This window comes from Mobula birostris, chromosome 6 (genome assembly GCF_030028105.1).
Source record: "Mobula birostris isolate sMobBir1 chromosome 6, sMobBir1.hap1, whole genome shotgun sequence".
NCBI classification, from domain to species: domain Eukaryota; kingdom Metazoa; phylum Chordata; class Chondrichthyes; order Myliobatiformes; family Myliobatidae; genus Mobula; species Mobula birostris.
Window position 1 is genome coordinate 178,244,653 of NC_092375.1, and position 72,089 is coordinate 178,316,741.

Consider the following 72,089-nt stretch of genomic DNA (forward strand, 5'->3'; position numbering starts at 1 on the left):
TAAACTCCATCTGCCAATTTTCAGCCCATTTTTCCAGCTGGTCCAAATCCCTTTGCAAGCTTTGAAAACCTTCCTCACTGTCCACTATCTTTGTATCATCAGCAAATTTGCTGATCCAATTTACCACATTATCATCCAGATCATTGATATAGATGACAAATAACAATGGACCCAGCACTGATCCCTGTGGCACAGCACTAGTCACAGGCCTCCACTCTGAGAAGCAATCCTCTACTACCACTCTTTGGCTTCTTCCATTGAGCCAATGTCTAATCCAATTTACCACCTCTCCATGTATACCTAGCGACTGAATTTTCCTAACTAACCTCCCATGCGGGACCTTGTCAAAGGCCTTACTGAAGTCCATGTAGACAACATCCACTGCCTTCCCTTCATCCACTTTCGTTGTAACCTCCTCGAAAAACTCCGGTAGATTGGTCAAACATGACCTACCACGCACAAAGCCATGTTGACTCTTCCTAATAAGTCCCTGTCTATCCAAATGCTTGTAGATTCTGTCTCTTAGTACTCCCTCCAATAACTTACCCACTACCGACGTCAAACTTACCGGCCTATAATTTCCTGGATTACTTTTTGATCCTTTTTTAAACAACATGAGCCATTCTCCAATCCTCCGGTACCTCACCCGTAGACACCGATATTTTAAATATATCTGCCAGGGCCCCTGCAATTTCCACACTAGTCTCCTTCAAGATCCGAGGGAATACCCTGTCAGGTCCTGGGGATTTATCCACTTTAATTTGCCTCAGGATAGCAAGCACCTCCTCCTTTTCAATCTGTACGGTTTCTATGATCTCACTACTTGTTTCCCTTAATTCCATAGACTTCATGCCAGTTTCCTTAGTAAATACAGATGCAAAAAAACCATTTAAGATCTCCCCCATTTCTTTTGGTTCCGCACATAGCCGGCCATTCTGATCTGCAAGAGGACCAATTTTATCCCTTACAGTCCTTTTACTCTTAATATACCTGTAAAAGCTCTTTGGATTATCCTTCATTTTGACTGCCAAAGCAACCTCGTGTCTTCTTTTGGCCCTCCTGATTTCCGTAAGTATTTTCTTGCACTTTTTATACTCAAGCACCTTATTTACTCCCTGTTTCCTATACATGTCATATACTCTCTCTTCTTTATCAGAGTTGCAATATCCCTTGAGAATCAAGGTTCCTTATTCCTATTCACTTTGCCTTTAATCCTGACAGGAACATACAAGCTCTGCACTCTCAAAATTTCTCCTTTGAAGGCTTCCCACTTACCGATCACATCCTTGCCAGAGAACAACCTGTCCCAATCCACGCTTTTTAGATCCTTTCTCATTTCTTCAAATTTGGCCTTCTTCCAGTTGAGAACCTCAACCCTAGGACCAGATCTATCTTTATCCATGATCAAGTTGAAACTAATGGTGTTATGATCACTGGAACCAAAGTGCTCCCCTACACAGACATCTGTCACCTGTCCTAACTCGTTTCCTAACAGGAGATCTAATTTTGCATCCCCTCTAGTTGGTACCTCTATATATTGATTTAGAAAACTTTCCTGAACACATTTTACAAACTCTAACCCATCTAGATCCCTAACAGTATGGGAGTCCCAATCAATATGTGGAAAATTAAAATCCCCTACCACCAACAACTTTGTTTCCTGCAGTTGCCTGCTATCTCTCTGCAGATTTGCTCCTCCAATTCTCACTGACTATTGGGTGGTCTATAATACAACCCCACTAATGTGGCCATACATTTCCTGTTTCTCAGCTCCACCCATAAAGACTCAGTAGACAAGCCCTCTAATCTGTCCTGCCTGAGCACTGCTGTAACATTTTCCCTGACAAGCAATGCTACCCCACGCCCCCCCCCACCTTTCATTCCTCTGCCTCCATCACATCTGAAACATCAAAACCCTGGAATATTAAGCTGCCAGTCCTGCTCCTCCTGTAGCCAAGTTTCACCAATTGCTGTAACATCATAATCCCATGTGTCAATCCACGCCCTCAACTCGTCTGCCTTCCCCGCACTACTCCTAGCATTGAAATATATACACCTCAGAAGATTTTTACCACCACTCACAACCTTTCTATTTGCGGCTTTGTTTGAACTTTTAACATCATTTATTTTCACCCCAGCCCCACTGTCAGCTGTGGCACTCTGGTTCCCATCCCCCTGCAAATCTAGTTTAAAGCCTCCCCAATAGCACTAACAAACCTCCCTGAAAGGATATTGGTCCCCTTGTAGTTCAAGTGTAACCCGTCTCTCTTGTACAGGTCCCACCTGCCCCAGAAGAGGTCCCAATGATCTTGAATCTGAAACCCTGCCCCCTACACCAGTTCCTCAGCCACTTGTTCATCCTCCAGAGCATCCTATTCTTACCCTCAGTGGCACGTAGCACAGGTAGCAACCCTGAGATTACCACCCTCAAGGTCCTGCTTTTCAACTTCCTACCAAGCTCTCTATACTCACTCTCCAGGACCTAGATTCACTTAGATTCACCTGGATTCTCCATTCACTTCCTCCCTCACCTCCATTCAAGGCCACAAATAGTCCTTCACCTGTGAATCAGCTGGGGTCATCTACTGTGTTTGGTGCTCCCGATGTGACCTCCTCTCTATTGATGAGACCCGTCATAGATTGGGGGACTGCTTTGTTGAGCATCTCCACTTCATCTGCCAAAAGCGAAACTTCCCGGTGGCCAAACATCTTAATTCGGATTTCCCATTCTGTTTAGGCAGCCTCCATCCTGATGGCATAATATCAATTTCTCCTTCTGGTTTAAAAAAGTATCCCCCCTCCCCCTCCTCTCTCCCCTACTCTGGACTCTTGGCCTCTTACCTCTTCTCACCTGCCTATCACCTCCCCCTCATGCCCCTTTCTCCTATGGTCAATTCTCATCTCCTATCAGATTGCTTTCCCTCCAGTTCTTTACCTTTCCCACCCACCTGGCTTCACCTATTCTAGCTAGCTTTCTTCCTCTCTGCCCCCAACTTTTCCTATTATTCTGGCATCTTCCTCCTTCCTTTCCAGTCCTGAAGAAGAGTCTTGGCCTAAAACATCAACTGTTTGTTCATTTCCATGGACAGGTCCGGACCTGCTGAGTTGCTCCAGCTTTTTGTCTATGTAGCTTTGGATTTCCAGCACCTACAGAATTTCTTGTGTTTAAGACCTCCTGCCTCATACTGTTGCAATTAGACATTGATGAGCCCACAGTTTCTATACTGTGTGCAGATCCGGCTGTCTGGGTGCAAGAAGGATTTCATTAAGCTGGAAAGGGTGCAGAAAGGGTTAATAAGGATGTTATCAGGACTGGAGGGCTGGAAGTTGCATTGGATAGACTGGGATGTTTTTCCTAGGACATAGGAGACTGAGGGGTGACCTTACAGATGTTTATAAAATCATGAGGGACTAAGAGAAGATGAATGAACAGAGTATTTTTTTCCCCAGAGTAGGGGAGTCTAATACTAGAAGGGCGTAGTTTCCAGAGTGAGAGGGGAAAGACTTTAGAAGAGACTGGAGGGACAACCTTTACACAGAGTGGTCTACACAGAGGTCTGAACAAGTTGACAAAACAAGTTTTGGAGTCGGGTACAATTACAGCACCCGAAAGATATTTTGGAGGGGTATGTGGATAGGACAGACTTAGAGGGATATGGAACAAGCTCAAGTCAACAACTAGCTTGGCATGGAGGAGTGCGACTGAAGGTCCTGTTTCAACCCTGCTTTACTCCATGGCTCTGTGAGTCTAAAACAGGCCCAGTTTTGTAATTCTGGTGAACTCTGCGCCAGACACGACTCTAGCTCCACTGAACAAAGGTACAGTGAATTAACTGTGTTATTCTGTCAGACCAAGTCACTTGAACAAGTAGCATCATTGAATTGATATAGCAAAGCCCTGGCACAGGGACCATGTAGCTCAAACCGATGTACTTCCTTGATTTTTTAAGCTTTTAAACTTTTCCGAGGACGGGGGTGGTTAATAGTCATGATCTCTTACATTAGATTAGATAATTCTCAACATTTTTAAAGTATGTGTACTCATGGGGTTCTTAATCTTGAATGAAGTCCATTGGAGAATGTGCAAACATTTATAGGAGTCATGAGGAATTCAAAACGTGTTGTTTATTCAAGGGACTTTCTCATGCTGCCTCTCTGGAATATTTTGCAGATTTTGATATGGTATGGAAACACCAAAGCCTCTGAATGGAAAATCATACAAAAGGTAGTGGATTCAGCCCAGTACATCATGGGTAAAGGCCCCCAACCGTTGAGTACATCTACATGAAACCCTGTTGTAGGAAAGCTGCATCATCATCAGGGATCCTCAACAGCAAGGCCGTGATACTTTTTCACTGCTGCCATCAGGCAGAAGGTACAAGAGCATCAGGACTCGCACCGTCAGGTTCAAGAACAGTTACTACCCTTCAATCACAAGGCTCTTGAACAGAAGGAGGTAACTACACTCATTTGCCCATCCATTGAGATGATTCCACAAACAATGATGTCACTTTAAGAACCCTTGTTGCCTCACGTTCTCGCTATTGATATTTATTTATACTTGCATTTGCACAGCTTGTTGTGTCCTGCACTCTAGTTGATCTTTCATTGATCCAGTATAGTTACTATTCTTAGTTTTGCTGAGTATGCTGATAGGAAAATGAATCTCAGTGTTGTATGTGGTGACATATATGTGCTTTGATAGTAAAGTTTACTTTGAACTTCCTTTGTAACCTGAAGGCAAGTGGACAAAATCCTTAAAAGAGCAACAGCATTAAGCTTAAAAATCATTGCTTGCTACTAATATTACAGATACTTGGGTTACTAAAAAGCATTATATTCTGTCATGTAATGTCTTTAACAGTAAGTATCATATGCATACACTCTTTTAGATTATAATTTCATTTTTGAAGGCACATTTATTTAACCTTCATTAAACAAATGGATTTGCTTCTAAAGGATGTTTACTTTAATTCCAAACCACGCATTTCTCTCCAAAAGGTCACAACAATAAAGACGTCTTTCCTGCATTGGCCTTCAAGTTGATCCTTGAAATGTTCGCTCGATCCTTGCATTAGCTCAATATTGAAGTGGCCGCTCACTGACTATTAATTGGGAGAAGGAGAGAAGACCAGCAAAAACCATATTGAAAGGCACTGAATAAAACAATCACCAACTTATCTTGCTCACAGGGGAAAGTAAAGGTGGCATTAAATAAAAGGAAAAGGTTCATAAAAATGTCAGAATTATCGGCAGACCTGAGGACTGGAAGAATTTTAGAACTCAGCAAAGAAATTAATAAAATTCAGAGGTGAAGATGGGAAATGAAAGGAAAATAAGCAGAAACAGGGGAACATGAGGGGAATCTTCTTCACTCAGACAGTTGAGAGAGCCTGGAATGAGATGCCAGCACAAGTGGTGCATGTGAGATCGATTTCAATGTTTAAGAGAAGTTTGGATGGATACATGGATGGAAGGACTGTGGAGGGCTATGGTTCCGGTGCAGGTCGCTGGGAGTAGGCAGCTTAAGTGGTTTTGGCATGGACTAGATGAACCGAATGGCCTGTTTCTGAGTTGTACTCTATGACTCTAAACAAAATGAACTGTACATTATCTTATGAGTATGTGATAAAGAGCAGCAAGGACAAACATAGATAATTTTCAGTTAAAGGTAAGGGATTTTATAGTGAGGAATAAGGAATCAGCAGAGAAATTAAGTAAATTCTTTATCGAAAAAGGCACTTTCAGAAATATAAGGAAACCAATGAATGTGAAACTGAATGAAAGAGGTCTTAGGAAAAGTACTTCAGTTGTTGAGACTAAACTGATAAATCCCATGGGCAGATGATCAATATGCTTGAGTTTTGAAAGAGGTGGCTACTGTGCTATTGGATATATTGGTTACCAGCTTCCAGACTTCTCTGGTTTCTGCTATGGTGTCTACACTATTCCTGACAGAAAGGTAAGTCATAAGAAACTATCAATCAGGTAATTTAAAATCAATACTAGATAAAGTGATGGATTCTAAAGTAAAGGATTAGCTATAGAACGCCTTCTAAAGAGTAATGGGAATCAGCAGATTCAGCATGAACTGATTAAAGAGAAACCATATGTGCCGAATCTACTGGAGTTCTTTGAGGAAGTGACTAATAAAATAGATAAGGGGGGGCCAAATGGATGTGGTGCAGGAGAATTTCCAAAAGATGTCTGATGAAAGTACACACAGGAGATTAGTCAGCAAGGCTAGTGTGAGTGAAATCCAGGTTTGCTTGAACAGACTGGCTGGCTGTGACAAATGAAATATCATTGGGACTGAGTGCAATATAGTCACAATCTATATGCATATGATTTGGATATAGAGATCAAATGTTTATAGATGTTGCAAATTTAGATGGAATTGTTAGTAGAAAGGAGGATGTGAAGTGCCTGAAGGGAATACTTACAAGGTAAATGACAGGCTAAAACATGGCAGATGGCATATAATGTAAAAAAGTGTGAGATTATCTACACTGGTACAGACAACAGAAAAAGAGAGTATTTTAAATGTTGACATGTTGGGAAACATTCATCCGCAAAGGCACTCATGTGCCCTTTCTACATTGGGTGTTCAATGGTCGTCTTTTGTTTTAATGGGTTCCGTTGGGTTTCTTTGCTTGGTGGTTGCCTGTAAGGACACAGGTCAGAATATTGTGTGTGTGTGTGTGTGTGTGTGTGTGTGTGTGTGTGTGTGTGTGTGTGTGTATATATATATATAACATACTTTGATAATAAATGTACTTTGAACTTTAAAAGCTAACTTACAGCTACCCCAGGTAATGAGGAGAAATGGTATGTCCATATTCATTACAAAAGCATATGAATAGAGGAGTAAAGGTGACCAATGACAGTTCTACAGTATAGAACCTTGTTTGAGTATGTTCCTGGGTCCCTGGGATGATAGTTCGGTTGCATGAGTTAACGGAATGTACCCATATTCCCTAGAAAATGCTGGAAATACTCTACAAGTTAGACAGCTTCCATGGAAAGAATGTAAAACAGTACAGTGCAGGAACAGGCCATTCAGCCCACAATGGTTGTGCCAAACCATCTGAAAAGCAAATCAAAACACCCAAACACTAATCCCTCCTAACTGCACAATGCCCATATCCCTCCATCTTTGTTACATCCATGTACCTATCCAAACGGCTCTTAAAAAGCCTCAGATGTATTTGTCTCTACCATCACACCAGGCAGCGCATTCCAGGCATCCACCACTTCCTGGTTAAGAAACTTGCCCCTCATATCCTCTTTGAACTACCTCCTCTCACCTTCAATGCATGCCCTCTGGTATTTCAACCATGGGTAACAGATACTCTCTGTCTATGCCTCTCATAATCTTATAAACATCAAATAGATCTCCCCTCAGCCTCTGGCGCTCCACAGAAAACATCCCAAATTTATCCAGCCTCTTATGACAGCACATGCCCTCTAAAGCAGGCAGCATTTTGGTAAACTTTTTCTGCACCCTTCTCCAAAACCTCAACGTCCTTCTTATAGTGAGGTGACCAGAACTGTATGCAATACTCCAGATATGGCCTAACCAGCGTTTTATGAAGTTGCAGCATAATCTTTTGACTGTTGAACTCAATGCCTCAACTATTAGAAGGTGTTCCATAAGCCGCCTTAACCACCTTATTGATGCATTTAGCCGCTTTCAAGGAGCTAAAAAACGTAGAAGCATAGAAACATAGAAAACCTACAGCACAATACAGGCCCTCCAGCCCACAAAGTTGTCCTAAACATGTCCCTACCTTAGAAATTACTAGGCTTACCCATAGCCCTCTATTTTTCTAAGCTCCATGTACCTGTCCAGAATTCTCTTAAAAGACCCTATCGTATCTGCCTCCACCACCATTGCCGGCAGCCCATTCCACACACTCACCACTCTGAGTAAAAAACTTAACCCTGACATCTCCTCTGTATCTACTCCCCAGCACCTTAAACTTGTGTCCTCTTCTGGCAACCATTTCAGCCCTGGGAAAAAGCTGCTGACTATCCACACGATCAATGCCTCTCATCATCTTATACATCTCTATCAGGTCACCTCTCATCCTCCGTCAATCTAAGGAGAAAAGGCCGAGTTCCTTGCAAATCTCCTCTGCACCCTTTCTATGGCTTCCACATCCTTCCTGTAGTAAGGTGACCAGAACTGAGCACAGTACACTAAGTGGGGTCTGACCAGGGTCCCATATAGCTGTAACGTTACCTCTCGGCTCCTAAATTCAATTCCACGATTGATGAAGGTCAATACACCATATGCCTTCTTAACCACAGTCAACCTACACCGCTGCTTTGAGCGTCCTATGGATTCGGACCCCAAGATCCCTCTGATCCTTCACGCTGCCAAGAATCTTACCATTAATACTATATTCTGCCATCAAATGAGGCACTTCGCACTTATCTGGGTTGAACTCCATCTGCCACTTCTCAGCCCAGTTTTGCATCCTATCAATGTCCCGCTGTCACCTCTGACAGCCCTCCACACTATCCACTATCCATAAGAACTTGGATCCCAAGATCTCTGTGCTTAACAAAACTATTCAGGACCTTGCTCTTAACAGGGTACTGTCTCCTTGCTTTTGCCTGCCAAGGTGCAACACCTCACACTTATCTGGGTTAAACTTCATCTGCCATTTCTCTGCTCATATCTGCAATTGATCTATCTCACACTGTATTCTTTGCCAGTATCCTACATTAACCACAACTCCACCAATCTTGATTTCACCTGCAAACCTACTAACCCATGCACCTACATTATCATCCAGGTCATTTATATTTATTTCAAACACTAGAGGTCCCAGCACAGATCCCTGTAGAGCAACACTAATTATGGAGCTCCAGCTCAGCAGGGTCCCTTCATCCATTACCCTCTGTCTTCAATGAGCAAGCCAGTCCTGAATCCAAACAGCTCATTTGTAGTGGCCCCATGCATCTTAATCTTCTGGATTAGCCCCCTCATGAGGGTCTTTGTCAAACGCCTTACTGAAATCCATGTAGACAATATCCACTGTCTAACCCTCACCAATCTCTCTCATCACCTCATCAAAAACCTCAATTAAGTTGGTAAGACACGACCTGCCCTGCACAAAGTCATACTAGCTCTACCTAATTAGGCCATAAGTTTCCAAATGCTGATATATCCTATCCCTAAGAATTTTCTCCATTAATTTCCCTACAACTGAAGTGAGGCTCACTGAACTATAGTTCCCAGGATTTTCCCTTGTTTCCTTCTTAAATAGCCAATCCACTGGGACCTCACCTAAGGCCAGAGAAGTCATGAAGATGCTGGTAAAAGCCCCAGCAATCTCGTTCTTGCCTCCTTAAATAACCTGGGGTAAATCCCATCGGGTCCATGGGATTTATCCACCTTAATATTAACACTTCCGCCTCCTTGACCTCTAAACACCTTAATGTATTTATACAATCAGCACTGATCTCCTAGTCCTCCATATCCTTTTCCTTAGTAAATAATAAAGCAAAGTACTCATTAAGTACCTCACTCACATTCTCTGCATCCAAGCTCACCCCCTTATCCCTGAGTGGTTCCACCCTCTCCCTAGTTATCCTCTTGTTCTTGATGTATGAATAGAATGCCTTGGGATTCACCTTGATCCTACTTGCCAAGAACCTCCTGGCTTTCCTAATTCTCTCCTTTAGTTCTTTTCTGACATCTTTATACTCATGCTTCATTTGATCCTGACTTCCCAAGCTTTACATTCTTTTCTCTTTCTTGACTAAATTCATCACCTCTCTTATCATCCGAGGTTCTCTTATCTTTCCACCCCCAACCTTCCTTCTAACAGGAACATACTTTATTTGTACACTGTGCCATTGATCTTTAAACACCCTCTACTTATCTGATGTGGACTTACTAGGAAAAAAGGTGTTCCCAATTAACTCTTCATAGTTCCTGCTTAATGCCCTCATAATTTGCCCTACTCCAATTTTAAAATCTTCTGCAGGGACCATACCTATCCTTTAGCTATTGTGAAAGTTAAGGAGCTGTGGTCACTATTCCCTAACTGCTCACCCACTGAAAGGTCAGTCACCTGGCCAGGCTTATTAACCAACACCAAGTCCAGTATTGCTTCTCTTCTCGTTGGACCATCCACATATTGATTTAAGAAACCTTCCTAGATACACTTAACAAATGCTGCCCCACCTAAACCCCTTGTACTAAGACGGTCCCAGTTTATATTAGGGAAGTTGAAATCCCCCATGAGAACAGCCCTATTATTTTTACACATTTCCTTAATCTGATTACATATCTGTTCCTCAATGCCCTGATGGCTATTAGGGGGTCTGTAGTTCAATCTCATCAGTGTGATTGCACCCTTCATATTCCTGATTTCTACCCAAATGGACTCGATGTCTGACCCCTCCATTATGTATCCCCTGAGCGCAGCTGTGATATTGCCTCTCATTAGTAGTGCAAATCCCCCCCCCAACACTTTTACCTCCTCCTTTATCTTTTCCAGAACCTGGTATGTTAATCACCCACTCCTGCCCCTCTACCAACCAAGTTTCAGTAATGACTATGACATCGTAGTTCCAAGTACTGATCCACGCTCTAAGTTCATTACCCTCACCCATAATACTCATAGAATTAAAATATATACACTTCAAAGTTTCATACCTGTTATATCAATTTTGCCTTTCAATACTTACCCTGACACATACCTTCCAGTCCAATCCTTCCCTTAATGACGTGGTGCTCCGGTTCACAGACTCCTACAAAACTAGTTTGAACTCTCCTGAGTTGCGTTAGCAAATCTCCCAGCCAACATATTGGTTACACTCCAGTTCAAGTGCAATCTGTCCCTCTTGTACATAATTGCCTCACACCCAAAAAAGGTTCCAATGATCATAGCACTTGAAACCCTGCCCCCTGCACCATCTCCACAGCCAGTCCGTGCTATCACTCCATTCCTACCTGCACTAACCCTTGGCACCAAGAGTACTCTGGAGATTACTACCTTGGAGGTCCTTCTTGTCAGCCTTTTCCCTAACTCTATATAGTCACTGCGTAGGACCTCTTCCTCTTTTCTGCCTATGTCATTGGTGCCAATGTGCACCAAGACCGCTGTCTGTTCAATCTCCCCATTGAGAACATTCTGCAGCCACTCCTGGACCCTAGCACCTGGGAGGCAACACCCCCATCCTGGCGTCTCTTTTGCGACCACAGAATTTCCTTTCTGTCCCCCTGACCATCGAGTCCCCTATAACTACCGCATTGCCTGACTTTCCTCTTCCCGGCTGAGCCCCAGAGCCACCCACAATGCCACTGGCCTGGCTGCTGCTGCCATGCCTTGATGGGTCATTTCCACACACCCCCCCCCAGCAGTATTAAAAGAGGTATACTTGTGTCTGAGGAGAATGGCTACAGGGGAATCCTACAATGACTTCCTAATCCCTTACCTCCCCGGTGGTCACTCATCTACTGTCCAAAGCCTGTACTCTGAGTGTAACCACCTCTGCTAAAGACTCACCTATAATATCTTCAGCCTCCCAAATGATCCTGAGTATATCCAGCTCCAGCTCCAATTCCTTGACCCAGTCAGTCAAGCACTGAAGTAGGGTGTACTTCCCACAGATATAGTCATCAGGGATACCATCAGGTATTCTGAATTCCCACATCTGATAGGAGGAGCAGTTCGTCCTGACTACTGTGTACTTAAAACAAAAAAGCTTATTTCTTCTTAACTGTGTTGAAGCCTGTTAAGTCAAAGCCAAATCCAAAGCCAAAGAGATACAGTTAACATTTCAGGTCCAGGACTCTTCACAAGAACTCGTCAGGGGACATAGCCTCAAGATTTTGGGGGAGTAGATTTAGGATGGAGATAAGGAGGAACTACTTTTCCCAGAGAGTGGAGAATCTGTGGAATTCTCTGCCCAATGAAACAGTGGAGGCTACCTCAGTAAATGAATTTCAGACTGATGGATAGATTTTTGCATAGTAGAGGAATTAATGTTTATGAGGAAAAGGAAGGCAGGTGGAGATGAGTCCATGGCCAGATCAGCCATGATCTTATTGAATGGCGGAACAAGCTCAGCAGGCCAGATGGCCTACTCCTGCTCCTATTTCTTATGTTCTTATGACAAAGGGATTGAAAGAATATAATGCAGTTGGTGCATGTTTGCAAATGCCATATCTGTCACTTAATTTGTATTTCCATGAATGGCAAGTTGGCTAATCAGACAGATTTTCCCTTATGAATTGGAAGAAATGCAGAAACATAGAAAACCTACAGCACAATACAGGTCCTTCGGCCCACAAAGCTGTGCTGAACATGTCCTTAGAAATTACCTAGGGATACCCATAGCCCTCTATTTTTCTAAGCCCCATGTACCTATCCAGGAATCTCTTAAAAGACCCTATCGTTTCCGCCTCCACCACTGTCGCCGGCAGCCCATTCCACGCTCTCACCACTCTCTGCATAAAAAAAAAACTTACCCTGACATCGCCTCTGTACCTACTTCCAAGCATCTTAAAACTGTGCCTCTCGTGTTAGCCATTTCAGCCCCGGGAAAAAGTCTCTGTCTATCCACATGATCAATGCCTCTCATCATCTTATACACCCCCTATTAGTTCATCTCTCATCCTGCATCGCTCCAAGGAGAAAAGGCCGAGTTCACTCAACCTATTCTCATAAGGCATGCTCCTCAATCCAGGCAACATCCTTGTAAATTTCCTTTGCACTCTTTCCATGGTTTCCACATCTTTCCTGTAGTGAGGCAACCAGAACTGAGCACAGTACTCCGAGTAGGATCTGACCAGAGTCCTGTACAGCTGCAACATTACCTAAACTCAGTCCTACGATCAATGAAGGCAAATGCACCATATGCCACCTTAACCACAGAGTCAACCTGTGCAGCAGCTTTGAGTGTCCTATGGACTCTGACCCCAAGGTCCCTCTGATCCTCGACACTGCCAAGAGTCTTACCATTAATACTATATTCTGCCATCATATTTGACCTACCAAAATGAACCACTTCACACTTATCTGGGTTGAACTCCATCTGCAACTTCTCAGCTCAGTTTTGCATCCTATCAATGTCCCGCTGTAACCTCTGACAACCCGCCACACTATCCACACCTCCAACCTTCGTGTCATCGGCAAATTTACTAACCCATCCCTCCACTTACTCATCCAGATCATTTATAAAAATCACAAAGAGTAGGGGTCCCAGAACAGAACCCTGAGGCAATCACTGGTCACCAACCTCCATGCAGAATATGACCCGTCTACAACCACTCTTTGCCTTCTGTGGGCGAGCCAATTCTGGATCCACAAAGCAAGGTCCCCTTGGATCCCATGCCTCCTTACTTTCTCAATAAGCCTGGCATGGGGTAACTTATCAAATGCCTTGCTGAAATCCATATACACTACATCGACTGCTCTACCTTCATCAATGTGTTTAGTCATACCCTCAAAAAATTCAGTCAGGTAGGTTCAAATCCTGGTCACATTCCTCAGAGATATAGTCAGTGAGGAAGAAGGTTAAATGACAGTGCCTTGGGAAGCATGGCAAGAAGGATTGGTCACCTTTATACCCAAGTAACCTTAGTTCTCCAGTTAAGACCTGCAATGTGTGACTAGTCTTTATCACTCATAGGCCTCCATTAAGTCTCCAAGGAGACTTCCCTTCTTCTGATGTGAAAGCACATGCTGTGTCCTCCTAGTATAGATTATTATTGTCTTACATCACTTCAAAATTGAAAATCCTTCCAAGCCTTGTATCAAAAATATAAATAAGATCAGTATGGAATCCAAATCACAGCTAGCCGTTCAAAACTGAATGAAAGATACAGTGAAAGGAATAGGAGGTGAGGTAAATTTTTAGTTTTAACTTCACTCAGTTTTGAGATCGTCCAGCCTGTGGGCTTTATTTGAATGTTTAAAGGGCAGAGTGGCAGATACTTCTTGACTTTCAGCCTGACCTACGAGGTACTAGGCTTGACTCAACACACAGGGCAAAACCATTTGAACAAAAGGATTAAGAGAAATGCTGAAAATTTTAAATACCAGCTGAAAATGTTGGGAACTTAGCACATTGAACTGCATCAGAAAAAGGTTCTTAGGGTCAGAACAATTTCTGACAAAATTTTCAACTTGAAAAATTCAGCCTATTAATGAAGTCATTAATTAATTATTGAAGTTCCACTTCCACACCATTTGAAAAGAGACAGCTAGAATATATTCCTTTCTTGTTATTCACAGCATATTACAAGCAAGCAAAGTATAACTCGGCATTGGCTAACTGGGATGTAGATGTTTAGTGGGGAGCTAAGACTGTGTTCCAGTCTAGTGGGGAAAAAAAATGAAGCTGCATTATGACAACCAAATGATCAAGTTTTATGTGAAGGTACAGAATACTTGTGGTCTTGGAATCCAGTTAAAGATGAGGCTTATTGTTCCTTGCTTTAACCTTTCAGCCTTTCTCAGCTTTGTTGGTTTCTTTTTTGTCCAAGGATCAGTGTTTACATTAAGACACATTCACCAGTAATAAAGTTGGGTTTACAATGGATTCCTTGCGTTTAATCCTTTTTCAGTGGAAACCAGGTCCGCCTTGATCATTACATTGCAAAGAAAACACTACATTTGAGAAAGCATATCCTTTGTTCACCACATCCTGTTTTTAACTGACAATACAGACCACGTCCTAATTTAAATGTAAGAATTTGGTGTGAAGGTAGGACCTTCAAAAATCACTTCGTTAAGTAAAGCCAAAAATGCTAGAAATCTTTTGAAAACAGAAAATAGTGAAAATGCTTAATAAGTCAGGGTTCATGCTTCAGATTAATAATCTTTAAGCAAATGTTCATCAGCATTAAACATTATCTTTCTTACTGAATTGATTTACTATATTGTCCCCTCAATATGAACTCTGAAATAGCTCATGACCACAGAATTCTTATTTTTGCTAAACCCTCTTGGCTAAATTTGCTGTCTGAAATAATAACTTTTCAAGTTGTTATACTTTTTATTGATAGATTGGTGTGACAGCATTTCTGAATGAAGCATACACTAGATTGGCAGATTATATAACGATCTTATCTTTCAGGCTGGTTTAATGGTGGTTTAAGTTATACTTGCGTGCATTTTGCTCAGCACATTTCACGCTATATGAACCCAACTCAACTTGTTTCAAGCAACAAGAAGCAGCAGCAATGATAAATGAAAAATCCATTGCTTAAGTGCAAACTAAAATAGTAGTGATGAACAGGAATAGACTTTGTGTACAGAACATTCTTTTATAATTAGCTTCTTTCTTCTGATTGTGTTCATAAAGAAACGAGCAGGTATACTTTCTGTCTCAGACACCATAAAAACACACCCTGATATCACAGAAGCTAATTACAATGAAGGTCTTCAACCTCAAATCTTAAAGTATATACTTTTTTCTCTTTCCACTAATACAATCTTGTTTATCATATATTTCCAGCTTATCATACATGTCCATAACTTATCTACTTATTCAAAGCGCTAAAAATATATAATAAGCAGACAATATAGTAAAAGGTACAGCTATGGGATTGCTTTGAGTTCAAGGACTCACCTGTGGATCTGAATGAATACACCATGGTTGCCACGGACCTTATAAAAACAGTTGTAGATCAATGCATCCCACAAAATCATTCAGTCTTCCCCAACCAGAAGCCGTGGATGAACTGTGAGATCTGCAGTCTGCTGAGGGCCAGATCTGAGGCATTCAAGTCTGGTGACCAAGAAAATTACAAGAGGTCCAGGTACGATCTCTGGAAAGACATCTCACTGTCACAGTGGAAATTCCGGACTAAACTTGAATCAATGAAGGATGCTCGACAGTTGTGGCAGGGCTTGAATACTATTACCTTTTATAAAATTAAATCAAGCGACATCGGTGAAAAGAGAGATTCACTTCCAGATTACCTCAATGCCTTCTGTGCTCACTTTGACCGGCAAAAAAAAATGGAGGAGCTATCACAAGTTCCCACTGCTCCCAATAATGCTAGAATTTCAGAGGCCAACATGCGAGCATCCTTCAGGAAGGCAAACCCACAAAAAACATCTGGCCCGGTTAGGGTACCTGGTCAAGTACTAAACACCTGTTCTGATCAATTGACTTGAGTGCTTACTGAGATCTTTAACCTCATGCTTCGGCAGTCTGAGGTACCTGTGTGCTTCAAGCAGGTTTCACATATACTGGTGCTTAAGAAGAATGTGGTAACTTACCTTAATAATTATCATCCAGTAACACTTACATCCACAGTGATGAAGTGTTTGGAGAGGTTGGATATGAAAATATCAACTCCTGCTTGAGAAACAACTTGGATAGCACAGATTTGCCTACTGGAGCAACAGGTCCACAGCTGATGCCACCTCACTGGCTCTTCACTCAACCCTGAAACATCTAAACAGCAAAGGTGCATACATCAGGATGCTCTTTCTCCACTATAGCTCAACATTCAATACTGTCATCTGGTCAGAACTAATCAATAAGCTTCAACATGTTGGCCTCAATACCTCCTTGTGCAATTAGATCTTGATTTTCTGACTTGCAGACCCCAGTCAGTTTGGATTGTCAACATCTCCTTCACAATCTTCATTTGCACAGATGCACATCAAGGCTGTGTGCTGAGCCCCATGGTCCACTCGCTCTATACTTACAACCGTGTGGCTATGCATAGCTTCAATACCGCTTTCAAGTCTGCTAATGACACCACTGTCATAGGCCAAATCAAAGGTGGTGACAAATCAGCATTTAGGAAGGAGACTGAAAATCCGGCTGAGTTGTTTCACGACAACCTCTTACTCAATGTCAGCAAGACCAAAGAGCTGGCTGCATCACAGTCTAGTATGGAAATATCAATGCCTTTGTATGGAAAATCCTACAAAAATAGTGAATACGACCCAGTCCACCATGACTAAAGCCCTCCCCCCCGAGCGTATCTACATGAAGCGTCGTAGCAGGAAGACAGCATCCATCATCAGGGACCCCCAGCATTCAGGTCATGTCAAGAAGGTACAGGAGCCTCAGGACTCACACCGCCAGGTTCAGGAATGGTTATTACCCCTCAACCATCAGGCTCTTCAACCAAAGGAGATAACTTTACTCAGCTTCCCTTGCCCCATCACTAAAATGTATCCACAACCTATGGACTCACTTTCAAGGACTTGTCATTTTATGTTCTCGATATTTGTTGGGGTTTTTTATTTATTTATTTTCTTTTTGTATTTGCACTGTTGTCTTCTGCACTCTAGTTGAACACCCTAGTTGGGCAGTCTTTCATCGATTCTGTTATGGCTAATATTCTATAGATTTATTGAGTATGCCCACAAGAAAATTAATCTCAAGGTTGTACATGGTGACCTTCCTGTATTTTTCTAATAAATTTACTTTGAACTTTGACCATGTCCTAGCTCATGAAGCATCTTATAGGTGCTACGTGAGCAAAAAGGTGGATTCAAAATCTGGCAAAAGTTATTCAGACTTCTGCTGTCAGCATTTTAAGTGATGGTCACTAATTGAGTTGGTATATCTCTCAGACAAGAAAATAGGAGCTACAGAGTACCAAATTAATATGCCATTGACTTTGTCGACAGTCGGCAATCTGGCAGGAGGCAGAGAGTGGGAATAAAGGGGGCCTTCTCCGGTTGGCTGCCAGTGACTAGTGGGGTGCCATAGAGGTCGGTGTTGGAACGATACGTAGATAGATGAAGGAACAGGTAGGACTAACAGGGGTCTGTGTTCGAACCACTTCTTTTCATATTATATGTCTATGACTTGGATGAAGGAAACGATGGCTCATGGACAAGTTTGTGGATGATGCAAAGATATGTGAAAGGGCTGGTAGGACGTACAGTTTAGGGGAATGAGCAAAGAAGTGGCAAATGGAATATTGTGTAGGTAAGTGCTTGGTCATGCACTTTGGTAGAAGGAATAAAGGTGTGGACTACTTTCTAAATGGGGAGAAAATTCAAAAAATCAGAAGTGCAAAGGAACCTGTGAGTCCTCATGTAGGATTCCCTAAAGGATAACTTGCAGGTTGAGTCGTAGTAAGAAAGGTAAATACAATGTTAGCATTCATTTTGAGAGGACTAGAGCACAAAAGCAAGGATGTCATGGTGAGATTTAATAAGGCATTGGTCAGACCCCATTTGGAGTACTTAGAGTAATTTTTGGTCCCTTATTAAGAAAAAGATGTGTTAGCATTGGAGAGGGTTCAGAGGAGGTTCATGAGAATGATCCCAGGAATGAAAGGGTTAACATATGGGGAGCGTTTGATGGCTCTGGGCCTGTACACACTGGAGCTTAGAAGAATGAGAGGGGGATCTCATTGAAACCTGTCAAATGTTGAAAGGCCCAAGTGGAGTGGATGTTTCATATAGCGGGGGAGTCTCGGACCAGCAAGCTTCAGAAATGACGGATGCCCATTTAGAAGAGAGATGAGCAAAAACTTCTTAAGCCAGAGGATGGTGAACCCGTGGAATTCATTGCCACAGACAGCTGTGCAGGGCAGTTCATTGGGTATATTTAAGGCAGAGGTTGATAGACATAGACATACTTTATTGATCCCGAGGGAAATTGGGTTTCGTTACAGCTGCACCAACCAAGAATAGAGCATAAGTATAGCAATACAAAATCACAAACAATCAAACAACAATATTCAAACTATGCCATATGGAAATAAGTCCAGGACCAGCCCATTGGCTCAGGGTGTCTGACCCTCCACGGTAGGAGCTGCAAAGTTCGATGGCCACAGGCAGGAACAACCTCCATGATGCCCAGGGTTGCATCTCGGTGGAATATGGCCAGAGTCCAAGAGCAAAAAGTTCAATATCCGGGCTACAAGCACATTCCTTAATCGTAATATGACCAGGATTGCACCATCTGTTGTAAACCAGAACAGCAAACCCACCCCCCCCCCCTTTACGCTTACCGCTCTCAGTGCACTTCCGGTCAGCCCAAACAGTCTGGAAGCCCTCCATGGAAACGTTTTGGTCGGGTATGCCCACATGCAGCTACATTTCAGTAAAACACATAACACTGATTTCCCAAAATGTTCTCTGACTCCTGGCTAGTGCCGTCAACTCATGATAGACTCTTGATTAACCAGAATGTCAAAGGTTGCAGAAAGTCAGAAGAATGAGGTTGAGAGGGATATTAAATTAGCTATATTGGACTTGCAGAGTAGACTCAATGGCCTAATTCTGCTCCTATGTCTCAAGGTCATATGGCAAAGATTCAGCTGCATAGCTGTCTTTCTTGTAATTATGATGCAAAATCAAAATGTGGCATTTTCAGATACAGAAATAAGTTGTTGCCTTTCAAATCTGATCCAGGTTACAGCATGAGTGCATTGGAATATTTTCACTCTATAAGGATTAAATGTTACAACAGTACTATTGTTCTCTGCTGAATGTTTTGTCTGCACATAGCTTCTGGACTACATGGCACACTAATTCTTCACATACAGACAATGTGACTATTTTGATCTTGTATTTCCAAATCTAGGAATACCTTATTTTAATTTATGGGGCTTGAAAGAAGACTAAGTTTCCTGAAGTTACTTCTTATTTGGATAAATGCTAAATTAGAACAATAGGAAAGTTAAGGGTTATGGGGAAAAGGCAGGTAGGTGGAGATGAGTCCATGGCCAGATCAGTCATTGAATGGCAGAGCAGGCTCGATGGGCCGGATAGCCTACTCCTGCTCCTATTTCTTATGCTCTTATGTTAATAAGATCTCTTGCATTAATTTTCAACTGATGTAACTTAGGGCCTAGAACTTGGTCATGAAGCAGTGCTTTTCCAGTGTTTTGTGCAACAAAATCAAGTTCCCACAATCCAACCCAATTATCTGGTCTTCCTGGGTTAAATCGAGCCATTCTAAAAATTCAGTTGGTCATACTGATGCAAAATGCATTTGTAGTGTTAGCACGTCGAGGGGAAACTTTTGGAATAGATCCCACACAGTCATGAGGAATCCAGCTGAAGCAGATCTCCTTCAATTGCCAGTTCTCTACCAGGCCAATCATACTTCTCATCTACCAACCTCAACCTACTGACTTGTACTAATTACCTAATTTCTGCAACCACTGATTGGCCAAGTGTGGGTCCCTAGTAATATGTGTAGTAATATGTAGATTAACATATGGGAAACACAGAGCTCGAGAAGGTGTGGCTGCTTTGAGTCTTTTCACCAATGTTCACATGTGCACAATGCTACCCACGTGATCTGAGTCATATGTACAGCAATAGAAACCTGTGTCAACCAGTGTGCATATATTTACACCAATCTGTCACTAATCTCATTTTATTTTCTTCATTTTCTCATCAACTCCTCCCATATTCTACACTCAGCAATGAAGTGGCCAATTATCCTTTGGGATGTGGGAGGAAACCAAATCATTTGAGAGAAACACACACAACCACAGGGAGAACACAGTCTCTACACAAAGAGTATCAAAGGCCTGGACTGAATCAAATTGATTAAAATTGGCCCCATCAAGCATCGATTGGGTGTCTAGACTCCAGACAGCTTATCTCAATCTATTTTGATTTGCTATTCACCAATAACAGGAAATCAGTCATAGCTTTCTTGCCTGAATAGCCATGGGGCCACTTGTACATTTGGAGCAATGCTCTTGGTGGTACAATGGAGAGAAAATTCACAAATCTGAGGTGCAAAGGGACTTGGGATTCTTCATTCCCTGAAAGTTAATTTGTAGGTTCTGTTGGTGATGAGGAAGGCAAATGCAATGTTAGCATTTAAACCTTTTTTATGCCGTGGATCAATACCATTAAGCAAGGGGTCCGTGGATCCCAGCTTTAAACTGATGTGATGTTACATGAAGTATTCTACAGCAGTTCCAGTGCATTATCATACCAAGAGGATCTAAAATAACCTGAGAATATTTTGGCAGTGATGATGCTTGAGGAGGGGTGTATTTCATTGCTAAATGTATTGGCCCCTTTTATAAAAAATGTTTCCTAATTGGTAGTAGCTAACAAAGTTCTGGAGGCGCTCACAGCATCAGGCAGCATCTGTTGAGGGAAACAGGCATTCGATGTAGCTCATCCAATTGAGACGAGGACATGCACTCTTTTCATTGCTACCATCAGGGAGGAGGTACAGGAGCCTGAAGACACACACTCAGTGTTTCGGGAGCAGCTTCCTTCCCCCTGCCATCCAATTTCTGAATGGATATTGAGCCCATGAACACTACTTCACTACTTTTTTGAAATTTTTAATTTTGCATTACTTATTTAATCTATTTGATATATATCACTCCAGATTTCAGTGTCTTGACATCTCTTGTATCTCCTAAATGATAGTGTTACCCCTAACTCCTGTAAAGCCATTTCCTATGCATTAAAAAGGATGTAACAATGTTCAGGCTTTATAAGGCACTGGTGAGGCCTCACTTGGAGTATTGTGAGCAGTTTTGGGCCTCTTATCCAAGGACGTGCTGACATTGGAGAGGGTTCAGAGGAGTTTCATGAAAATGATTCAAGGTTTGAAAAGTCTGAGAAGTGTTTAATGGCTCTGGGCTTGTACTCAGTGGAATTCAGAACAACGTAGGAGGATCTCATTGAAACCCATCGAATGCTGAAAGGCCTCAACAGAGTAGACGTGGAGAAGATGTTTTCTATGGTGGACGAGTCTAAGACCAGAGGACACCAACTCAAATAGAGAGACATCTATTTAGAATGGAGATGAGGAGGAATTTCTTTAGCCAGGGGGTGGTGAATCCGTGGAATTCGTTGCCACAGGCAGCTGTGGAGCCCAAGTCATTGGGTATATTTAAGGCAGAGGTTGATAGATTCTTGATTAGTCAGGGCATGAAAGGATACAGGAAGAAAGCAGGGGGTTGGGACTGAGATGGAAGTGGATCAGCCATGATGAAATGGCAGAGCAGGCTCGACAGGCCAAATGCCCTAATTCTGCTCCTGTATCTTATGGTCTTATGAACTGGACATGACGGATCACAGTACTGGCAGGTACTTCCAGTCACAAGACTGTGCATGGCCAACAGGCTAAGCTACAAGCTACTATTTGCAGTAGCAATTCCCAAATGTTATGAATGGATCTCTTCATAGTCCTTTTGCTATAAACATTCTGTGACGCCACTCATAACGTGGCCAGCTTTTTATTCTCATTCAAATGTTTACCTAAATCTTTCCTGCTACTCAAAATATACTTACTTACGTGCTGTAGTACTGATCATCTGCATCACTCACGTTTAATCAGTTTCTGCTGCAGGAAAACCAGTCTGTTTCTGTAAGATGTACATCACATTTTCTATATTTGAATCAGAGCTTTCGTGAGGTGATTCTTGTAATTCACCCACTGGGCAACCGTTCGGATGTTTGATACTCAAAGTCATGATCAGATTAAGAATGGAGAATGTAATATGCCATATTCTGCTGGCTCTCATAACACCCACGACGATACTTGCCACCTTTTACGCTGGGTGACTTTGTTTAATGTGTGGGGGCTGGTGCATTGCAATCACCACACATTCCTTGCCAGATCAGGGACAGGGTCAGCACCCAGTGCAATGGAGTGCAAGACGACTGGGAACCTTTCAGTGCTGCAGCCTTCCTCCACTTTCACTGTTGTTGTTATGTGTCATCATCCTCCACCAACCCCTCCACTGATGTCTTGGTTGGATTATTCTTTGTCTGGAATCTCCCCCTTGACCTTAACGCCGACCAGTAGTAAAGTGCCTGATGTCTAAGCTCCAGAAAGCATTGGTCTTGGGATCTCAAGAAATCACAAGCCTTCCACGACGATCATTGGAAAAGGACGATGACAACATCTTTTAACCCTCAGTATTGTTTTATATACCAGGATCACAGCAAACACAATTTCTATATCTTGAAGTCACTGATATATTCACTGTATTCACACCCAGTCGTCATCACTGCACTGCCCAGAGAAAAAGTTCTCTTGTAACCTTGTACTCAATCTATATCCTCCTACTCCAGCAAGCAGCAACATCTCATATTGAAACCAAATAGATGCCTTTGGACCGATATAGTATTTCTACTCATTAATGCAAAAGGAAATTTACAATTATCAATAAAACTACATTTATTGAAGGCAATAAACTTGTAATCAATGGCAATATCTTGTACAATGATGTATCAAATGTTAGACCAAACAGTATACTCAAGTTCTTAAAAGCACACCAGTAGAAATAAAGTGAGGGAGGATGAAATTTAGAAGCTGGGGTTAAACAGTGTCCATCTATATGTGATAGTGCTTCACCCCGTCCCCCCATTCCACCAAGCTCAAGGACAGCCTGACTAGGCCCTATGTGCTGGGGCCACTACCACATTGATCATTGGGGTCACAGGTAGCAGCATCTTGCATTCAAGTGCCCAGCTGCAATGATATTTGTTAGTAAAGCTGGTCAAATGCAGGCAAAGATGGAATCAACTGAGAGCTCAATGCTAAACCAGTGTCTCGGTCGGAAATCTTTTTAAATTAGACATGGTTCCATTTTGCTGCGCACTTTGCTCTGTTTCACCTTGAGTGATAAACTAAGCACGTAAATGACATTATCTTCAGCACAAAATACTAATGAGAAATTATACTAGTGCTAGGGTGAATTGCAACAGGAAGTACTCAACTCAATATCGCAGTGGTCAGGATTTCCACTTAAAACAGACACAGTAACTTTGAGAAATGCAACATGCTTTTTTTTGTGAAAGTATTATGCATGCACATCAGCCCAGTGGTTTGCTTTTTAATGAGTACAGTTTCTTGGCTACAAAGTTCTGTACGGATGGTGCAGATAGCCAATAATGCATGCATCTAGAATGGTTCAGGCACTTAATGTCACTAAGCAAACTCTAATCATCTCCCAAAGCCTCCAGAAACTTCTGTGAAGCTATTGCTCTATAACAGCAGTGGTGATACAAATTACAATTGATAGATTGTCAGTATTATTCTTACAGTATCAAGTGAGAATTAAGATGTTCACTCCTGTATTAATTGAATGTTTGCTATCTTCGTAAACCATTCAATTCACCCAGACCTGTCTGGATCAAATTTTCATGCCGGAATCTCAGGCATATTGATATACACAGCTTAGTTGTGTCACTTAGCTGACTATTCCGTCTGATTTTTTTTAAGGGCAGTTATCCAATTGCCAAGAACAATCATGATCATGGAAAGACCATGATCACCCACGTCATATAACGAGCAAGTGGGTTATTCAAGGGATCCCTGGAGAAGAGTTTTATGGTGGTTCTGAATTTAATTGTTAATAAAGGAGGAATATTTGCAAATTACCCCTATTTATCTTGCTTTCTCCTGTATACTTTGGACAATGGGACAAAACTGTTAAAGATAATTAGATGTAAAGAGGGCGCTGTGTATTTCAAGGATAACTTCTTCTAAGGTCACAATCTTAAAGAAGCACCTCTCTGTGTAAAATGTGAAATTATGGCTTACAAAACCTTCCAATCATTTTATCTCAAGAGGATTTGTTGAACTTCCATAAAAGTCATAAATGTAGTCTGCAACAGAGATACTTTGATCACTTAATGCCACAGATTCCTATTACTCCTTAATGCTATCTTAAAACTAGCAGGACCAGTATTGCATTATTGATATGCAAATCTAAAAGTGGCTCTCATCTTCCTCCACCGCCCTATTTAAACCTGGAATGAACTTCATGAGGCGCTTTCTGACACTTGGTCTCTTGCCTTTTCGAGGCATTGTCCCGCAGCTTCTGTGGAAGTCCCATGATGGAGACATCTGACCACTCCCACTGCTGGTCATACTTATGCTCCTACTCCTGCTAAGTTGGCTCTTGGGCGTAAATACTTCTGTATCTCTGTGGAAGACACAATCTTCGTCCATGCTGCTTCGCCTATAGTGGCTCCCAATGATCAAGTCATCAGACATCCCAGGCTGGAAGACTCCATCCTCGCTGTCATCAGTCATTAGGCTAAGCTGGCTCCGGCAGCTACTGTCACTAGAAAACCTTTCCTTGTTTCGTACTGTTGACCCAAATAATGTCGTATCACCATACAGAAAAGACTCAGAAGATTCTGTTGACTCATTGTTCCTCAAGAATCCTAAAAATTGAAACAATGGAAATATCATTAAAAACTGTGTTGTCTGAATAATCCCAATTTAAAGTTCCACGTACTACCAAAATGTGAATCTTTGCTCTGCGAAATTACCTACACCACCAGCCATCCCACTGATTAGCTAAAGCTGCAGAAATTTGCAAGCTGTTAAAATGTTCCTTTGTATCACACATGGAAAATGTAAAAACACAAGAGATTCTGCAGATGCATGCACAAGATGCCAAGGGAACTCAGCAAGTCTGACAGCATCTATGGAGAGGAATAAACAGTCAACAGTTTCGGCTGGAACATTTTATCAGCACTAAAACTGTCTACTCAGATGGCAAATCAATCTCTGCCACGGCATTAAAGCTTTTAATTAGATTTGAATGCCTGTATGAATACCTTGTATTAATTTTGCCCAGGCAAAAGCAAAATAAGAAATAAAACACTTGAAAACAAAACTTCATGTTCTACAAAAATGAAAAAGTCAAGACTGTAATATTTTCTCCTTGGCAACAAAATACTCAATGGAAAACAGTCAAGGAAAATTATTAAGTAATACTAACACAAATTTAGGGCACAAATTGGGCAAGAGGTTATACTTTTACTTGCAGAGCCTCAGATTTAATCTTATGCAAGTAACTGAACTAACTGCAACTAAATAGTTTGAGGGCAAGAAGCTTGGGCAGAGTCTTGCCGTTCTTGTGGATATAGCCAGGTCTTACGTGCTGGCAGAGAGCTGAGCAAATAAAATCAACAGAGTGTTTTTTTTATCAAAAGAAGGTATTGGATCAATAGTAGTATTTTTTTTAAAATACTGAAGACAGGGCATATGATGAAGCTTTGCTCCAGATAGTTCTAAGTTGAAAACAATGTTGGATTTTGTGATGCAGACTATTGAACACTTGACACATCAGGTGAAATACTGCTTATTCGTAACTGTTGAGATCCCTTATCTTGAACACAATTTTACCAGAAATAGTACCTCAATGAGTTTTGACCCACATTATTCTAATCTTTCATTTTAATTATAGAGTCGAAGAACACAACAGCACAAAAACGGAACCTTTGGTCCATCTAGTCCATGCTGAACCATTAATCTGCCCAGTCCCACTGATCTGCACCTGGATCACAGCCCGCCATATCCCTCCCATCCATGTACCTATCCAAATTTTCCTAATGTTGGAATTGACCCTGCATCCAACACTTGCACTGTGAGCTTGTTCCACAATCCCACCACCCTGAGTGAAATCTAAGCTTTCCCAAAAACTCAGGTCCTCAAGTCCCGGCAACAACCTTGTAAATATTCCCTGTACTCTTTCAATTTTATTTGCAGCCTCCCTGTAGATAGGTGAACAAAACTGGACACCAAACTCCAAATTAGACCTCACCAACATCTTATACAATTCAAAGTTGAAAGTTCAAAGTAACTTTATTATCAAAGTACATATATGTCACCATTTACAACCCTGAGATTAATTTTCTTGCAGGCATACTCAATAAATGCATAATAGAAGAGTAATCACAGTAGAATGAAGTTGGTGTGGTCTTTCATTGAGTGCTCAACCAATGTGCAAAAGACAGCTGACTGTGCAAATACAAAAAGAACAATTTGTCTTTTGTATGCTAGTTGAACGCCCAAGTTGGTGTGGTCTTTCTGTGATTCTAGTACGGTTATTTTTTCTATTATGGATTTATTGAGTATGCCCACAAGAAAATAAATCTCAGGTTGTGACATATACATACACACTTTGATAAAAATTTACTTTGAACTTTGAATTAAGTAAGATATTGGCGAGGCCAATTTCAACATAACATCAACCTGCTGTACTCAGTACATTGATTTATGAAGGCCAATGTGCCAAAAGCTTCCTTTACAACTCTACCTACCTGTTGCGTCACTTTCAAGGAATTATGGAGCCGTATTCCAGCTGCCTCTTTGTACCACACACCTCAGTGTTCTACTGCTCACCATATAAGACCTACCCTGGTTTATCCTTCCAAAGTGCAACACCTCACATTTGTCTGCATTAAATTCCACCTGCCATTTTTCGGCCCATTTTTCCATCTGGTCCAGATCCTGCTGTAAGCTTTGATAGTCTTTCTCACTGTCCACTACATCCCCAATCTTAGTGTCATCCGCAAATTTGCCGATCCAGTTTACCACATTATCATCCAGATCACTGATTTGGACGAGAAACAATAGACACAGCACCAATTGAGACGGCACTCCATTCATCACAGGCCGCCAGTCAGAGAGGCAACCAACTACAGACACACTCTGACTTCTTCTGCAAAGCCAAAGTCCAATCTACTTTACCTCCTCATCTTGAATGCCGAGTGCCTGATCCTTCTTGACCAACATCCCATGCGGGAACTTGTCAAATGCCATGCTAAAGTCCATGTAAACAACATCCACTGCCTTGCCTTCATCATTCAAACACTCAAACATCCAGTCCCTTAGAACACCGTCCAATAACTGTCCCATTACTAATGTCAGGCTCACTAGCCTATAATTTCCTGGCTTAATCTTAGAGCCTTTGCAAAAACATTAGCTGCCATCCAATCCTCCAGCACTTCACCCATGCCATGAGTCTCTGGTAAAGAAGGCAAAAGCAATTATTTCAAGGGGAATAAAATGTAAAAGCAAGGAGATAATGCTGAACCTTTATAAGACACTAATCAGGCCATACTTGGAGTATTGTCAACAGTTTTGGGCCCCATATCTCAGAAAGGATGTGTTGTCATTGGAGAGAATCCAGAGCAGGTTCACAAGGATGATTCTGGGAATGAAAGGGTTAACATATCAGGAATGTTTGGCAGCTTTGGGCTTTAGAGGAATGCTGGGGGGAGGGGGGGGATCTCATTGAAACCTACCGAACGTTGAAAGGACTAGATAGGAAGCATCCTCTCAACATCAAACCTATGGTGGGAGTATCCAGAAATGGAGGGCACAGCCTCAAGATTGAGGGGCGACCCTTTAGAGCAGAGGTGAGGAGGAATTTTTTTTAGCCAGAGAGTAGTAAATCTGTGGAATGCTCTGCCACAAACTGCGATGGAGGCCAAGTCCGTACATATCTTTAAGGCTGAAGTTGATTGTTTCCTGATCAGTCAGGGCATCAAAGGATACGGGGAGAAGGCAGGTGTATGGGGTTGAGTAGGATCCGGGATGATGAAGCAGACTCAATGGGCTGAATGGCCTAATTCTGCTCCTATGTCTTCTGGTCTTATGGCCAAGAATGTTTTAAATATCGCTGCCAGGGCCCCTGCACGGGGTCCAAGGGAATACACTGTTAGGCCCTGGAGATTTATCCACCCTAATTTGCCTCAAGACAGCAAATACCTCCTCCTCAGTAATCTGTATAGTGTCCATGACTTCACTGCTGCTTTGCCTTACATCTATAGACACCATGTCTATCTTCTGAGTAAATACAGATACAAAAAAATACATTTACGATCTCCCCCATCTCTTTCAGCTCCATGCATAGATTACCTCTCTGATGTTCTAGAAGACCAGTTTTGTCCATGGCTATCCTTTTGTTCTTAACATATCTGTAGAAGCCTTTTGAATTCTCCTTCACCTTGTGTGCTACAGCAACCTCATGCCTTTTTTTCACCCTCCTAATTTCTTTCTTAAGGGTTCCCTTGCATTTTTAACACTCTTCAATTACCTCATTTACTCCTTCCTGCCTATACCTGCTATGCACCTCCTTTTTCTTAACCAGGGCCTCAATATCTCTCAAAAAAACAAGGTTTCCTAAACCTGTTATCTTTGTCTTTTATCTGACAGGAACATACAAATACTGGTACTCAAAATTCATTTTTAAAGGCCTCCCACTTACCAAGTATACTTTTGTAAGAAAAAAAACCTTTCCCAATGCACACTTGCCAGATCCTTTCTGATACAATCAAAATTGGCCTTTTCCCAATTTATAATCTCAACCTAAGGGCCCGACCTATCCTTTTCTATAATTACCTTGAAACTAATGGCATTTGATCACTAGGTGCAAAATATTGGAGAGATTTTCTATTGGAGAGAGTATGGGAGGAGGCGATAGCAGCGCGCCGTGTGCGCGCAGCTCTCCGGTGAAAATGATATCATATCCGTTAAATAGGGGCCGTGGACAATTCTGATTTGATGGAGACAGACGTGAAAGCACAGGGGAACTTCTGGAGAAATTTCTGAAACGCCAGTTCGCTGTCGTTGTTACTGCGCGATCGAGAATCTTCTGGAGGGAAGACCTCAAAATCCACGGCTTTGCCTGCTGCTGGCAACCGAGACTGAGGTCGAATCGTTCGGATAGAGATGGTGCTCGGTACTTGGTGTCGGAGGGCTGATCGGAGGCTCGAAGCTTTCGGACAACTCAGAGTCGGACTGTGGTCAGACATGGGAGGGAGAGTTTTCTTCCTTCTCCTGTCTGTGTGAGAGGTGGGACTTTCAAGAAACTTTGAACTCCTTTACTGTGCCATGGACTGTTCTTCATCAAGTTATGGTATTGTTGCACTGTTGTAACTATATGTTATAATTATGTGGTTTTGTAAGTTTTTTCAGTCTTGGTCTGTCCTGTGTTTTGTGATATCACACCGGAGGAATATTGTATCATTTCTTAATGCATGCATTACTAAATGACAATAAAAGAGGACTGCGTGTCCTCATAATCTAATCTAAAATTGACTCCTCTAAATTCCACAAACTATAACATAATCCCATTAACATTGTCATACTTTTCTTCATGCTCAGTTCTACCATAAAGCCTCACTAGATGACCTCCCCAGTCTTTCCTGTTTCAGGACTGCCATGACATTTTCCCTGACTAATAATGCCATCCCTCCCACTTTAATCATTCCTGCTTTATTTTAACTAAAACAACGTAACCCTGGAACATTGAGCTGCCAGTCCTGCCCCTTCTACAACCAAGTCTCACTAATTGCTACAATGTTTTAATTCCATGTGCTGATCATTGCCCCAAGCTCATCGGCCTTTCCCAAAATATTCCTTGCATTGAAATATATGCAGCTCAGAACATTAGTCCTGCCACGCTCAACCTTTCAATTCCTGACTTTGTATGCAAGCCCAACAATGTCCTTCTTCATAACCACTCTATTATCTGTACTCGTGCTCTGTTTCCTATCCCCCCTGAAAATCTAGTTCACCTTTCATTATATAACAAGTTTCAATGCAAACTTTAAAATTGTGCAGCAGTTAATACGATGCTGCTGTGGTTTCCGACAGAAACTCACCATGAACAAGGCGTTGTTCTTGTAACATAAGTGACCTGTACTCCACCCATTTCTCTTGAAGTGTTTTCTATGAGACATAGGAAAGTAGTGTTAGTAAATGCTAAATATATGATAGTTTTCTGCAGAGTTTGGAAATGCAGCATTAGCTTTTTTTTCAGTAGACAGTTCTGCCCATTTCAAAGCAGTAGCATTAATCAAATAATAACTAGTTACTTAATTACTGATGATCACTGAAAATAATTTGCTCTAAGTGAGGCATTTAATTCTTTACAAGTTTACAAAGGAGCAATAAAAGTGATGTTAAAGCTTTAAAACTCAATATATTGTATATAAAGGATATCTGAACTGAAACCAGAAATTGCTGGGAATAGTCAGCAAGTTAAGCAGCAAATGCAGAAAGAGAAAAAAAAGAGTTAAGTTTCAAATAAACACCCAATTCTGTTGAACAGTCTTTGGCCTGAAGCATTGACTCTTTCTGTTGATGCTGCCTAACATTTTTCAGTTTTCCAAAAATTTTCTAATTTTATTTTGTATTTCCAGCATCTGCAAGTTTTTCCATTATTATTTTTATGCATTTTGTTTTTCACTTCAAATGCAATATTGAAAAAGCAACTTCATGTGGCATTGCTAAATTAAGGCACAAATTTCACAGCATTTCTCTGTTTTTCCATAGCATTTTGGCACTGTCAAAAATAACTGCAGCAGTGGGCCATTTATTTTGGTGCAAGTTCACCACAAAAAGAGAAAAGTGAGCTCAGGTGATCTTTCTGTCAAATACATCTGAAAAAACAGTTTCACTTATATGCACCGAACTTTCTCTGAGTCTTAAAGGAAAATTAGCTTGTATAGCTTTCTGTTTTAGGATCATAAAAATCTTGCTTAATCAGCTATTTGCTCTTATTATTTCATAACTGATAAAATTGTGAAAATACCTTTAAAAAGTACAATCTTGCTTCAAGTTCACTTCTTTTAACAGAATTTTTATTGACAGTCATAAGGCTGTGAAAAGATAAAACAGTTAAGTGTGAATACAGAAACTATTATCTGAGACAACCTTGCTCTAACAGGATATGCACTTCCTGCCATTGACGTCAAGTGTCTAGCCTATGCACATTCTGCAGGATGCACTGCAGCAACGCTGCAAAGTTACTTCAACAATCCCTCAACCACCATGAAAAACATGAGCAGAACCATGAAGTGAACACCATCAGATTTAAAGATAAATCAGAACTATCCTAATCAAGACCGGTCATTGATCTTTTATCGCTGATACTGGGTGAAACTCACAGCAGAAAAAGTAAAGATGCCGCAAACATTCAGCAGGTCTGGCAGCATCTGAATGGATGGTGAAAGGGTTAACATTTCAGTTTGAAGATCCTTATCAGAATTGGGAAACAGAGAAAGCAAGCTACTTTTACACTGCATGTGGGAGGAATGGATAGGATAAAGGGAGTTTCCCAGGTATTTGAGTGAAGCATTGAGAACAATCAGGGTACAGAATGTACTTTGGATTGGGGACTTCAATGCCCATCACAAGAAGCTTGACGGCAGCTCCACAGATCAAGAAGAGTGGCGTAACTGTCAAACTGGACCTGAAGCAGGAAATACCGTGCTGTGCAAAAGTCTTTGGCAATGATGGTGCTTTCAGTGATCTATGCGCTCATAGTCCTACGTCCCTCTGTTCCTTACCATTGTACAAGTCCTACATAGATCTGACTTTCTAAAATGCATCACCTCACACTTATCTGTCTTGAAAGCTATTTGCCAATCCTCAGCCTACTTTCCTAACTGATCAACTCTCCTTGTAATCTATAATAACCTTCATCACTATTAGTAACACCTCCCAATTTCATATCATCCGCAAACTTACTGATCAAGACTTGTGTGTGTTCATATCCAAATAAGTTACATAAACAAAAAGCCCTCAGCTACCTTTTGGTTACCTCTTTAAACAACTCTGCAATGTTCATCAAACAAAAGTTCACGTGTATAAAGCCATGCTGACTCCTCCTAGTCAGACTGTGTCTATCCAAATGATGGTAGATCTTGTTCTATGGTATTCCATCCAGTAACTTCCCCACTACTGGCTGACTGGCCTATAGTTTCTTGGTTTACACCCCCGATCCTTTTCAAACATTAGCCACCATTAGGAGGGTTGTTTAAAGTCAGTCACCTGAGCCTCAGGACAATGCAGCAATATTTGCTAAGGGTGTTATCTGAGGACCAACTCTCATAAGTTCAAAAATCATGTTAATTTCTAATGACTGCATAATGCTCAAACCCATTCTGCCACTCCTCAGCAAATTAATCAGTCTATCCCTGCAGGCAGCACAATCTAGACAACATTCATGCATACACTGGTAAGCATCATGTTTCATTTGAAGCACCAAATCCCAAGAATCGTCCTTATGACTGCAAGTGTGCCGTTAAAAACAGAAAGCGATTGCTGTTAAAATTTTCTTGACAACTCTATGTCTATTATTTACTTTGGTAAGCGGAAACATTGAAGAACCTACAAACCTTACACAGGGATTGAGTCTGGGATATTCCTGTTTGCAGGATTGCTTGACAATTTTCCAAAGCAAAGTTAAAAGGAAACATATAAGAAAACAATACATACTGAAATGCTGAAATAAAAAGAGAGAATGCAGGAACTGCACAGCAGGTTATAGAGCAGTTTAATGTTTCAGGTTGATGATCTTTCATCATCTGATGAAAGGTCACTGACTTGAAATGTTGTCTCTGTTTCTCACTGCATTGACGTTACCTAAGCTGCTGATGTTTCCAGCATCCTCATTTTTATCTATAAAAGAGAACAGGGATTCCTAAGTAGAACGGCAAAGACGGCAGACATTATGTTGATGAGGTCAAAAGGTACAAGTGGACCATTTGCCCTGCATACACAAGGGGTTAATCTGCTCTTGTGGGAGAATTATGCTTTCAAAGTCATACAGGAGGGCACAGAAGAGCAATGCAGCCAGGCGTGAGATATGGAAGGCACATTTGGTGCTGGCAACAAGGCTGGAGACATAGAAATCAACTGCGAGCCTCCTAACTGCACAAACTAAAGATGAGATGGGCTCCAAGGACATCATGGTACCATCAGAGATTTTCAGAAGCAACAAGTTTGGTAAATGTGATCATTTTGAAGGCAGTGGAAAAAGAAGTGCAGTTTTCACATCTTAGAATGGGTATTGTGGGATGATAGAATATCAATGAGGAAGATTCAAGTGATATATTCGATGCACTGGGTTGAGAAAGCATGCAGAATAGCCGTCACTGCAGAAGCAGCAGTTAAAAGGGCAAGCTGTTCACTCAAGCATAGTTTCAATGTGCAATGAGGAAAGAGGTACACAAAAATGTTAACAGTGGTTTCTTCGGGGGTGGGCATCACATGTGGCTGGATAAAAAGACCAGAAGCTCATGCAACTGCAAAGAGAAGGGGGAGGGGAGGCCTGTGAGTCAGAAACACTTCAACCACTTCCTGTTTTGAACACCTACGCAGGGGGGACTACTGAAGTTTGTAAAGATCGACTGCTAAGTCCGTAACAAAGAAAAATGGGCCCACTTGCCTGTTGTGGTATTGGGCTAGCAGCAGTCATCCTCCTAGATGCTTTCAGACTGAGGTATCATGAGTTTAGGAGAGAGCCAAGAATCGCTCATGTTTTGGGGTGCATTGGCCTTAAGCAAACAGACCACTGGCCAGCTGAACTTGAATGGCACAAGCAAATCTTAATTTTGCAAGCAATGATTAGCAGACCAATAGGTTGCAGATACAGTAATTGGTATGGAAGATTTTCGTTCAATAACTAAGATAGAGCAAGAGAAAGTACAAGCTGGGTTTGGATCTGAAACAGGGAAATGGGGAATGGTACTTTGGATTACTCAGTGAGCCAGCTAAACGGCCTCCTCCATTGTGAGTTACATGGGATATCTGTGGGGTGAAGCCCTGGTCAAACCAAAAAAAATATGAACTGGATGAAACTGCCTTTTATGTTGGCAGCCTATTGTTTGGAAATGGGTTTAGTATAGATCGATGTGCAGCGGCTGGTATGGACAAAATGGCCCAGGAGTCATACAGCACAGAAAGTTCAAAGCGCAAAGTATATTTTTTTATTCAAAGTATGTATACATTACACAACCTTGAGATTCATCTTTTTACAGGCAGCCACAAAGCAAAGAAGCCGCAAAAGAATCCCTAAAAAAAAGGCTCCATTGACTTTCATTTCTGCCCAAGCCTCATATTCCTATCCTCACTATCAACAGCACCCCCAATTTTTGCTTCATCTGCGAAAGTCATGCAAGGCTTTCTGACCATCACATCCATGCTGAGTGCTCATCTACACTAATACCATCTTCAGGCACTTGGTCTGTAGCATCCAAAGCCTTGGTAATTGAAGCATTCATGTGAGAATCAGCTGTGAACTTACTAAAATAAACTAAAGCAAAAACAAAACAACAAGCTGCTAGAGGAAGTTAGTGGATCATCAGCATCTGTGGAGGCAAAGGGATAGTCAACATTTATATCGAACCAATCATACTTCTCACTTTCACGTCCAAGTCATTGGTGCATCTAACAAATAGCATGAGTGATAACATTTTGATCCTGACAGATATCATCGCTCACAGGCTTTTGTATCAAAAAACTACCTCCAAGCCAGTAACCACATCAACTTCAGATCCACTTTGCCAAATGACCTCATAGGATCTAACCTTTGTCACTCTAGCAAAGCCATGCTATCTTTGATTACTTCCTGCCTTTCCAAGTGTAGAATAATTCTGACCACAGATATCTTTTTGAATATCTTCTGTGTCACTGGCATTGGATTCAGAGTCATTATCTGGCTTATACTTGCTGCCTTTCTTGAATTAGGGTACAAAATTAGCTTCATTTTTTAATCCTCCTATTGAGATTCACCCAGTTTTTGTTCTCTATAACTGCCATGTATTTCCTAGAAGAGGCTCGCTAAGGATAGGTGAGTCAGCATTTTGAATAAAACATGTTCACTTGTGTACTAACAAAACCAGAGAGGTCTATAGGATATTTCAATAAGGCCTATGGTGAAACCAAATTATGATAAACGCAGTTCTGGGGAATTCTGATTTATTTTGAAAAGGTAGAATCAGAAGCAAGTACTCCTTCTATGACAATAAAGAGAATACTGGGGGAACTGTTCAAGAACCATGGATCTGCAGTATTGACCATTCAGATGCTGCCAGCAAAAGTGAATAAATATCTTCTTTAAAGTGGATTAGCAAATGAAGCAGATACTGAATTATGATGGTGCCCACATGCTAGAAAAGTTGTTGAAAGTAGAAAAGTCACTGGAGGCCATCAGGAGAACAAGAAACAGGCCTACAAAGCAAAGACGAATTGGTTGGGAATTCTGAAGAGCAGTGAGATTTCTCAGAGTTTCACATATCAAAAACCATTCAGCATTTTCAGAATAATGGGGCCCCTTAGGAATCTCAATGGCAAGCAGTTCAGAGAAGATCCTGCAATCTGTTTGAAAAGTCTCAGAGAAGCAATTCACAAAGAATTCAGGTAATGGCTGGGATATTACAAAGATTCATGAACAACAGACAAATATCCATTAAGTAGGTCACAATATTAATGGAGAAGATGAGACTGCACATATTCTAGAAAAGACTTCAGTTTCTTTAAGGGTTGTTGAGCAGCCTGAAGTGAATACACCTTGAGTTGGATGGACTAGAACTGAACATTGCAATGTTCAGAGAATTCAAAGGCTCTCAAGATGCTATATGAACAGTCTTACAATAGGTATTGAATTATTAGTGTTAGCCCAATACACAGGTTGAATATGGTCATGGCTAGAATAATGTAGTATTTTCTGCCATCCAATTCGAAGATGCTGCAGTCAGCATCCCCTTTTGGTCAATGTCCCCAATCTCCCCAGAGACTGCAAGCACTCCACTTACACACCAACATCCTAGAAAGATCACACATCCACCAAGCTTTTTAAGAAGGCAAAAGAAAGGAAATTATAGTCCAGTTAGCCGAACCTCAGTGGTTGGGAATGTTTTGGAGTCCATTATTCAGGTTGAGGTTTCAGTATACTTGGAGACTAATGATAAAATAAGTTAAAGTCAGCATGGTTTCTGTCAAGGGAAATCTTGCCTGACAAATCTGTTAGAGTTCTGTGAGGAAGTAACAAGCAGGGTGGACAAAGGAGAGGCAGTGGATGTCATTTACTTGGATTTTCAGAAGGCATTTGATAAGGTGCCACATATGAGGCTGCTTAACAAGACAAAATCCTATGGTATTACAGGCATGGCTATTGGAATGGCTGACAGGCAGGAGGCAGTGAGTGGGAATAAAAGGGGCCTTTTCTGGTTGGCTGCCAGTGACTAGTGGTGTTCCTCAGGGGTCAGTATTAGGACTGCTACTTTTCACATTGTTTGTCAATGATTTCGATAATTTGTGGCAAAGTTTGCAGATGATACAAAGATAGGTGGAGGCGTAGGTAGTGCCGAGAAAGCAATGCGATTGGAAGAAATGGGCAAAAAAGTGGCTGAAGGAATATAGTGTTGGGAAATGTATGATAATGCATTTTATGAAGGGAACAATAGTGTGGACTATTATATAAATGGGGAGAAGGTTCAAACATCAGAGGTGCAGATGGACTTAGGAGTCCTCATGCAAGACTCCCAGAAGGTTAATTTACAGGTTGAGTCTGTGGTAAAGGAGGCAAATGCAATGCTGAGCCTTTATAAGGCACTAGTCAGGTCACACTTGGAGAATTGTTAACAGTTTTGGGCCCCATATCTCAGAAAGGATGTGTTCCCATTAGAGAGAGTCCAGAGGAGGTTCACGAGGATGATTCTGGGAATGAAGGGGAGTGTTTGGCAGCTTTGGGCCTGTATTCACTGGAAGTTAAAAGAATGTGGGGGTATCTCATTGAAATCTACTGAATGTTGAAAGACTAGATAGGGTGGATGTGGAGAGGGTTTCTTATGGTGGGGGTATCCAGAACGAGAGGGCATAGCCTCAAGTGCGAGGCCTTTAGAACAGAGGCAAGGAGGATTTTTTTTAGCCAGCAAGCAGTGAATCTGTGGAATGTTCTGCTACAGACCACGGAGGAGACCAAGTCCATTGGAATTTTTAAGGTGGAAGTTAGTTGTTTCCTGATTGGTCAGGGAGTCAAAGGATATGGTGAGAAGGCAGGTGCATGGGGTTGAATGGGATCTGGGATCAACCATGATGGAATAGTGCAGCAGACTCAATGGGCTGAATGGCCTAATTCTGCTCCTGTCTGATGGCCTTATGGCAAGATTAGGTATTTTGGAAAAATCCCAGACAACGAAAGTCATAGAATATGATTTTATACCTTTCAAAACTCTAATCCACCGATGAGGACTCAGGTGCCCTCCTCCTGTAGTCTATAATCAGCTCCTTGGGATTGCTGACATTGAATGAGAAATTGATTTAGCTCACAATAGCGATGTCATCAGCAAACTTAAAGGTGGCATTGAAGCTGTACCTAGCCTCACAGTCATTAAGTATAAGGTAAGTAGAGCAGGGGGCTAAGCACACAGCCTTGTGGTGCACCTGCACAGTTGAAGATTGTGATGGAGGTGTCGTTGCCAATCCGAACTGACTGGGGACTGCAAGAAAGGAAATTGAGGACCCAGCTGCACAAGGAGGAATGAGGCCTAGGTCTTGGAGCTTATTGATTAGTTTTTAGGGGGTGATATTATTGAATTCGGAGCTGTAGTCAATGACAGCATCCTGATGTATGCATCTTCACTGTCCAGATGTTCCAAGCTTGAGTGAAGAGCCAATGAAGTGGCATCTGCTGTTGACCTGTCATGACTGTAGGCAAACTGGAGCAGATCCAAGTTGCTCCTCAGGCAGGAGCTGATATGTTTCATCACCAACCTCTCAAAGCATTTCACCACAGTGGATGCAAATGCTACTGAATGACAGTAATTGAGGCTAGTTACTGAAGTCTTCTTGGGAACAGGTATAATTGAAGCCTGCTTGAAGCTGGGGGGGTACCTCAGAATGCTGAAGTGAGACATTAAGGATAGCAGTGAACAGTCCAGCCAGTTGATCAGCGCAGGTCTTTAGTGCTAGGCCAGGTACCCTGCCTGGGTCAGATGCTTTCCATGGGTTCACCTTCCAGAAGGATGCTCTCATGTTAGCCTCAAAGACTGAAATGACAGGGCCATCAGGAGCTATGGGAATTTGTGAAGGTGCCAAGTTTTGTCAGTCAAAGCAAACATAAATGGCATTGATCTCATCTGGGAGCGAGACCTTGTTGCCACTTACAGAATATTACTTGGTTTTACTTTGTAGGAGGGCAAAGTAAAAGCATTCATGCCCTGCTACAGCTGCCAAGCATCCTTCTGCAATTCCAGTTTGGTCCGGAATTGCCACTTCACATATGAGATGGTTTTCCAGAGGTCGTACCTGGATCTCCCGTACTCTACTTGGTCGCCAAATCTAAACACCACTGACCTGGCCCTCAGCAGATTGCAGATCTCTAGGTTCATCCAGGTCTTCTGGTTAGGGAAGATACTAAATGATTTTGTGGGCACACACTCGTCCACGACTAACAATAAAGTCTGTGATAACCTTAGCATATTCATTCCAATCCTCTGATGAGTCTTTGAACTTAGTTTGGTCCAAGCCACTCCTCTGCCTCCCCCAACCACCACCTTGTTCTCCAAGTAAGAAGCTCAGTATATGAGTTTAACAAATTTAAGATTAGTTAAGCTCATTTGGTAATTACAATTATATCTTTTAGTACTATTGCCACAGAGTTGCATTGTGGAATCAATACCAAAATTGCAACTACAGTTGGTAACAGAAGCATCAAGTTCTCCTTGAAATTTTGAACAATCCTTTACATGTAACACTTACCTTAATATATTGCCAGACGACTTAATTAGGTTGACAATTTCTCGGTGACAAAATCCTTCAGTGTCTATACCATTTATGTTAATTAGCATATCGCCTATGATTAAAAAAACACAAAATGAATCGTTGTCCTACAGATCTAGGAAACTGTACACTAAGCTTCCTGTGATTACTGCAGATCAATGAAAAAGGCAAAACCAAACAGATCAGGAGGGGAAGTGATTATTTACCAGGCTTCAGCCCTGCGCAGTGAGATGGACTATTATCATGGACCTTGCAGACAAAAGTGTATCGCTCCATTGTATTTGCATTCTTCTGGTTCATCCCAAGTGTCTAAATAAAAATAATAATTTTGATTATTGCAAAAAATAATTGTAAATATTTGTCAATTTTTTTTGTTTAAAATAATTACAGGATATGTAAAAAATTTCTCACCTGAATCTCAAATCCAAAAGTTTCATTATCTTGCTTATTTATAACAATCATTGTTCTACTTGTAAAACAAAGATAAGTTAATATTAATTTTCATTCTACTGATTTTATTCTTTCAAAGTAAAATACATTTATGCAAATATTAGACCATAAGACCATAAGATATAGGGGCAGAATTAGGACATTTGGCCCATCGAGTCTGCTCCACCATTTCATCATGGTTGAACCATTTTCCCTCTCAGCCCCAATCTCCTCCTGCCTTCTTCCCGTATCTCTTCAAGCCCTGACTAATCAAGAATCCATCAACCCCTGCCTTAAATATACCCAATGACTTGGCCTCTACAGATGCCAGTGGTAATGAATTCCACAGATTCACCACTTTCTGGCTAAAGAAATTCCTCCTCATCTCCATTCCAAAAGGACGCCCTTCTATTCTGAGGCTGTGGCTTCTGGTCTTAGACTCTCCCACCACAGGAAACATCCTTTCTATTGAGAACTTTCAACATTCGATGGGTTTCAATGAGGTCACCCCTCATTATTCTGAACAATGAGTCAATGCCCAGAGCCATATTATTTCCAATAAAAACAGAAATTGCTGGAAACACTCATTTGCATTTGGAGAAATGAGTTATTTTTCAAGTTGAAGACCCTTTGACTGGAAACAGTAAACTTGGTTTCTCCCTCTACTTAGGCTGCCTGATCTGCTAAGAGCTTCCAGCATCTTCTGTTGTTATTATTAGAATGGACCTCTCTAAAACATCTAATCATTCCCTCACAACAAGGGTGATAGAGTCATTCATTACCCATTTTCATTTCTACAGAGAGCTATCATCCAAACATATATTCATACTGACAATGTAGATTTTCTTTACTATTACCAAAACATATTTAAATTCCAAAGTTCCAAGATTTTCCAAGATTACCGTTCCAAAACAATGAATATACAGTATAAACATCTTACTTTTTAAAATTTGATGCATCAGCCAAAGAGTTTGATCTAGTCAAAACAAGCTGTAAAGGAAATGGGCAAAATTATTGTTCTCTTCAACAACTTTAATTTTTCCAATGTGTAAGATAATCTATGTACACTTCATACCAAAACGAGCCCAATAATTAACTTAATTAGAATCCCATTCATTTTGTACCGTGTAGAACTTTTCAAGACCTATCACTTCTATACCCTACATTGGTTGAGTAAATTGAGACAAATGCAGTACAGTACATGCATTGTGTCCTATTTCAATCTCGCCAACTTTGCACTATGTTACATTACTCCAAGGGAAGTTAGTCAGATATTCAAAACCGTTTTCTCCAAAACATAGAAGAAAAACTTTAAGAACATACATGGTGCTACAAACATAAATACGTATACATAATCGAAATGTTTGCCTTAATTGCTTCTTAAAAGTGGGACTATAAACCTGGAGATGACTGATTTACCTGTTTGTACTTCCCCGGCAGAGTTCCTAAAACGAGAAGCTGTCTGTTATCTGTTTCTCCGAAGTAACTCTCATTGGAGTTCTCCGAACAGGAGTCGTAGCTGGATGATAAGGAATTCATCGCCATGTAGTTCGCTTTGCCATTCAGTGAAAGAGCACTCTAAACATTCATAGTTTAGTTTGCAGATCAGTGAGTCTCATTACAGCAAAGTTACCTCCGTGCAGTTGAGCAAAAAGTTACTCGTCCCTAAGACTCCCACAAAGTAAGCATAAAGTCGGAAATTCGAGTCATGTGATTTAGTTTTGTGGGTTTTTTTTTGCATTTCACCTCTCTCGCTTTGGAGTTCACGTTTATGCAAGTTGCTGATTGAAGATAAACTTTGTGCAAAGCGCTGAGCTCAGGCAACACGGCAATGCAGACAAGCATTGCTAGCATTGGGATTTAGACATTAGCGCTAATCACAATTTGCGCATTGCAGGGCTCCTCCCATGAACTAAGAAATACAGTTACCGTCGGAGTACGAATGGATCGAAAGCAGTTTAGGTTGCTGCCCCTTCTCTCTGTCCCCGAGGGTCCCTGGGGCGGTTGGAACTGGGGTTGCAGTGACAGTCGAACCACACTGTCATTCAAAGCACCATACAACCTTTTAGCTTATATCACTAGACCACCCACCGCCCCTGTTGAATGGACCGCTTTATTACCGGCTGCGTTAACTCTTGGAGAAAAACACAAGAGAAACGGTGGGGTGGGAGGGAATAATACCAATGAAAGGGGGGGAAACTAGGAAAGACAGTTCTAATCCCAGATTGCATTGAGACTGATTTCAACAAGACCAAAATATACATTACACAATACTGTACCTAAATTACCTTCTGTCCACTGTGCAGCTTGTCCAATGATCGTGGTGTTGTAACATGAACAAAGTCAGCTGACAGACACTGAAGCGAGTGGATACAGAAGTGATTTATTCAACAAAAATGAGCAACAGGTGCAGATTGAGTCACTCATTGAAGAGGAGGCCTCCAGGCCCAATATTACATGACATTTTTATATGCTGAAGATCAAACAATTCTATAGTTACAATGTATCTTCAATGCTTCCTTTGAATTACATACAGTTTCCACACACCTCCTTCTTCGTACCCACACTCCAGACACCCAAAGTGAATGTTAATCTCCACTGGCTGTAGGCCACATTCATGCACCTGGGGTCTAGTTGTTCTGAGCTGCAGTTTAAATCCAAACTGCAATCCACAAAGTTTGTTGCTGGTGAAATTAATATTTGCTATATACCCCCAACTCCAGAATACACCCCAAGAGCACACCCACTGAGAAATGAAATTCCTTCTATGTTTACTTAACTGTGGACGTTCATTCTGCCTCACTCCAACCTATCTCCTTCAAACTCGGTACCCACATTTTCTGAGCTCAAAGTTCAAAGTAAACTTATTGTCAAAGTACATACAATATCACCATATATAACCCTGATATTCATTTTCTTGCAGACATGCTCAGTAAATCCAAGAACCATAATAGAATCAATAAAAGATCGCAAGCAACAGGATTGTCAGAACGTTCGGATATGGCCCAAGTGTGGAGCAAGAGACACTGAACCGGGTCCACAGATCACAGGTTTTAGTGTGAACAGAGTTAGAGGGAAAAGAAAACAATAAACACTAGGCCAAACAGGGCCATTAACTAAAACTCTCAAGTGGAAAATAAAGCCAACATCGCGGCTGAAAGGAATAACTAAATATAAAATGAATTCCGCTAGTCTTCAGAGTCAGTTGACTGGACAGTCCAATTTCTCAGGTGAGGCCAAATGCAAGCAGGAAGTGAAACATTGCTGTGCTTTGCTCAAGTCTCGACAAGTGCTACGATGAAAAGAATGGAGTTAAATACCAACACAATGAAATAATTAGCTGACATGAGCATATTCACGAGCGCAGTTGCTGTATCTGCTGTGCTGTCAAATCCATGGTTGTGACAAAGATGGCTCATGTGCAATTTTTAAAAAAAAGTACACTGGTAGGCTAGATTTATTGTTTGTGTGCACATTCCATGTTCTATATTTAATATTGAAATAAAATTTAAATATCAACTCACAAATCTGCACCACTACAATCCTTCAAGGAGCTATACTGCCATCACTTCCTCAGAAAGGCTCCAATCTGCTGGATGAGGGATCAACTAAATCTCCACTTTCAAGATGGCCTGACTGCATGGTTCTCAGTGTTAGCAAAGACTACTTGCTTTGTAAGGAACTACTCAGACACTTGTGTTTTTAAACACAGTGACTCAGAGTCCTGGCAGTGATAAACTGCTCAGACATCGACAGAAACTGCCACAAAACCCACCACCACCCCAGCCCAAGTGAGACTTCCATGCAGATGCATGGAGGTCGGTCACCAGTGGTGTGCCTTAGGGATCTGTTCTGGGACCCCCACCCTTCGTGATTTTTATAAATGATCTGGATGAGGAAGTGGAGGCATGGGTTAGCATATTTTCTGATGACACAAAGGTTGGAGGTGTTGTGGATAGTGTGGAGGGCTGACAGAGGTTACAGCGGGACATTGATAGGATGCAAAAATGGGCTGAGAAGTGGCAGATGGAGTTCAACCCAGATAAGTGTGAGGTGGTTCATTTTGGTAGGTCAAATATGGTGACAGAATATAGTATTAATGGGAAGACTCTTGGCAGTGTGGAGGATCAGAGGGATCTTGGGGTCTGAGTCCATAGGACGCTCAAGGCTGCTGCGCAGGTTGACTCTGTGGTTAAGAAAGTATACGGTGCATTGGCCTTCAGCAATCGGGATTGAGTTTAAGAGCCGAGAGGTAATGTTGCAGCTATATAGGACCCTGGTCAGACCCCACTTGGAGTACTGTGCTCAGTTCTGGTCACCTCACTATTGGAAAGATGTGGAGACCATAGAAAGGGTGCAGAGGAGATTTACAAGGATGCTGCCTGGATTGAGGGGCATGCCTTATGAGAACAGGTTGAATGAACCTGGCCTTGGAGCGACGGAGGATGAGCGGTGACCTGATAGAGGTGTACAAGATGATGAGAGGCATTGAGCATGTGGATAGTCAGAGGCTTTTTCCCAAGGCTGAAATGGCTAGCACAAAAGCGCATAGTTTTAAGAGGCTTGGAAGTAGGTGCAGAGGAGCTATCAGGGGTAAGTTTTTTTACGCAGAGAGTGGCACTGCATTGCTGCCACAAAAGGATGTTGGGAATGGCAAGGGTAGAGCGCCGTGGAAGGGGTGGGGGACAGGCGGCAGAGAAGGAGTGCCAGGGGCATTGGTATCACTGATGCAGACACACTCAGCACCGAGACACCAGGCAAGGTCATTTGATTCCAAACGATTGGTTTATTGATCATTAAAGAATGTCTCTCTGCTGCTTCCCACTCCCTCCCCTCTCCCTTCCACTCTTCCCAATTATGATTTTCCCCTCCCTGCCTCTTTCCCACTCCCAGTCCACAATCGAGACCCATAACAGAATTAGGTTTATCATCACTCACATATGTCATGAAATGTCTTTTTTTTGTGACAGCAGTAGAGTGCAACACATAAAATTACTACAGTACTGTGCAAAAGTCTTAGGCACCCAAGTTATATATGTGTGACTAAGACGTTTATATGGTACTCTAAGTGCAGAATAACACCAAGCTTGCCAAGCTTCCTAGCACTAAATGAAAGAATAACACAGTGCTTCAAGTTTTATATCAGGTCATTAGGCAGCCATCATTAAAAGCGGTGAACTCATTAAAGACTCCATTTCCCAGGACATGGCCTATCCTCATTGCCACCATCAGGAAGGAGGTACAGAAGCCTGAAGGCACACAACAATTCAGGAACAGCTTCTTCTCCACTACCATCCGATATCTGAATAGACATTGAACCCATGAATACTACCTCACTACTTTTTAAAGTTTCTATTTTTTGGTACTTCTTATTTAATTTTACTATTATATACACACACACACACACACACACACACACACACACACACAGACTGTAATTGATAGATTTTTCTCCCTATTATTAAGTATTGCATTGTACTGCTGCCACAAAATCAACAAATTTCACAGCATATGCTGGTGATATTAAAGCTGATTCTGATTCTGAAATATCTGAATATCCTTATAATATTTCTCACCGATTGCAAACCTTTAAAGATTCATGCACTGTTAAATCGATACCTTTGCTTGAACACTGGTCTCCCCAGAATGGAATCCTCGCACCTGCCGTTTCTACCTCCTACCCAAGATCCACAGCAGATAAAGTGGGTGCTGTAGTAGTCTGGCAGACTGACCCCTACCTTGCCGAGGCCCAGCTACAACTCTCAGACACTTCCTTTTACTTACCCCTCGAACAGGATCCCACTAGGGAGCACCAGGCCATTACCTCCCACACCATCGCTGACCTTATTAGCTCTGGGGATCTCCCATCCACTGCCACCCACCTCATTGTTCCCACACCACGCACCTCCCATTTCTACCTCCTACCCAAGATCCACAAACCCACTTGTCCAGGTAGACCCATTGTTTCAGGTTGCTCCTGCCGCACTGAACTCAAATCACCATACATCAATTCTGTCTTATCCCCTCTAGTTCAGTCCCTTCTCTTAATTCCTCCGTCTCTACCACATCAGGATGAGGCTTTTCATTCTAGAATGAAGGAGATGTCCTCCTTTTTCAAAGAAAGTGTCTTCCCTTCTTCCACCATTAATGCTGCCCTCAACCACAGCTCTTCCATTTCAAGCATGTCTGCTCTTACCCCATCCTCCCGCCACCCTTCCAGGGATAGGATTCCTCTTGTCCTCACCTACCACCCCACTGGCCACCACATTCAGCGCATAATTCTCTGGAACTTCCGCCATCTCCAACGGGATCCCACCACCAAGCTCATCTTTCCCTCTCAGCCACTTTCTGCTTTCTGCAGGGATCGCTCCCTATGCAACTCCCTGGTCCATTCGTTCCCCGCCTGCCACTGATCTCCTTCCTGGCACTTACTCTTGCAAGTGAAACAAGTACCACACCTGCCCCTACACCTCCTCCCTCACTACCATGCAGGAACCCAAACAGTCCTTCCAGGTGAGGTGACACTTCATTTCTTAGTCTGTTGGGGTCATAAACTGTGTCTGATATTCCCGGTGTGGCCTCCTGTATATCAGTGAGCACCGACATAGATTGGGAGACCATTTCACTGAGCATCTACGCTCCATCCGCCTGAAGAAGGATCTCTCAGTGGATTCCACTTCCCATTCCCACTCCGATATGTCAATCCATGGCCTGTCACAATGAAGCCACACTCAGGTTGGAGGAACAACACCTTATATTCCATCTGAGAAGCCTCCAACCTGATGGCACGAACATCGATTTCTCAAATTTCCGGTAATGGCTTTCGGATTCGTTTTTGAGCCTCTCAATTTGGACCTTCTGAGGATCCCAAGTACTCATATTTTATTGACTCCTGTCATATGCCTTTTGCCAATCACCTGTCCAGCTCTTGGCTCCATCCCTCCCCCTCCTGTCTTCTCCTATCATTTCAGATCTCCCCCTCCCCCTCCCACTTTCAAATCTCTTACTAGCTCTTCCTTCAGTTAGTCCTGACGAAGGGTCTCGGCCTGAAACGTCGACTGTACCTCTTCCTAGAGATGCTGCCTGGCCTGCTGCGTTCACAGGCAACTTTTATGTGTGTTGGTTGAAAATCCAGCATCTGCAGATTTTCTCGTGCTCACTCATCACCTTGTATTTCTCTCCCCACCCCCCACCCCTGCACCTTTTAAACCTACTCATCTTTTTTTTCTCCAGTCCTGCCAAAGGGTCTCAGCCCAAAACGTCAATTGTACTTTTTTTTCCCCATAGATGCTGCCTGGCCTGATGAGCTTCTCTAGAATTTTGTGTGTGTCGCTTGGATTTCCAGCAACTACAGATTTTCTCTTGTTACAGATTACTGCGGTTTCAAATTTAATTCTGTGAACTCCCTTATGCAACATTATCTTTACTAAATGAGATCTTGCAGATGAGGATGTGCTGCTGCCTCACAGCTCCAAGAGACAAGGGTTCAATCCCAAACACCGGTGCTGTCTGTGTGGAGTTACCACGTTCTCCACCGGGTATTCTGGATTCTTTCCAAATCCCAATACTGAGCCCAAAGCTTAATAGACCATCGTAAGTAATCCCTTTCTGAAGGTAAATGTAAATATGTCATCAGGAGTAGATAGACATTGACGTATAAAAAAATGACAGGGAAGTAATAGAGCGGTACAGAGGTTAGCACAACGCTTCACAGAACCAGCGACCCCGGTTCAGTTCCCGCCACGGCCTGTAAGGAGTTTGTACGTTCTCCCCGTGACCGCGTGGGTTTCCTCCGGGTGCTCTGGTTTCCTCCCACAGTCCAAAGATGTACCAGTTAGTAGGTTAATTGGTCATTGTAAATTGTCCTGTGATTAGGCTGGGGTTAAATCGGGGGATTGCTGGTGGCCTGGCTCGAAGGGCCGGAAGGGCCTATTCCACGCCAGAGTTCAATAACTAAATAAATAAACCAATATGATCTTCTTAGGACTTAATTATATTTTAAATCAATAAAAAAAAAAGCTGTTTTAGGAATGCATCTGCAAACTGAAGAAAATCAAATTTGACTTGTTTCACTGCAATTTCTAATTCTTGAACTAAGAAAATTACAAGCTCTGATGGCTTTTTTGGTCCGTTGTATGTGAATTAGCCGGAAAAACCAAAAAAAAGGACAAGCACGTTTAACTCTTCCAGTAACTAAAACCACAACAATAATCACAATTAAAATCATTAGTACACCCAAGACTTAGTAAACCTGAAACCAAAAAATACTTCACATAAGCAAAATGCTTCTGCTGAAATTCAGATCTAAACCTTAAACTTAAGACGTCACATCACTGGATTTAATTGAAAGAAATCATTTGCTTTTTGGGAGAGAAGGGTATCAAAGGAAAATCATCTCATAGCGCAAAACCTTTTATTTATTCATAATTTAGACCTACTTGTTTTATGTATATGGTATAGATGATTTAACATAACTTACTGACGGGGATTGCCGATTAAATAGAAGTTCTGTGCTCGGTGCACACCTGCTGACCACTACACTACAGGAGTGATGTGAGTATGTTAGAAAGATTGCAGAAGAGATTCACCAGGACGTTGCCTAGAATAGAGGGCAATGGAGAGTAAGTATTATTCACAGGGAGAAAGTGGATTGTTCTCACTCGAGGAGTCAGAGGGGTGGCCTTATGGAAATTTATCAGAGTGACAAGCATTAAGGGGGCAGATAATCAGAACCATTTTCCCGATTTAGAGGAGTCTCAAAGCAGAGGACATAGATTTAAGGCCGGGGGGGAAATTTATGGGAGATCTAATGGGCAAGTTTTCCCACACAGAGACTGGTAGTTATTTATTTATTTAGAGATACAGTGCGGAATAGGCCCTTCGCTCTCTCCTTTTTCCTTCCTCCCTCCCCCTTTTCCTTCTCCCTGGGCCTCCTGTCCCATGATCCTCTCATATCCCCTTTGCCAATCACCTGTCCAGCTCTTGGCTCCATCCCTCCCCCTCCTGTCTTCTCCTATCATTTTGGATCTCCCCTCCCCCTCCCACTTTCAAATCTCTTACTAGCTCTTCCTGATGAAGGGTCTCGGCCCAAAACGTCGACGGTACCTCTTCCTAGAGATGCTGCCTGGCCTGCTACGTTCACCAGAAACTTTGACGTGTGTTGCCCCGATTTAATCCTAGCCTAATCACTGGACAATTAACCTACCAACCGGTACATCTTTGGACTATGGAAAGAAACCAGAGCACCGGGAGGAGTTTGTACATTCAGGGGGAGAACATACAAACTCCTTACAATTCCCATCCTTACAGACAGCGACAGGAATTGAACCCAGGTCACCTGTACTGTAAAGTGCTATGCTAACCAGCAGGCCACCATGCCGCCCTATAGAACAAGCTGTCAGAGGAGGTGTAGAGGCCGTAACAAGTGCAATAGTTAAGAGGCTTTTGACAGATATTTCGATCGGAAAGGAGTGGAGGGATGTAGGCTTGATGCAAGCAGCTGGATTCGACTGGATATGCATTACAATCAGCATGGAAAAGATGGGCCAAAAGATCTGTTTCTCTGCTGTACAGTCCTATAACTCTGTGACCTTGAGAAAGTATATGCAAGGTCCAAAAGGAATTGGGAAAGAGATCACAAGAATACAAACAAATCCTGATTGTAAAGGAATTATATTTATCTCGTATTTCACTCAGTGAATCATTAGATTATTTTGTCATCCTGGACTAAACAGTAAGAAAGAAGTTAATCATTTTGTTTTCTGAATCATCAGGAGTCCTGTGGTCTTGCATTTTTAGATTTGCCTTGGTTAGCAATACACTGATACAGAACTTATAAGCTGTATCTTTAAATAATACCACGATCAAAGTTTCAGTTTAAATGAAAGCAGTCTGTATCTTAACAACAGCACGACCAGCGAATGGGGCTTGATTTAAAGATTATTTAAGTGGAACCTTCTTGGCACTGCAGCTTCAGCTCAGCTCATTGAGGAAGTGTGTGGGCAGCACACACCCAGTTTCGCGGGTCACCGCCTAATGTTCCTCTACATTGAAACATGAAGAAAGAAATATAAAAATGGGGAAAATTGTTTCACTTCCCATTTTAATTTCAGTGGGAAAATCACAAAATAGTTTAAAAATCACAATCATTCCGTAAAACAAATTTATTTTCTTCTCTTTCCTGTTTTTAATCTCTATAATGATGTACCTTTTGAGGAAAGAAAATGTCATATTTATCTCTTAGGGTTATTCATGTTTAATTACTTCCTGAGTATTTGATTCTTAGTACAAAAGTAATCTCCAAGGTTATTAGGATGTCAACAATATAGATTTTAATTAGGCTAGCTATTGTCACAACTTGGCATTGGTACAAGCTGGCTACAGCAACTGGAGAAAGTTACCTCGAAGATGATGTTAATCTTTCATGCAATGGTTTTAGGTAAAGTGTGTGTCTCAGCAATATCATGATACAAACTTATCATCATCTGTACTGCCAATGGCAGAACATGATCCTTTCTTATGGAAGTTGCCAGGTAAACTTATTTTCAGAACTGTAAAATTAGAACAGAAAAATTGTGTTAGAAGAAAAGCAACAAATAAAAACAAAATGGTAAAAATTCTACAGATTCCAATCGTTATCAATTTAAACAATTCCAATTTTAAAAATCAATAATACACACCAATACTGCATTTATACTTCACATTTCAATATTAATTGTTGCCCTGTCTAATTTGATTTCTTGTTCAATTTTAAGGTCAGAGATATGCTAGAGATGCAGGTACAAATTAAATTGATTTTAAAAAGATAAATACAGTTTTCCTTATGGATTCTATCATTTTCTGATCTGGAATGCATTCCCTTAATTCATTCTTCACACCATTTCTGCAAATATGAGTTGTCCATTTTGTATGAAGATTAAAATCATCCATGATTATTCTATTATCCCTGTTATATTTTCCTCTAATCTGATTATACAGTTCCCAACATATCAAATGCTACTTAGGCCTTATGAACCCTTCCTGCTGGTGTTTGTTTCCCTTGTTGCCTCCTGGGTGCTAGCCAAACTGATTTTAAAATTGGCTTTTCAAGCTGAGGGCCTTTCTTTATCATATCGTTCAGTGGAAATCCTTCTTTATCATTTATAAGAGTGAGTATTGGACTTACCACAGTATTTCCCATGGTGTTTTCAAAATAAAGTAAATACAATTTTGCCAATAGGTCTTCATGATAATAAATTTAATAAAAAGTCAGATTCTGCAGAAACAATTGTACCTTTAAAGCTGAAAATGACTCACCAAAATCAGCAAGGAGCTGAGAAATAAATAAGCCACTGATGCACAGACTTTAACAATACTCCATTGCAAATTTGATTTTAAAGTGTATTTATTATTAACCAAAATAGATTACACTAAACATGAGTACAACATGAAATATATTCAGCTTCCATCAATAAAACTCTGCATGATGTAACAATAAACAGCTACAATTTTTCAAAACTGTTTGCATCAAATCCATCCATCCTTTAATGTGAATAAAATAATCAGTCTGGTAACATTAAGTTGCATTCCATTCATTCAGTATTAATGGAGACACTTTAAAATGGAGCAAATCATTCATTCGTTATGTGCAATGCCGTATGTCATGGGCAATCATGGTCTTTCCATGACCATAATTGTTCTTGGCAACTTTTTCCACAAAAGAGGTTTGCCATTGCCTTCTTCTGGGCAGTGTCTTTACAAGACAGGTGGTCCCGGCTATTACCAATGTTCCCCCTTGTGCTCCTGATTGGTGGGGGGGGGGGGTGGGGAGGGGGTGGTTGCTAAGCAAATGCTACACCTTGCCCAAGGGTGACCTGCAGTGAAGGGAAGGAGTGCCTTATACAATGTATTACTGCATTTGTGTCGTTCTATGCTTTAAAAGTACTTTAAAGTTTCAAAAAACTTATAAAATTCATAAAATAGATAGTATTTTTACATCCTGATTTCGTAGAGTTAAAGAACACTACAACACAGAAACAGGCCCTTTGGCCATCTAGTCCATGCTGAGCAACACACATTAAAGTTGCTGGTGAACACAGCAGGCCAGGCAGCATCTCTAGGAAGAGGTACAGTCAACGTTTCAGGCCGAGACCCTTCGTCAGGACTAACTGAACCTTTTAAACCGCCTCATCCCATCGATCTGCACCTGGGCCATACTCTCCGTATCCCTCCCATCCATGTACTATGCAAATTTCTCTTAAATGTTGAAATTAAACCTGCATCCTCAACATCTGCTGGCAGCTTGTTCTATTCTCACCACCCTCTCAGTGAAGAAGTTCCCCCTCATGTTCCCCTTAAAAATTTCACTTTTCAGCCTTAACCCATGACCTCCAGGTCTTGACTCACCCGACCTCAGTGGAAAATGCCTGCTTGCATTTATCCTATTTATACCCATCATAATTTTGTAACCCTCTATCAAATCTGCCCTCGTTCTCCTACACTCCAGGAAATAAAATCCTAACCTGTTCAGCCTTTCCCTACAACTCAGGTCCTCAAATTCTGGCAATATCCTTGTAAATTTCTCTGCACTCTTTCAATCTTATTGACACCTTTCCTGTAGGTAGGTGACCAAACCCGCATACGGTTCTCCAAATTGGATCTCACCAGCATCTTATACAACTTCAACATAACATCCCAACTTCTGTACTCAGTACTTTGATGTATGGAAGCCAACGTGCTAAAAGCTTTCTTTGCAACCCTATTTACTTGTGATGCCACTTTCAAGGAATTATGGATCTGTATTCCCAGATCCTTCTGTTCTACTACACTCCTCAGTACCCTACCATTCACTGTGCAAATCCTAATGAGCTTGGCCCTCTCAAAGTGCAACACCTCACACTTGTCTGCATTAATTTCCATCTGCCATTTTCAGCCCATTTTTCCAACTGGTTCAGATCCCACTGGGATCTGATAGTCTTGGGATCTGACTTTGATAGTCTTCCTTGCTGTACACTATGTACACTACACCCCCAAGGCATATTAGGAGAATGGACAAAGAATTGGCAGATGGAATACAGTGTAGGGAAGTGTATGGCCATGCACTTTGGAAAGTGCATTTTCTAAACAGGGAGCAAATTCGGAAATCAGGAGTGCAAAGGGACTTGGGAGTTCTAGTGCACGATTCCCTAAAAATTAACATGCATGTTGAGACAGCGGTAAGGAAAGGCAAATGTATTGCAATAAATTTGTGCAAGGTGTGAGATGTATGTGTGAGCATTGGAGAGGTGATACTCCAATAGAATGGACTTAGTAGGATTGAGTGCTGGGAGCTGAATACTGGGATTCAGTATATGAAATTTGTGAAAGATGTGAAGATAGAAATAGGAGGAGAAGTGGTTCTGTTAATTAGTACCGGTCTTAGTACTTGGGGAGATAACCTAAGTTCAGGGAACCAGGGCGTAGAAACAATTTAAATGGGGATAAGAAATTATAAAGGCAAATGTGAGAAAATCAGCAGGTGCTGGAAATCCAAAGCAACACACACAAAATACAGGAGGAACTCAGCAGGTCAGGCAGCAGCAATGGAAAAGAGTAATCAATTGACATTTCAGGCTCAGACTCTTCATCAGGACCGGGAAAGAAGATGAGAAGTTAGAGTAAGAAGGTGGGGGGAGGGGAGGGGAGGGAAGTAGTACAAGGTGGTATTTGAAGGTGAAGCCAGGAGAGGTGGGAGGGGGGGAGTAAAGAACTGGAGAGTTGATTGGTGAAAGAGATAAAGGGCTGGAGGAAGGGGAATCTGATAGGAGAGGGTGGAAGACCATGGAAGAAAGGGAAGGAGGAAGAGCACCAAAGGAAGGTGAGGGGCAGGTAAGGAGATAAGGTGAGAAAGGAAATGGGAATGGGAATGGGAAATGGTGAAGGGGGGGTGCAATTACCAAAAGTTCGAGAAATCGATGTTCAGACTATCGGGATGGAGGTGACCCAGATGGAATATAAGGTGTTGCTCCTCCAACCTGAGCGTGGCCACATCCTGGCAGTAGAGGAGGCCATGGACTGACATGTCAGAATGAGAATGGAAAGTAGAAATTGAAACAATAAAGGCAAAATGTCATTGTGCAAGTGATGACAACCTCCCCCCACCCACCACCACCGCTAGGCAATTACTATAACATAAGCTGTCATTAGTTCTTCTTTTTTACCTCTGTCTTGTCAGAAATGCCCAGCAATAATCGTGGGAGTTTTAATTTATATACAAACTGGAAAAAATAGATGGAAAAGGACGGCTACTGAGGAACTCATAGAGCTTTTTTCAAGATAGTTCCTTAGAGCAGCACATTATGCAGACATCCAGGTAGCAGGCTTCACCAGACTAGTCATGTTCAGTGAGGTAGGATTACACACCTAGCTACACACCGATCACACAGAGACACCCAGGTAGCAGTAATCCTGAAATATTTGAATCATACTTTCAGATGAGAGCGAGAGGTGGGGAGAGGAGAGAGGGAGGTAGAGGAGAGAAGGGGGGAGAGGGGGGAGAGGGGGGAGAGGGGGGAGAGGAGGGAGAGGGGGAGAGGGGGGAGAGGGAGGGGGGAGAGGGGGGAGGGGGAGGGGGAGAGGGGGAGGGGGAGGGGGGAGAAGGGGGAGGGGGAGGGGGGAGAAGGGGGAGGGGGAGGGGAGGGAGAGGGGGAGGGGAGGGGGAGAGGGGAGAGGGGAGAGGGGAGAGGGGAGAGGGGAGAGGGGAGAGGGGAGAGGGGAGAGGGGAGAGGGGAGAGGGGAGAGGGGAGAGGAAGGGGAGAGAGGGAGGGAGGGGGAGAGGGGAGAGGAAGGGGAGAGAGGGAGGGAGGGGGGAGAGGGGAGAGGAAGGGGAGAGGGGAGAGGGGAGAGGGGAGAGGAAAGGGAGAGAGAGAGGGAGGAGAGAGGGTGGGAGAGAGAGAGTGGGGAAGAAGAGGGGGAGAAGAGAGGGAGAAGAGAGAGAGATAAATATTTTAACCTTAAATAAGAGCAAATTTGAGTAGAGCCAGCCAAATGAGCTGACAAAAAAGATTAAGCAATCTACAAATTAGAATCTAATGTAAGCATTTAAAGTGATTCCCTGAATATTGAAAATAGATGCAATTCAGTGCTAAAGAAGTGTTCTCAAGGGCGGTCTCAGGGTGAGGTTAACGAATAAAAAAAGAGTTAAAGATAGTATCAAAATAAAGCCCTAAAACTGTTGACAAGACAGAAGATTAGACAGATCTGAAAGCCCACAATGAATAACTGAATGATTACAATGGTGGGGGGGGGGGTGGAGAACAGAGTATATCTGAACAGAACTTTGCAAACAAGTTGGAAATAGTCCATAAGATACAGGAGCAGAATTAGCCCATCTGACCCATTGAGTCTGCTCCGCCATTCAATCATGGCTGATCCTCCTTTTCTATTTCCTCCTCAACCCCAATTCCCAGCCTTCTCCCCATAACCTTTGATACCATGTCCAATCAAGAACCTATCAAACTCTGCCTTAAATACACCCAACGACCTGGCCTCCACAGCTACATGTGGGAACAAATTCCACAAATTCACCACCCTCTGGCTAAAGAAATTTCTCTGCATCTCTGTTTTGAAAGGGTGCCCCTCTATCCTGGACTCTCTCACTACGGGAAACATCCTTTCCACATCTGCTCTGTTTAGGCCTTTCAAAATTCAAAAGGTTTCAATGAGATCTCCCCCCTCATCCTTCTGAATTCCGGCGAGTACAGACCCAGAGCCATCAAACGTTCCTTGTATGATAACCCTTTCATTCCTGGAATCATCCTTGTGAACCTGCTCTGGACCCTCTCCAATGCCAGCATATCTTTTCTAAGATGAAGGGCCCAAAACTGTTCACAAAACTCAAGGTGAGGCCTCACCAGTGCCTTATAAAGCCTCAGGAACACATCCTTGCTCTTGTATTCTAGACATTTTGAAATGAATGCTAACATGGCATTTGCCTTCCTCACCATCAACTCAACCTGCAAGTTAACCTTCAGGGTGTTCAATACATATATTTTTTAAAAGGAAAGAATAAAATAAGTGATGGTGATGTAGTAAGTGAGTCTGCGAATTAATAGTGGAAAGCAGGAAATAGTGGATGGATTCAATGTCCCTGGTAGGTCGTCCCTGTCAACAGTATCCAAAACGATGTACTTCTTATTGGTGGGAATGGCCACAGGGGTGCTCTGCTCATTCTGTCTATACACCTTCCCTCTCCTGACAGTCACCCAGCTACCCAGTCACCCATTAATGTCCTTCCTTAAACAAGGAGTCCAACATGGTGCAGATTAACACATAGGAAAATGCTGGTGGAACTCAGCAAGTTTGGCAGCATCTATGGAGGGGAATAAACTGTTGATATTTTGGGCTGTGACCCTTCATCAGAACTACCGAGGAAACGGGAAGAAGGCAAAACAAGAAGGTGGAGGCAGGGGAAGGAGTACAAGCTGGCAGGTGATAGATGAAACCAGGTGAAGGGGGAAGGTGGATGGGTGGAGTGGGAGGGTGAAGTAAGAAGCTGGAGGTGATAACTGGAAATGGTGAAAGCCTGAAGAAGGAATCTTATAGGAGAAGACAGAAGACCTTGAAAGAAAGGGAAGACAGAGGGGTTCTTAGTGTGCTTTGCCCAAGAACTCCAACATCTGCAGAAATCTTTCATGTTTTGTGGTACAGGGTATTCCAGATGTCATCTCTTCAATCTTCTGAGACCATCCCTTGGAATTAATGAAGACTTACTCTTGAAGTTTTAATCACACCCCTGACTATCCATGACAAAGCCTGGAAAAGGGTTTTATAATAAAAACAGCATGCCCAATGTGGCTAGTGAATTGCAATTAGGAACTCGACACTAGAGATGTCAGGCAAGGGGAGGATAGTGAAGTTGTTAGTATGCTTCTATTGCCTCCTCTAGGTTGTCTAGGTCTCAGAAGCACACAGAAGAGCAGGGATCACTGTTGCCTAGTAGAACATGATCTTCAAACATCTTTTTCATAAACTCTCACCAATACTCTGAAACATAACCTTCCATTTTTATTCAATTCCTCACACAACAGGCAATAATGTTGTTAGCTTTCCTAACTGTTTTGAGGAGCAAATTTGTAAGCAGGTAGCAGATATTTGTAGTAAGCACAAGGTTGTGATTGTGGGAGATTTTAATTTTCCACACGTAGATTGGGAAGCCCATTCTGTAAAAGGACTGGTTTGGAGTTTGTAAAATGTGTGCAGGATAGTTTTTTGCAGCAATACATAGAGGTACCAACAAGAGAAGGGGCAGTGTTGGATCTCCTGTTAGGAAATGAGATAGGTCAGGTGACAGAGGTTTGTGTTGGAGAGCACTTCGGGTCCAGTGATCACAATGCTATTAGTTTCAATATAATTATGGAGAAGGATAGGTCTGGACCCAGGGTTGAGATTTTTGATTGGCGAAAGGCTAACTTTGAGGAGATGCGAAAGAATTTAGGAGTGGATTGGGACAATTTGTTTTATGAGAAGAATGTAATAGAGAAATGGAGATCATTTAAAGGTGAAATTTTGAGAGTACAGAATCTTTATGTTCCTGTTAGGTTGAAAGGAAAGGTTGAAAGTTTAAGAAAGCCATGGTTTTCAAGGGATATTGGAAACTTGGTTCAGAAAAAGAGAGGTATCTACAATAAATATAGGCAGCATGGAGTAAATGAGGTGCTCGAGGAATATAAAGAAGGTAAAAAGAATCTTAAGAAAGAAATTAGAAAAGCTAAAAGAAGATATGAGGCTGCTTTGGCAAGTAAGGTGAAAATAAATCCCAAGGGTTTCTACTGTTATATTAATAGCAAAAGGATAGTGAGGGATAAAATTGGTCCATTAGAGAATCAGAGTGGACAGCTATGTGTGGAGCCAAAAGAGATGTGGGAGATTCTGAAAATTTTCTTTTCTTCATTAAGGAGAAGGATATTGAATTGTGTAAGATAAGGGAAACGGGTAGGGAAGTTATGGAAACTATGATGTTTAAAGAAGAAAAAGTACCGGAGCTTTTAAGGAATATAAAAGTGGATAAGTCTCCGGGTCCTGACAGGATATTCCCTAGGACCTTGAGGGAAGTTAGTATGGAAATAGCAGGGGCTCTGACAGAAATATTTCAAATGTCATTAGAAACGGGGATGGTGCCGGAGGATTGGCGTATTGCTCATGTTGTTCCATTGTTTAAAAAGGGTTCTAAGAGTAAACCTAGCAATTATTGGCTGGTGAGTTTGACGTCAGTGGTGGGTAAATTGATGGAAAGTATTCTTAGAGATGGTAGATATAATTATCTGGATAGACAGGATCTGATGAGGAACAGTCAACATCGATTTGTGTGGGGAAGGTCATGTTTGACAAATTGAATTTTTTGAAGAGGTTACTAGGAAAGTTGATGAGGGTAAAGCAGTGGATGTTGTCTATATGGACTTCAGTAAGGCCTTTGACAAGATCCCACATGGAAGGTTGATTAGGAAGGTTCAGTCGTTAGGTATTAATATTGAAGTAGTAAAATGGATTCAGCAGTGGCTGGATGGGAGATGCCAGAGAGTAGTGGTGGATAACTGTGTGTCAGATTGGAGGCCGGTGACTAGTGGTGTGCCTCAGGGATCTGCACTGGGTCCAATGTTATTTGTCATATACATTAATGATCTGGATGATGGGGTGGTAAATTGGATGAGTAAGTATGCAGATGATACTAAGATAGGTGGAGTTGTAGATAATGAAGTAGGTTTTCAAAGTTGCAGAGAGATTTAGGCCAGTTGGAAGAGTGGGCTGAAAGATGGCAGATGGAGTTTAATGCTGATAAATGTGAGGTGCTACATTTTGATAGGACTAATCAAAATAGGACATACGTGGTAAATGGTAGGGCATTGAAGAATGCAGTAGAACAGAGGGATCTAGAGATAATGGTGCATAGTTCCCTGAAGGTGGAATCTCATGTGGATAGGGTGGTGAAGGAAGCTTTTAGTATGCTGGCCTTTATAAAGCAGAGCATTGAGTATAGGAGTTGAGATGTAATGTTGAAATTGTACAAGGCATTGGTGAGGCCAAATTTGGAGTATTGTGTACAGTTTTGGTCACCAATTATAGGAAAGATGTCAACAAAATAGAGAGAGAACAGAGAAGGTTTACCAGAATGTTACCTGGGTTTCATCACCTAAGTTACAGAGAAAGGTTAAACAAGTTGGGTCTTCATTCTTTGGAACGTAAAAGGTTGAGTGGGGACTTGATAGAGGTATTTAAGATTATGAGGGGATAGATAGAGTTGACGTGGATAGGCTTTTTCCATTGAGAGCAGGGGAGATTCAAACAAAAGCACATGAGTTGAGAGTTAAAGGGCAAAAGTTTAGGGGTAACATGAGGGGGAATTTCTTTACTCAGAGAGTGGTAGCTGTGTGGAACGAGCTTCCAGCAGAAGTGGTTGAGGCAGGTTCGATGTTGTCACTTAAAGTTAAATTGGACAGCTATATGGACAGGAAAGGAATGGAGGGTTATGGGCTGAGTGCAGGTTGATGGGACTAGGTGAGAGTAAGAGTTCGGCACGGACTAGAAGGGCTGAGATGGCCTGTTTCCGTGCTGTAATTGTTATATGGTTATTAATGCACTGAAAGCAGACTGGGGAACATTTACTTGTGCCCAGAGAATGATAAGGAATGTTTGGACATTTGGAGTTTAGAAAATGGAAAGAAACTGAAGTGTAACATCCTAATATGTCCTGATAAGATTATGGGAAGGATTTTTAAATGGGAAAGTCTAGAATTGCTACTTAAAAATAAGGAACTGTCCATCTGAGATAGAACTGAAGTGAATCTTTTTTTTTCGGAGGATCATGAATCTTTGAAATGATCTTCCTAAAGATTTTCTGTAGGGTTTTCAAGCTTTTTAAAGTAGAGGAGGATCGTTTTTTTAAATAATCAAAGTGGTGACATATTACCATAGATATACACAAATGCAGAATTGACACGATTAGATCAAACATTGTTTCATTAAGGTCTACATCAGATGCAATCTCAATGGCTCTCCACCAATGTTCCCTCTAATTTATAATGACCAGTGTGTGCAACAATCTTGTACTGTGCAATATTTTGCCCAGTGACAACGCCTGTGCACTGAGTAATTCCTTCCAAGAGCAACCAGTGTAAATAAGCCAGTTCTAAAATCTGCAGACAAGTCATTGCAAACTCAATGTCGTCAACACCGTCCCCATCAGAAACCAGAAGTGCGATTGTGTACGATCATGAGATATACTAAACATGCCAATGAAGGAGAGGGTGAAAACCCTTTGTGCACAGTTTAAATTCCTTTGTGCTCTAGTAGCAAAAAATGTGTGCATGTGCACACACTTTAGAGGACACATTGCTCTCCATGTGGCCTTGAATCACCTGGACAATGCAAATGCCTATGTCAGGATGATGTATATTGACTGTAGCTCAGCATTTAACATTATCATTCCTCAGTCCTGATCAACAAGCTAAAGAACCTGTCCTCTTCACTTCCCTCAGCAACTGGATCCTTGACTTCCTAACCAGAAGACCACAATCTGTGCAGATTGAAAATAACATTTCCACCTCACTGACAAGCAACACAGCTGTACCACACGATGTACGCTTAGCCCACTGCTCTACTCTCTTTACACCCATGTAGCCACAGCTCAAATGCCATCTATAAATATGCTGATGATACAACTATTGTTGGCAGAATTTTGGATGTTGACAATAGGGCATATAAGAGCGAGACATACCAGTTAGTTGGGTGGTATTGTAGCCAACAACCTTGCACTCATCGTCAGGAAGACCAAAGAGCTGATTATGGACTTCAGAAAGAGTAAGACGAGGGAACACACACCAATCCTCATAGAGGGATCAGAAATGGAGAGTGTGAGCAACTTCAAGTTCCTGGGTGTTAATATCTTTGAAGACCTAACCTGGATGCAATATATTAATGCAGCTATAAAGAAGGCATGATGGCGACTATATTTTTGTGGAGATTTGGTTTGTTAACTAAAACACTCAAAAACTTCTACAAAGCACGGAGAGCGCATGGAGAGCATTCTGATGGGCTGCTTCACTGTCTGGTATGGGGTGGGGTGGGGGGAAGCTTCTACTGCACAAAAAGTCACAGAAACTTGTAAAATAACCCTATCATGGGCCTATCTGGTAGCATTGTACTCTGCAGGTCAATTGTACATTAGCTACGTCTTGGACCTTGGAACACTGAAGACTGAGGGGAGATTTGGTAGAAGTATACAAAATTATGTGAGGTATAGATCGGCTAAATGCAAGCAGACTTTTTCCACTGAGGTTGGGTGGGACTACAACCAGAAGTTATGGGTTAAGGGAGAAAGGTGAAAATTTTATGGGGAACATGAGGGGAAACTTCTTCACTCAGAGGTGGAACAAGCTACCAGTGCAAGTTCCATTTCAACATTTAAGAGAAGTTTGGATAGGTACATGGATGGGAGGGGGAAGGAGGGCTATGGTCTGGGTGCAACTTGAAGGGAGTAGGCAGGTTAATTAGTTGAGCACAGACTAGACAGGCAAAAGGACCTGTTTCTGTACTATATTTTTCTATGATTCTATGACTCTGTGACATTGAGGACAAGGAATATGAAGTGGGAACGTTAATTGATAAAGATCGTCTTCAGATGAATGATGGGCATGTAATGCATAGTGCACAGGAGGCTGCACCGGGAGCACCAAATACAGTAGAGGAGATTGAAAGAGATGCATGTGGACCTTTGCCTCACCTCAAAGGGCTGTTTAGGTCTCTGAATGGTTGTGAGGGAGGAGGTGCAAGAACAAGTATGCACGTCCTGTGTTGCAGAGGAAAGATCTAGGGATCAAGGGAGGTCCATGTTGAGGAGAGACGAGTGAGCCAGGAAACCATGGAGTGAGTGGATCAATATGAAAGGTGGAAAGGGGTGTGGAGAAGCCGTGGCTAATGTGCTGTCTTGTTGTAGATGGTGGAAATGCCAAAGGGCATTGTGCTGAATGCAGAGACTGGTAGGGTGAACGGTGAGGACCAGGGGAACTCCATCTCTGTTCTGTTTGGAGGGAGGTTGGAGCGCAAAGGTCCAGGAAATTGAGGAAATGAGAGAAAGAGCTCCATCAACCACAGAGAAGGGAAGCCATGTTTCCTGAGAAAAGGGGGAATGAAAATTCTCATCCTGAGAGCAGATGCAGCACAGACCGAGAAAGTGGGAATGATGTCCTTACAAGAGACACTTGGGAAGAGGTGCCATCGAGATAGACATGGGAGTTAGACAGTTTATAGTAAATGTCAGTGGATGGCTTGTTTCATGAGATGGAGACAAAGACCCAGAAAAGGAAAACAAGTGTCAAAAATGGTCCAAGTGAATTTGAAAGTGGAGTGGAACTTAGTAACGAAGGTGATGAAAACAATGAGTTCCTCACAGGTGTAGCACCCATGCAGTCACTTTTATTTTATTTATTTAGAAATACAGAGCAGAACAGGCCTTTCTGGCCCAATGAGCCCTGCCATGCAGAAACATAACTATTTAACCATAACCTAATCACAGGGCAATTTACAATGACCAATTAACCTATGAACCAGTACATCTTTAGACTGTGGGAGGAAACCTAAGCACCCAGAGGAAACACATGCGCACACAGAAAGAACGTAAGAGCCTTCTTACAGAAGTCACTGGAATTGAACTCTGAACTCTGACACCCCAAGATGGAAGAGCACTGCACTAACCACTATGCTACCATGGCACCCTGCATCTGTCGATATTACAGAATGAAGAGATGGGGAGTGGTACCAGAGAAAGTTTGGAACAAGGACTGTTCTGCATAAACATAAAAGAATACAGGAGTAACTGAGACCTATACAACTGCCCGAGGCTCACTTTAAATTTATAAGAGGTGAGAGGAGTCAAAAGATATTTTCAAGGTAAAAGCAAGTTCAGCCAGGCTGACGAGAGTGTTGGTGGAGGGGAACTGGTTGGATCTGTGTTGCAGAAGGAAGTGGGAGTTTTAAGAGCTTCCTGATGGAGGATGGAGAATGGGGGACAAGGAATCACAAATTGACAAATTTGTCAAAAGTGTATTTGTTCTTCCCGAAGTAGGTGGAAAGGGATTGGATAAGGGGCGACAGGTTGGCCTTGAGGTAAGAGGAGATAGATTCAGAAGCAATGGAGCTATCAGGACAGTACTGTTTGTGGATCCAAGGTAAGAGAGGAAGCAGGAAGAGCAGGGTTAGGGTACTGTAGAAAGGACATCTTCTGATGTGATGGGATCTACGACAGTGTAGGAGACAGTGGTCTGATATTTGTTGATGGGGTCAGAGGCCAATGAAGGTACAATGAGGTATCCTGCCAGGATGCTGCCAGGATAATGAAGGACATGACCCACCCAGCCAACACACTTTTCGTCCCTCTTCCCTCTGGGAGAAGGCTCAGGAGCTTGAAGACTCATACGGCCAGATTTGGGAACAGCTTCTTTCCAACTGTGATAAGACTGCTGAACGGATCCTGACCTGGATCTGGGCCGTCCCCTCCAATTATCCGGACTTGCCTCTCGTTTTTTTGGCACTACCTTACTTTCTATTTTTCTATTTTCTATTTATGATTTATAATTTAAATTTTTAATACTTACTATCCATTTGTAATCCAGGGAGCGGAAAGCACAGAATCAAATACCACTATGATGATTGTACGTTCTAGTATCAATTGTTTGGCGACAATAAAATATAAAGTATAAAGTATCCATGTGTAAGTTTCTCGTCAGTACAAGCATATATTTCAGTAAAGGTACTGTAAAAATATGAAATGAAGCCATACAATTTAAAAAATCTGGTGTCTGCCTACTTTCTGGTTATTTTGAAATGAGCATAAAATGCTGCTGGATGGGGCAACTTGTACAAAGGTCTATCTATTAAAATTAAGCTTGCTTAAATGCAATACTATTTTTCAAACACTGTTTGTTGATATCTGCATTATCATATCTGTTCAACAACGATCTTGTGCAACACTGTACAATTCAACCTTGAATTGGCTTTTTGTTTCCAGTTTTGACCTGATGCTTAGGAGTAAGTGACTTCTATGGAGGTGCGAGTTATCCATCACATTTTACAGTAAATTGACACTCTCTTATCCTCTATGAAGTTAACAAACCAAATGGCCAAGGTTTTGCCATTGAATGGTGAAACAATGGTGTTCACCACTGGTCTGGTTGACTCTTAGGCATGGGATTGTCATTAGGGAGCTCTAATGCCCAGGTCATTAGGTAATTCAACAGACTAAGAGCCAATCACATTGAAGCATTCTCACAGACAGCAGCCATGAATAAAGCAATCTGCACTTCAGGGCATTCCAAAACACTTAAGTGAATGAATTATTTTGAAGTGTGGAATTCAGCAAGTTTCCACACACAACATGATGATGATGATATTTTAATTTCATTAGAAATTAAAAGTCATTAGAAATATTACCACTGTTCTGCTTCAATCTTTTTGTGATCTTTTATGCACATTTGCAAGAGATGACAGGGTATCGGTTTGACATTTCATCCAAAGTCAGCACGCCGAACATTTCAATGTTTCCTCACTGCTGTATTAGTTCGAATTTCTGTGCTCTGACTGACCCTACTCAACAGAAGAAAGTGTGCAACCTACTGAGCTGCAGTTTCCTTTAACCAGCATTTAAACATAGAGCACTGAACAAAAATGGGATTTCAAAAATTCAAAGTCCATTTATTATCATACTGCGTATACAGAATGCAACTGAGATTTGTCCTCTGACAGGCAGCCACAAAACAAAGAAACCTCATGGAGCCCGTTCAATAAAGCGCCAATTACCCAACGTGCGATAAAAGAACAAATTGAGCAAATGGAAAAAGCGAGCAAACAAGTAGCATATCAAATGTCAAACCAGGAGTCGAGGAATACTCAGCTTAGGTCAGTTCAGCTCACTGCAGGGCACAGGGATATTCTTCGCCAAAACACCCAGTCTACATCGATCACCCCAATCAAACCGCTCAAAAGCAGCAAAAAAAATTAGGTTATTTTGAAAATGGCAGTTTATATGCACTAGATTAAGGGGACTTACATAGAACACACTGTAGGATACTACAGTACAGGCCTTTTGGCCCACAATGTGTGCTGACCTTTTAACCTATTAAGATCAATCTAATCCTTCCTCTGACCTAGCCCTCCATTTTTCTATCATTCATGTACCTGCTAAAGAATTTCTTAAATGCCCCTAATATATCTGCCTCTACCACCACCCCTGGCAGGGCATACCACACTGTTACCATTCTCTGTCAAAATAACTCACCCTTGACACCTTCTCTATACTTTTCTCCAAAACCTTAAAATTATGCCCGCTTGTTTTAGCCATTTCCACTCTGGGAAAAATCTCTGGCTATCCATTCAATCTATGCCCCTTGTAATTTTGTACACCTCCATCAAGTCACCTCTCATCCTCCTTCACTCCAAAGAAAAAAGCCCTAGCTGTCTCTCACCCAGTTCTCATGAGACAAGCTCTCTAATCCTGGCAGCATCTTGGTAAATCCCCTCTGCACTATCACCAAAGTTTCTACATCCTTTTTTTATAATGGGGGAACTAGAACTGAGCACAATTTTCTAAGTGTGGTCTAAACAGAATTCCATTGAACTGAAACATTACCTCACGACTCTAGAACGCAATCCCCAGTTAATGAAGCCCAACTCACTATACGCCTTCTTAACCACCCGATCAACTTGCACAGCAACTTTGAGGAATCTATGGATATGATCCAAAGATCTCTCTGTTCCTTCACACTGTCAAGAATCATGCCATTACCCCTATATTCGACCTTCCAAAATGAATTACTTCACACTTCCAGAAGTCATTAAAAAGTACAGCTAAGAAACAGGCACTTTGGCCAATCTAATCTGTGCCAAATCATTTATCCTGCCAACTTACATTGACCTGCACCCAAACCCCTACCATCCATGTTGGATTTTGGAGGGGGAGGGAGAGCAGCCAGATGCCTTGGTACATATTGATACCAATGACTTAGGAAGGAAAAGCAAAGAGGTCTTGAAAAGAGAATTTAGAGAGCAAGGTAGAAAGCTGAGTAGCAGGACTTCCCGGCTAGTAATTTCTGGATTGCTGCCTGTGCCACGAGCCAGTGAGGTTAGAAACAGGATGGTTTGATAGGATGTGTGGCTGAGAAGCTGGTGCGGGGGGCAGGGCTTCAGGTTCTCGGATCATTGGGATCTCTTCTGGGAGGTATGACCTGTTCAGAAGTGACGGGTTGCACCTGAACCCGAGAGGAACCAATATTCTCATGCACAGGTTTGTTAGAGCTGTTGCAGAGAATTTAAACTAATTTAGTAGAGGGGTGGGAACTGGAGTGAAGGGACTCAGGATAGGACGGATGGTAAAAAAGCAAAGACAGCGTACAGTCAGACTGACAGGAAGGGCAAGCAGATGACAGGATAAAAATTGCAGCCAGCAGGGTGAGTAGGGATTCTGCATTAGGGATGCAGAATCAAACAGGGTAGCAAATACAGTACTCAAAGTGTTATATCACAATGCACAGAGTATAAGAAATAAGGTGGATGATCTTGTTGCATGATAACAGATTGTCAGGTATGATGTTGTGGCCATCACTGAATCGTGGCTGAAGGATGGTTGTAGTTGGGAGCTGAATGTCCAAGGTTACACATTGTATCGGAGGGATAGGAAAGTCGGTAGAGGGGGTGGTGTGGCTCTACTGGTAAAGAATGGCATCAAATCGTAGAAAGATGTGACATAGGATTGGAAGATGCTGAATCCTTGTGGGCTGGGTGAAGAAATTGCAAGGGTAAAAGGATTTTGATGGCAGTTGTATATGTACATGCCTCCCAGCAGTAGCTGGGGTGTGGACCACAGATTACAACAGGAAATACAAAAGGCGTTTCAAAAGGGCAATGTTATGACAGTCAAAGGAGATTTCAACATACAGGTCGATTGGGAAAATCAGGTTGGAAATGAATCTCAAGAGAGTGAGTTTGTTGAATGCCTACAAGATGGCTTTTTAGAGCAGTTTGTCATTGAGCTACTAGGGGACCAGCTGTACTGGATTGGGTATGCAAGGAACCGGAGGCGATTAGGGAGCTTAAGGTGAAAGAACCCTTAGAAGACAGTAATCACAATGTGATTGAATTCAGCTTGAAATTAGATAGGGAGAAAGTAAAGTCTGATGTAGCAGTATATCAGTATTTGAGTAAAAGAAAATTACAGTGGTAAGAGAGAGGAGTTGGCCAAAATAAATTGGAAGGAGAGGTTGGCAGGGATGACAACAGAGCAACAATGGCATTAGTTTCTGGGAAAAATGAGCAAGGTGCAGGATAAATGTATTCCAAAAACAAAGAAATACTCAAATGGAAAAATTGTACAACCATGGCTGACAAGGGAAGTCAAAGAATTGAATTGAATTCAATTCAATTGACTTTATTACTTACATTCTTGAAATACATGAGGAGTAAAAATCTTTACATTACGTCGCCGTTCAAATGTGAAATGTGCAATTATAGTAATTTATAATAAATATTATGTACAACAGGGTAGTCAATATAACATTGAAATACAGTTGCATCAGCATGAATTAAGCAGCCTGATGGCCTGGTGGAAGAAGCTGTCGCAGAGCCTGGTGATCCTGGCTTTTATGCTGCGGTACAGTTTCCCAGATGGTAACAGCTGGAGTAGATTGTGGTTGGGGTGACTCAGGTCCCCAATGATCCTTTTTTCACACCTGTCTTTGTAAATGTCCTGAATCATGGGAAGTTCACAACTACAGATGTGCTGGGTTGTTCACACCACTCTCTGCACAGTCCTGCGATTGAGTTCCCATACCAGGCAGTGATTCGGCTAATCAGTTGTGCCCCTGTAGAAATTTCTTAGGATCTGGGGGCCCATACCGAAATTCTTCAACTGTCTGAGGTGAAAGAGGCGCCATTGTCTCCTTCCACCACACAGCAGGCATGCACAGACCACGCGAGACCTTCGGCATTGTTTACGCTGAGGAACTTAAAGCCGCTCACCCTCTCAACCCCAGACCCACCAATGTCCATAGAGGCTAGCCTGTCTCCATTCCTCCTGTAGTCCACAACCAGCTCCTTTGTATTTGCGACATTGAGGGAGAGGTTGTTTTCTTGACACCACTGTGTCAGGGTGATGACCTCCACTCTGTAGGCTGCCTCATTATTATTTGAGATTAGGCCAATCAGTGCAGTGCCGCCAGCAAACTTAATCAGCAGATTGGAGCTGTGGGTGGCAACACAGTCATGGTGATACAGAGAGTAAAGGAGGGGGCTAAGCATAAAGCCAGTGTAAAAGCAAAAGAGAGGTGCTCAAAAAGCTAAAAAGGTGTTCAAAAAGCTAAAGGAACTAAGGGTAAATAAGTCACCCGGACAAGATGAGCTGCACCTTAGGGTTCTGAAAGAGCTAGCAACAGAGACTGTGGAGGTATTAGTAATGATCTTTCAAAAATCATTAAATTCTGGCATGGTGCCAGAGGACTGGAAAGTTGCAAATTTCACTCTACTCTTTAAGAAAGGAGGAAGGCAGCAGAAAGGAAATTATAGACCAGTTAGCCTGACCCCAGTGGTTGGGAAGATGTTGGAGTGAGTTGTCAAAGATTGGGTAATGGAGCACTTGGTGACACAGGTTAAGATAGGACAAAGTCAGCATGGTTTCCTTAGGGGAAAATCTTGCCTAACAAACCTGTTGGAACTCTGTGAGGAGATTACACATGGGATAGATAAAGGGGATGCAGTGGCTGTTGTATACTTGGGCTTTCAGAAGGCCTTTGACAAGGTGCCATACGTGAGGCTGCCTACCAAGTTAAGATATCATGGTATTACAGGAAAGTTGCTGGCATGGTTAGAGCATTGGCTGATTGGTAGGAGGCAGCGAGTGGGAATAAAAGAATCCTTTTCTGGTTGGCTGCCAGTGACTAGTAGTTTTACACAGAGGCTGGTGTTGGGACCACTTCTTTATATGCTGTATATCACTGATTTAGATGACGGAATAGATGGCTTTGTTGCCAAGTTTGCAGATGATGTGAAGATTGGTGGAGGGGCAGGTAGTGTTGAGGAAACAGGTAGACTGCAGAGGACTTAGACAAATTAGGAGAATGGGCAAGAGAGTGGCAAATGAAATACAATGTTGGAAAATGAATGGTCATGCACTTTGGTAGTAGAAATAAATGTGCAGATTATTTTCTAAATGGGGAGAAAAAACAAAACTCTGAGATGCAAAGGGATTTGGGAGTCCTTGTGCAGAACATCCTGAAGGTTAACTTGCAAGTTGAGTTGGTGGTGAGGAAGGCAAATGCAATGTTAGCATTCATTTCAAGAGGTCTAGAATCCAAAGCCAGGGATGTGATGCTGAGGCTTTATAAGGCACTGGTGAGGCCCCACCTTGAGTATTGTGAATAGTTTTGGGCTCCTCATCTAAGAAAAGATGTGCTGGCCTTGGAGAGGGTTCAAAGGAGGTTCACAAGGATGATTCTGGGAATGAAATGAATATCATACGAGGAACGTTTGATAGCTCTGGGTCTGTAATCACTATAGTTTGAAAGGATGAGGGGGGATCTCATTGAAACCTTTCGAATGTTGAAAGGCCTGGACTGAGCAGATGTGGAAAGGATGTTTCCGATGGTGGGGAGTCCTGGACAAGAGGGCACAGCCTCTGAATAGAGGGGCGTCCATTTAAAACAGAGATGCAGAGAAACTTCTTTAGCCAGATGGTGGTGAATTTGTGGAATTTATTACCACAGGCAGCTGTGGAGACCAGGTCTTTGGTTGTATTTAAGGAGGAGCTTCATATGTTCTTGATTGGACATGGCATCAAAGATTACGGGAAAAAGTCCAGGGGTTAAAGAAAGGAAAAAAAGGATCAGCTATGATTGAGTTGCAGAGCAGACTCAATGGGCCGAATGGCCCAATTCTGCTCACATGTCTTATGGTATCTATCCAAACTTTTTTTAAACATTGAAATTGAGCTTAAATGTATCACTTGCACTGGCAGCTCATTCCACACTCTCATGACTTCCTGAGTGAAGAAGTTTCCCCTCATGTTCCCCTTAAACATTTCACCTTTCACCCTTAATTCATGACCTTTAGTTCTAGCCTCACCCAACCTCAGTGGAAAAAGCCTGCTTACGTTTACCCTATCTATATCCCTCATAATTTTGAAAACCTCTATCAAATCTCCTCTCAATCTTCTACATTTCAAGGAATAAAGTCCTAAACCATTCGATTTTTCCTTATAACTCAGGTCCTCCAGTCCCAGCAACATCTTGTAAATTTTCTCTGTTTTCTTTCAACCTTATTTACATCTTTCCTGTACGTAGGTGACCAAAACTGCACACAGTACTCCAAATTAGGTCTCACCAGCATTTTATACAACTTCAACATAACATCCCATCTCCTGTACCCAATTCTTTGATTTATGAAGGACCTTCTGCCAAAAGCTTTCCTTACAACCCTGTTTACCTATGCCACCACTTCCAATGAACTATGGACCTGTATTCCCAGATCAAGACTGAACTTCGTCTGCCACTTTTTAGCTCAGCTCTGCATCATGCCAATGTCCCATCACAACCTACAACAACCTTCCACAGTACAATATCCACAATTGCACCAACCTATGTTTCATCTGCAGACTTACGAGCCCATCCTTCTATTCCCTTATACAGGTCATTAATAAAAGTCATCAAGAGCAGGGATCCCAGACAGACCCCTGTTGAACACCACTGGTCACCAACATCCAGGCAGAACAGGTACCTTCTACAACCACCCTCTGTCTCCTAAGGGCAAGCCAATTCAGAATCCATGCAGCCATGTTTCACTAGATCCCACGTCTCCTGATATTCTGAATGAGCCTACCATGGGGAACCTTATCAACATCTTACAAAACTCCACATGCAACACTTTGACTGCCCTACTTTCAGCAATGCGCTTTGCCACATCCTCAAAGAATATAATCAGGCAAGTGAGGCATGACCTGACACTCACAATGCTATGCTGACTATTCCTAATCATATTATGCTTCTCCAAATATTTGTAAATCTTGTTTCTAAGAATCCATTCCAATAAGTAATACTCACTGGTCAATAATTCCCAGGGTTATCCCTACTCACTTTAGAGTGATAGAAAACTACAGCACAGAAACATGCCCTTCAGCCCATCTAATCCATGTCAAACCATTTCAACTGCCTACTCCTATCGACCTGCACCCAGACCATAGCTCTCCATACCCCTCCTATCCATGTACCTATCTAAATTTTTCTTAGACATTGAAATCAAAGTCACATGCACCACTTGCACTGGCAGTTTGTCCCACATACTCACCACCCTATGAGTGAAGAAGGTTTCCCCTCATGTTCCCTGTAAACAATTGACTTTTCACCCTTAACCTATGACCTCTAGTTCTAGCCTCACCCAACCTCAGTGAAAAAGCATGCTTGCATTTACTGTATCCATACTCCTCATAATTGTGTTTACCTCTATCAAATCTCCCTTCACTCTTCTACACTCCAGGGAATAAAATCTTAACCTATTCAACCTTGGTCCTCAAGTCCCAGCAACATTCTTGTAAATTATCTCTGTACTCTTTCAACTTTACTTCCATCTTTTCTGTAGGTAGGTGATCAAAATGGCACACAATGTTCCACATTAGGCCTCATTGACATATTATGGAACTTCAACGTAACATCCCAATTCCTGCATTCAGTACCTTGAGCTATGGAGGCCAATGAGCCAAAAGCTTTCCTTACAACCCTATCAACCTGTGACACCTCTTTCAATGAATTATGGACCTGTGTCCCCAGATCCCATTGTTCTACCACACTTCTCAGTGCCCTACTGTTCACTGTGTAAAATTTACCCTGGATGGTCATTCCAAAGTGCAACACCTCACACATGTCTGCATTAAACTTCATCTGCCATTTTTCAGCCCATCTTTCCAGTTGGTCCAGATTCTGGTGCAAGCTTTAATAGCCTTCCTCGCTGTCCACTACAGTCCCACTCTTGGTGCCATATGCAAATTTGCTGATCCAGCTTACCACATTATCATCCAGATCGTTGCTATAGGTGACAAACAACAATGGATCCAGCACCAATCCCAGCAGCACCCCACTAGTCATAGGTCTCCACTCAGAGAGGCAACCCTCAACTAACATTTCCTGGCTTCTCCCACAAAGCCAATGTCAATCCAATTTACTACCGCATCTTGGATGCCAAGCAACTGAACCTTCTTGATTAACCTCCCTTGAGGTATATGCTGAAGTCCATGTAGACAACATCCACTGTCTTGCATTCAGCAACTTTCCTGGTAACATCCTTGAAAAACTCTATAGGATTAGTTGGACACAACCTACCACACAAAAAGCCGTGCTGACAATCCCCTATCA

General features: G+C 42.1%; 1 protein-coding gene across 2 annotated transcripts; it reads right to left on the minus strand.

Annotated features, from left to right (window-relative positions):
* Positions 1 to 23,134: 23,134 nt before the first annotated feature.
* LOC140199611 (cytohesin-interacting protein-like) lies at positions 23,135 to 41,495 on the minus strand. 2 transcript variants are annotated; one of them, XM_072261967.1, is made up of 8 exons: positions 41,116 to 41,495; positions 40,637 to 40,686; positions 39,679 to 39,733; positions 39,474 to 39,576; positions 39,247 to 39,340; positions 31,292 to 31,358; positions 30,360 to 30,426; positions 23,135 to 25,121 (listed from the first exon to the last, which is right to left on the minus strand). In XM_072261967.1, the coding sequence occupies exons 1-8, from the start codon at positions 41,239 to 41,241 to the stop codon at positions 24,661 to 24,663; spliced, it is 1,023 nt and encodes a 340-aa protein (XP_072118068.1). In that variant the 5' UTR covers positions 41,242 to 41,495; the 3' UTR covers positions 23,135 to 24,660. The 2 variants fall into 2 exon arrangements, with proteins under 2 accessions (XP_072118068.1, XP_072118067.1); XM_072261966.1 differs by having other exon boundaries at positions 39,679 to 39,736.
* Between the last annotated feature and the right edge of the window lie 30,594 nt (positions 41,496 to 72,089).

Coding starts and splice junctions, on each gene's coding strand:
- LOC140199611 (XM_072261966.1), bottom strand. CDS start 41,241: ATGGCGATGAATTCCTTATCATCCAGCTACGACTCCTGTTCGGAGAAC. Junction 39,577..39,678: donor CTTTTGGATTTGAGATTCAG/GTGAGAAATTTT, acceptor ATTTTTATTTAG/ACACTTGGGATGAACCAGAA. Junction 39,341..39,473: donor CTGCGCAGGGCTGAAGCCTG/GTAAATAATCAC, acceptor TTTTAATCATAG/GCGATATGCTAATTAACATA.